This window comes from Apteryx rowi, unplaced genomic scaffold (assembly GCF_003343035.1).
Source record: "Apteryx rowi isolate R43461 unplaced genomic scaffold, aptRow1 scaffold_38, whole genome shotgun sequence".
Lineage (NCBI taxonomy): Eukaryota > Metazoa > Chordata > Aves > Apterygiformes > Apterygidae > Apteryx > Apteryx rowi.
The window spans coordinates 3,574,087-3,645,643 of NW_020450307.1; the positions used below are offsets into that span (position 1 = coordinate 3,574,087).

Genomic DNA, 71,557 nt, shown 5'->3' on the forward strand with positions numbered 1-71,557 from the left:
CTTCCTTCAAAAACAAAATACTCTCTTCATCTGTTATGAGATGAATTAAGAAATGGTGTCCTGAAATCCAAACATAGATTTTACTTTTTCAGCTTTGCTACTGTATCTTCTCTCTCCTTTTCACAGCAATTCCTTTAGACTCTTCCTCTCCAGTAGAATGTGCAAATAGCAAAGGCATTTCTTTTAAAACTTTAAACTTTTATGCAATGTATAATTTTCTTATAACATTATATTTATTTTTTACAGATATACTTTTACATCCATTTGTCATTTCTTAGAGAGAGAGAGACCAGTTCCTCCCGATTGTTTTCATTACTTTAGGGGGCTAATATAATAATGCATTTTAAAATATGATGGACTTGATTCTCATTTTGAGGTTTCTTCCCACCAATCAACGGCACTAGTTAAAAATCACTTGGAAAGAACTAAATCAGTCTAAAGTTTGAATGTTGTCTTGAATGGTGCCCAGATGGTTTTTGTTCTTTACCAAGAATTAAAACAATACAAGAAGTCATTCTTCTCCAGTTATCAGATATTAAAGGTACTGTAAATAATGATTTCCAAGGTTATCATTGAGAAAGGTATTATTGCTGTTAGATGGTTTTATCTGACACATGGCTTTATGGGCAGATGTTTAGTGTGCCTGGCAGGTGTTAACCATTCTAAAATGCAACAAAGCAGCAACAAGAACTCTCTTGCCCCAAAGAATCTCTTCCAGATACATGGCTTGAATTGAAAAGTTTGGCTGTTGCTTTGAACCCTATTCTGAAGTGTAAACTGTTTGATTCACTGAAATGTAGCTTGGATGAAATGTATTCTGTTACAGTTTAGTTTTATACAAAAGTTGTATGTACCATGTAAACTACCAAGCTGGATCCACAAAGACTATGAGTACCTTAAGGCTGTGATAAATACTACATGCAGTAGAATAGTACCTATGCAGTCCAGCTCAGATCAGAGCTCTCTTATGCTATTGCATAGTTAGAGGCCATTACAATCCTGAAGAGACAAGAATGACAATAAGGGATAATAAGGAAGACAGAGCAAATCATGCTGCCTTCCTCCTGTGTGATAGAGGGCCAAGGACAGAGGCAGAAATGGGATCCTTACAGTAACAGGCCCACTTAGAATGACATGGAGCTCTTATATAAGGAAATGCTTAAGGTTGAGAAGTGTGCGCTAGATTTTTACCTTCTCTGTTGCATGACATGCTTAAGCACATTTCTCGCTCTTCCAAAAAAAAGAAAGAAAAAGAAAACAAAGCAGGAAGACACCTTGTCATCTTTATCATTAGTATTCATTATGCTTAATTACATTACTGACTAACAAAAATACACTTAAGTCTCCTGTCACTGCTACTTTTATTTAAGATCCAATTTTGTCTGCATCCCTTGAACTAAACCCACTACGATAAAGCATTTATTGTAAAAGCAATGAACTGTATTAAATGCTAAGCCGTCTTTGTCACTCTTTTGAGCCCTTCTTAGTACTGATTTCTTTGTATACCAGTTTTCAGTGCGTCTTTCTAATTGACTGGAAAGACTTAAAGCCATTGGCATTTTTGTGAATCAAAAAAGAGTAGGGAGGGAGGAAGAGGTGGAACAAAATATAAGAAACCTTACTGCTTTTACATCATGTTGAACTAGAACTTAATCTTATGTTTCTATTTCAGATCTCTAGTAAATCAAATTTTTATATCATCTTTGTCTCCTGAAATCCACCATAATTTTCAGGCTATCCTTTAGTATCAAATGTCATCCTTCTGCCCATCATGTATCTGGTAAATTATTTACATGTATAGTGACATATGGCAACCTTACTCAAGTCATTTCCATTAGTTYTTATGGAACACTGATATCCTGAAGAATGTGGAATCATTGATAGATGCTCCATTTCTCCAACTGCTGGACAGACTATGGTCCTCTGTGGGCATCTTACTAGACAGTGCTGGATTTTTTGGATCTACTCTAACACTGTCTGGTAACGATGTTTAAAGGGTGAACCAAACAACAACATGCATCAGGAGGAGTTCTCACAGAAAGGCTGTGCACCACAATTTAGGCCAAACTGGAACATTTGGACAAGAGGGTAAGATGTTGACCATAGTACTAACAAGTATTTTTAGATATAGTAAATGGCTATGCTCATAAATACTTCCAACAAAGATTTTTGCTGGAAACCTCTCCATTAGGTGCTACCAAACCTTGATACTGCTTTGAATGAGATGAGACAGGACGTGTCTGCTCTAGCATACAAACTGTGTGTGTCTCCTCAGAAGCACAGTAGTGCATTCTTATCTCCAAACAGTGGTTAGAGCTGTGATGTGTTTGCATGGCACAGCTTTTGTCCAGGAGGCTGAAAGATTTCCTTGTAGGTTACCACACTTGGCTGTAAAAGGTGGTTAGAGGACAGGATGCTTGTTATAAGGGTCATTTTTCCCCACTTACAGTTCAATAACCTCCATGGTTGAACTGCTTAGGAACTTTCAGCCTTATAATCTGCCCTGTTGTAGGCAGTGCTTTCAATGTGTAGAACAGGTGCGTTAATCACTCTGTTCCATTTAGAAACGAAGCAATTTAACCCAGGAAAGGAACAACAGCTAAATGCTTATCCTGCTCTGCCTAACCAAGCAGAGGAATATGAAGGGCTACGGCCTCCCAAGGATTCATTTCAACTATGTAGCAACTCAAGCAGAAATACATTGCTGCATTGAGYTTGGGAATGGATAAGGTTTTGATTAGAAGCTGGTACTCCTTAAGGAAGGAATCATTCCCCTAAAATAACACGGAGGCCAAATTTAAACAACAAGTCAGCTGGAGTGACAGAGGAGCAAGTGCATGAGTGAGGAGAATTCTTCTTATGGTAAGAGTATGTAGTTCAATGACTTACTGCCTCTTTTGTGAGCCAGGTCCTTGCTCAAATCAACAGGGATGTGGGCTGGACATCTTAAAAAAGAAGCTTTCTCAAGGGCAGCCACTCCTGACTCCTGGGAGAGACCTTGAGAAACAGAAAGAAGTGAATAGTACCAGTAATTCTTTTTGTGAGGCTTCGGACCTTAGGGGACAATGACTGAAACTGATTGATTGGCTCTTCCCTGGCCCCAGGGGCGCATCCTCTTTTGGGCTACCTCAGTTGTGTATCAAACTGCTGCAGCGTACTAAATTTCAGTCATGGGGTGAGGAGGGGAACATGGAAGTTGTTTATAGGCTTCATTTGACCCTCCAGAGAAAAATGGCTCTGCAGGAGCACCTCCTTCTTCCTTTCCTTTCTCTAGTAAAGGGCCAAATGGTCCAGCTCCATCAGCCTTGGTGAAAAATGCTCAAGTCTAAACCCTGGAAGTGGTAATATTGCCTCCTGTGTTAAAGATTTGATACTGCAAGCACTTGGTGCTCTGCATTTTACAGGTCCTTAAATGGGACCACTCATATCTAAAAAACCGCATGTATTTGCAGGCTGGGGACCAAATTAGGCACAAGTCTTGCCCTCTTATAGTGATACTAATGCTTCCTGCCTGAACTGGGAACTGCACATAGAGATTCAGGACCAATCTCTAGCTCCTTCCTGTTCCTTGCAGGATTAATGCAAGCCTACATTTTGCAGACAACCTGGCCCCGTAAAAGCACAGATGGAAAAAACTGTAGAGCTGTAAACTGGTAACAGAGCTTGAAGCTTTTTTTTTTTTTTTTTTTTTTAACATATTGGATCCTCAACCACTCTGAATCAATGGAGCCCTGCATCTCTGCTTAGGTACTAGCTTGAAAATGATAGCTGTAATGGACCAATGTAACCAATGTAATGGAGTGACTAAGTTGGGCCCTTTAAACATAAAAAGCTACCTTGCAATTCAGTATGCACACTATTCAGAGAGGCAACAAAGCAAAACTCTGGAGCTGTCTGAATTTTATGTACATATCTCAGTTCTGTTCCACATTTAAAATACTAAGTCCCTTTATGAGATGATTATCTAGAGCAGTGGCATTTACAAATCATTAATTTGGCTCCATCCATGTCTGGATGAAGACTTGGACATGGTCTACCTGTACAGAGTAAGCATTCATATCAGAACGTATTAACAGGCTGCTGTACAAGGTGAGACTCATCCTTACACAATGAGTGTTCATACTGCCCGGATTTCTCAAAGTCCCTAAAAGTTTTAGGGTCCCTGGGGATTTAACTTGCAGTGGTGCATAGACCCTGTACTGGCTTGTGTAGCATTGTACCCTTTGGTTTTCAGCACCTTTGTGTGAGAAATAAGGCTCTGTTATACATGCACACTCACCACACGCTCCATGCCCCAGAGCTTTAAATGAATTCCCAGTATTGATTTGTGTCTGAATCACAGCACCAAAACATTTTCCTCATCCCCACCTTAGTGTTAATTTCCCCCCTCACACCAAAATATGACTGCTATAGTAACACAACAGTATGCAAGCAGTTCTGCATTCTCTGCCTTTGTCACTGGAAATCACTAAATATTTTTTCAACCCTTTCCAGTAGGTTGGGTGTATCATTCCTTGCCAAAACTACTGCTCTGTAATACAGGAACAGTAGGAAAATGAACCACTTGGTATATGGGATGGGGCAATAACACCTTAAACCTGTTCACATTACAATGTGAACAACTTGAAAGGTGAACAGCTTGAAAGGTGCTGACCAYGCCTGCTTTAAATCTGCTGGCTGACTAAAACTGAAACGGTGCTGGATCAAGCTCAGTTTGGCAATAGCATTTTCCCTTGCAGGTTGTAATTCCCAGGAAATTAAGAGGGAGAACGAAGGAACAGAGGGGCATTCTTTGGTGATTAGCCTCTGTGTTACTTATTAACTGGTTCACAAGGGATTGAGGAAATGGTGTGAAATTTGAGTGACTCTGCAAATTGACTTTTAACAAGCATTTAAATAAGATGAATTGGAGCACATACCCACCTCCCATCCATCTTCTCCTCTTAAAACAAACTATAGAAGCTAAGCTTGGATGGAGTTGAGTAAATGAAAAAAAAGGGAAGATAACTGTCATTGGGTATCCATGCCAGGCACAGGGATGTTTCCTTAAAAAGGAGGAAAAAAAAAGAAAAAAAAAAGAGCAGCAAAATCCCTCCTTCCCTCCCCCAGAGTGATATATGCTTAGGAAAGGGTCCGTTCAACATAATCTCAGAGAGAGACAGTGAGTCATGAGAACCAGGGGGAACCTAGAAAAATCCCCTTCTGCTTAATATTTTCCTCTGCCTCCTGTTCTCCTACTGATTTTCTTCTCACTTAAATCCATTTCACAGGAGAGCAACTCCACATGCACTAGTGATTCTCACTGTGGTGTAAGAGCTGTCTAAGGCCTGGTTTGCATTAGACTTGATTCTGAAAAAGCGGTCTCACTGAGGGAAATTTTATTATTGATGAGGGCAATTTAGAAATTTGGGTTGCTGGGTTTTTTTTGTTTTGTTTTTCTTTTTCACTGAGTTGTGGGATTGAATAGACAGCACAGTCTTTAGAGTGCAACTAGAACACGCACATCCACATTCTTGCTGTGCTACTGTTGATGGAGCTGCACCAGACACAGGTATGGTAGGCAATTTCGCAGTAACATGGATGCAGTGGACAGAGCTGTTGGTAAGTTAAGTTTTTACGATTTTTTTTTTTTTTTTTTTTAGACTCACATACCAGTGAACTGGAAGCACTTGTGATATCCTGAGTGTACTGACTCTTTAATAGGAAGTATTTCAAGTTAAATATTTACTGGCTACTACTTTGTCTATAGGAGAGGTTGTCAGCCTCTCCCCGCCCTACCTTTTTAGTTTTGGATTCTGAGAAAAAAAAGAAAACTATTAATGTTGGTGGTTTCCTTTAGCCCGAGTGCCTGCTGATTGCTGTCTTACCAGGCAAAGTTAGATCTAGCTATTTTTGTCTAATACTGTCTGGTAATGCCGTCAATCGCATTGGCAAAGTCTTCGTCTTGACAGAAATATGGAGAAAAAAGCTTGCCTTTATCGGAAGAGCCAATGGAGTCTGATGTCTGGGCCAACATCCAGACCTGTGCTGTAAAGCCTGCAGAAGCACAAAGAGAGAGATGAGAAAACCCACAGAGTATGTGCTCACATGTTCACAACACGCTGGTGGGTCAAGGTGTGTTTTTTAACTTGCTTTTCTAAGAAAACTAGGCTTCTGCACTTGATAGCTATCTGTACGTGAATAACTTTTGGACCTATTATCCGATTTCCCCCAGATTTGAGGAGGGGAAAGGTAACTTTGAAAAAGGCTTCACAAAAATAAACCAGCTAAGCAGAGACCATCACTGCCCCAGTAACGGTAAGGCTGCAGAGAGAGCACAGCTACATTAAACAGCAGAGAACTCATAGTCCCATGGCATAGGAAACTGATGTTTCTGATCTAAAATTTTTCTCAAACGGCATTACTCCTATACTCAGAAAAGTCTATTGAAGCATTTTTTAATGTTGTTTTAGACTATGAGAATTTCTCTCAGTGAACTTGGGCCATTTTGTCGTCTGAGACTGCTGCCAGTTTCAAGTAACTGCTTCTGTTTGGAAATTATTTGTTAAATCAGCAAAACAAAAATAGACCAGTGGATCCTTTTACTACATTGTGACTTCAAATAAGGGCTGTTTTATTTTTAGACGGATAGAAAAGTACTTCAAAAAGTATCTTAAAAATAAAAGTCTGCAAAGCCTTCATTTCAGCAGATCTTCTACTTGAGACATAGTTAGTCAAACTGTACAGTAAGACAGGTAGCCTTAGCAAACAAGTGCTCTGATTCCCCACACATCCTTTCAAGTGAATACTATCTACCAGCAATACTTTATCCTCCTGATATTAAGCTGGTATCTCTTAACAAATACATCTATTGTATGTGATACTTTTTGATCTCACAGGTCATCTATGGACATGAAATTTTTGATGCCAGAATATTTTAATGCATTTTTCTAATGAAGCATACCTGCAGTCTATTTGCAAGTTTATTGGGACAGGAGACGAAACAACTTGTAGGAATGACATGAAAGTGACAGAATTTTTTTTTCCCCACATGTAATCTCAAATTGGAAGCTAAATCCGTTCTGAATGAAAGGAGAAAATGTTTGCCTTCTATCCTAAAGGCTCTCAGAGTTTACTGTCATTCAAGGGGGCAAACAGGAATTGCCATACTTGAACAGTCTATCCTGGCTAGCACTGTCAGCAGCAATAGCCTACGCCGGTTGTTGAATTTCTTAATACCAAACCCCTAACTGTGCAATATAACACTGGTGGGAGGGAGTAGCATGACAGAATGTACACCTGACATCAACTGGTGAGCAACCTCTACCCTGAGGCATGAGAGTTAAGAGAGCATAGTTCTCCATAATATCAATGCAGTCTCACTGAATTGTCATGAAGGTTTCCCAGTTAGGAAATCTCCTTGCCAAAAAATGTTAGGATGGTCAAGATGGGATTTAAGTACTGGTTAAAATAACTCTGGCAAAGTCTCATTTTGCAGGGTACAAGTGGCATTCCTTTCCATAGTACAATTCTTTTATGGGAACTTGCTGCTTCTTTAGGTATATTCCAGGGTCTCATCAAGATATCCATTCATTACACTTCATGCATTTAACTGTTCTATCCCTGAACTTCAACTGACTCCTTGTGTTCCTTTCCTCTATGTGCCTCTCTTCATCCAAAACTTACCCTTTGGATTTCACAGAAGCTRGAGTCTCTTAATAAAAGCTTTACTATTTCTATTTCTCTCTGCATGAGGTGATCAACATGGTGTTCAAGGGGTTTTTTGGAGCTATGCCATTGCTTGAAATGAAACATTTGACCTTTCAGCAACACTATCCTTTGCTAATTATTTAAAAAAAAAATAAAAAACACAACTACATGTCTTTTATTAAAATGAGTTCTTGGGTAAATTGGTAATAAAAATACCAGCGTTATGTCCTATGTTGTTGTCGTCAATTTGAAGCATAGGTATGCATAAAAAGATTCTCAAGGATGGCAAAGACTGAAGATATGACTGTAGCCCTTAATACTCTATTCACATATTCTTTTACCAGTAACTTACTGTATTTACTGTGATGAATATTCTACTGTTACTGTTTTTACCCTAAGAAACCCCATGTGTGGATAAACATATCCACAAAACTTTTCTTCATCAAAATAGGAAGAACAGTTTCCCTGGCTGCTGCTGTATAAATACATGTTTATATCTTATATATTATTTAACTTGCTGTTACACTTCCTTAGAGCTTGTATTATTAATTTTAAGCTTTTTAATTATGTATTTAATAAAATAACTGAATTTGAGCTCTGAGTTGAATTTATTTTGAAGCAATACAGATTGGGCGGTTAAACTGAATAAAAAGTATTCCCCAGTACATGAATTCAGTCTAACAGTCCCTGTACAAGAGCAGTAACTGCTTCTCATGAAGTCCCTCCACATGATGCAGTACAGTTCTGTACAGACCTATGCCCAGCTCCTCAGAGTAGTCTGTATTAGTTTAGATATAATGCAGCACTGATATAGCTGTATTACTTCCAGCTCCAGAGCTGGTGCAGTCTCTGCTACCTCATGCACTTGCTTCAGTTGGACTGATGCAATTTATGACAAACTCTATTCAAAGAGGTTGTACCTTTGAGCAGCTAACGTTGAATGGTTGTTCTAGACAACAGTGAGGAAACATTGCCTTATCCTTACCCCATTCATAAAGTTATGGCCAGCCATGTGAGACTGAAACCTACTCAGGAACATTTCATCAGGCTATACTTTGAAATATCCTTGGCAGGATTGAAATTATATTGTGTGGCAGCTGGGGGGGGGGGGGGAAGCAGAGCAGGGAAAACTATGCTTCAGTACGTTCCCATCTGGAAAAGATGGTCCTCACACATGCCAGGACACAGTCTCTCTTACACCACACAAGTGGTGAGCTCTCCCTTGTAACTCCTCAACATACATACATTTTTAATCTTGAAGGGTGCAGTAATGTTACTGATCTTCCTGATCTGTAGTCTGGGACAAATCAAGCAAACTTTTGGCTTGAATAGTCACTTACAATCTTTGAATGACCAAGGTAGATACCACATTCAAAATGGGTGAAAGAGATCCTGAAACAAATCTCCCTCTGGAGAAAACAGGGGGAAGGAAACAAGCAACACTTATTTCTGCAAAGCCCCTATTTCACTTCTTTGATTGACAGGGGCACCAAAGAAGCAGACACATACTGGTGATTTATCTGAGTTAGAGTAGCAGACTGTAGGAAAGCGTAYTGCTGTCAGAACAGCCTATGCTCTGACAAGGTAAAAGCTGCAGCAATCTAAGTTTCTGCCTATTATAATTACACCTTGCTTTGTTGCTTGAGGACGTACTTATAACAGCACAGCAGGCAAAGCAGGAACCTCCCAGCAACTTGTAAAAATTTCAGCAATACTTAAAAGGCTACAGAAACTTTTTCAAAACTTGCGGTCATCTTAGTAGGGAGTTTTGATCTGGATGAAAAATCTTAAAATCCATTCTGGTCAAAATTCCCTTGTCGCATGGGCTGCTGCTGCAATTCTTGTGAGGTTACTGCCCAGCAACAGCTTTGGCCCCAGGCACAACTAGTTCTGAATTTTAGACTGAATGGGAAATTACTTTTTCTTACCAAGAAAGCAAATACACAAATCTATATGCCAGTCTCTCCAAGCATTTTTCTCTCCCTTACCACCAAGCACCTAGCACAGCTGTATAAATTTCTGTGCATCTGATTTATCCTAGAGTCTTGGAACCATGACTATATAGCTAATTACCTGTAACGCTTTCTGTAATAACGTTCCTGCTGTATCTTAGTTGTGCAGAAACAAGCTGCAGTTAATAGGGTGAAGTGGTCAGGAATACTGTTTGGTTCAGTTGTTAAACATAGTCTCCCATGCAGCTTCTAATAAAAGTGGAGTGGAAGTCTTCACTACAGATTAGTTTAACAGTAATTGTCTTGCCAATAGGAAAGCTAACTGAAATAAACACATAACCTTGAAATGCCACCGATGAAAGAGACATAACAAAGAAAAACTGACTGCAGAAATAACTCTAAACACCCAGTAATTAATACCATCTCTGGTTCCCAGGTACAGGGCACAACATCTTAATCCCTGCTTTCAGTCTTGATATGTGGTAGATTTATTTCTTATAACAACACTTTGTAAACAAATTATGATTTGGGAGCAAAAAAAATTGAGCAGACTTTCATTTTGGCCTGCATTGCTTTTATTAATCTCAGACTTAAAAATTTTGGTACTGAAAATTTTAAAAAGCAATAACAAATATTAGCTATAAATTTGTGAAAAAGAAATTTTTTTTAGCCTTATTTGTTCCTCCAAAACACTAAAGCCCTTATTTCAGCATGTTCAACATTCTCATTCAACATAGCTGGTGCTCCTAAAATTAAATTCAAGACCTGAAAAAGGTATCCTTTTACCAGCCTGCAGTTTATGCTATGGATTATGATAAAGTTCCTAGGAGTCTCTTGCACTACACTTTATATACCAGTTGGTAAGATAACCAAATACATTTTTATATCATGAGGCAATAGTGAATTATGCCCTTTATGATCAAACACAGCATCTGACTGAGGATAACGTTTCACCAAACACAGCCCTCAGAGACCCTCTGTTTGCTTGCTTCCTGTGAGTATGTAAGCATTTTTGATACTTCTTACTGTTGCTTGTCAGCCCTAGGAAGGGTTTCAAAGTTGACTTTGTTTGCCATCATAATGCTGTACAGTAACGTCTCAGTCCATTATTGCTGCACCCTTCATCTCACAAGAGCAACATCCCCTTCTCCCCCACACACTTTGCAAGTATTACCTGAAGAGAGCATTACGATTGAATTGCTATGAATTACTCTCATATTACAACTGGGAAAACTCAGGCACACACAGAAAATAACTTCTCCAGACTATTGCAGGAGAAAAATACAGTGAGAGGCTGTTGTAGACTCCAAGTATTCAGACTTCTTATTTGGCTTTAACTCACTAAACATTAATGTTTAACACACTGGCATACATAGCAATGTATGGGTTTTAAAAAAAAAAGTTCAATCCTTCCTTTCCTCTCCTGCAATTAAGAATTATAAAAACAAGCAAAAAAACCCCCAGGGATTTCAAACAGCTAGCTGAGCAAAGACAAGGAAAGGTATTTAAATTTCCTAGTATTCTGTATAGTTCAAAACATTTGATAGGGGGCAGGGAAGAGCTTGAACCCTTCTAAATACTTTATTAATCATCATGGAACAATAGAAGGCCCAGTATGTTAAAAATAGTTCACATAACAGTTCATATTAAATATTACAAAAGCACAATAAATAAATACAAAGATTAAGGGTTGCTCTCAGTGTGGTATGGATGTTCTTAACTAAGATCTTCAAAACATCAGCYCTAAACCCAGTATTGAAGGCCATATGTACACTCCTGTGGTAGGGAAGAAAAAAATAACACCTAGCCTCTTAAGAAACTTCTTTCTGGGAGAGAGYCTTTTCATATTCCTTTGTCAATTTATTTTGGTAGAGAGAAGAAGGTGGAGTCAGCTCCCAAGACAGTAAATTTAACAGCCACATCCTAACACAGCTGCTGCAATTTAAACTGATTCAAGAACATAGTTCAAGACATTTAGATCCTACAGAAACTATGAACATATATTTGATTTTTTTACTCAACAATAGTGGTTTAAGTATAAGAGAAGTTGCTTAATGAATAACATTACTTTTATCAAACTATCTGCCCTTTTCGAAGTAACAGCATTTTTCTTCCAGATATTGTAAACTGGCTTAAAAGGCATAGAGGATCAAAACTACTTGCAAATTCAGGTAAGAGTATTAGCACTTGTGCCAAYAGACTAGGGACTGCATACAGCGAGCAGAATGCCCCAGGGAAGAGCATCCAGAAGTGCCAGTGGATGGCAGAAGGGCTGCTGACTTTCTGTGGCAGTTTTGTGACTAAATTCACTGTGTGCTCCTGAGAGTGCCTGTTCACTTTTAAGTAACATTATAGCCACATGCTGTAATGGGCTTTTAGAGAAMTAAAGGATCTGGTATTTGATAAAGCTGCCATTTTAATATTGGTCTCCAAAGGGAAGCCACTCAAAGGACTATATCAAACCATTACTTTTGTCCCTTCAATTGGGGGCCAAAGCTAGGGAGAGGCTAAGCAAATGCTCCGAGGAGGAACAGCCTCATTTAGATTGCTAATTTTATTTGCATCTGAAACACCACTTTAAGCAAACCTATTTGGTTTTTTTGTGTGTGTGAGCCTAACTCATTATTCACTATCTGCTATTTGATGAGTGTTTGTGAGCAAATCCTTTCAATAAACACATCCAAGTGAGAGAGAAAAAGCCTTGAGTAACACTGAATAAAAAAAAGCCTTAACACAAACTAGAATGAATTAATAACATATAACTCTTCCAGCTCTGTTTACTTGTCTTTGACCTTTATCTCCCTTAGAACAGGTCCTAAAATCAGAGCCATTTTAGAAGTGTTTGGGAAGAAAGGACCTGCTTATAATTTTGATACTTTAAAAATAAAAAGCAGAAGACTAGGAAGAGTCTCAGCTAAGTGTGGCTGTATGGTAACTGAAGCGAGTAAGATACAACCCACATTTTTAACTCTTTCTTTTTCAAATTGCATTTCTTCCATAACTGCAACTTAGAAGTTTTAGGCCTGACTATGCTAGGACTGAGAAACTTCTCATTATTCACTGTATACCATTTTCCTGCCCTTTGTCTGGCTAGTTTATTAAGTGTGCTTGTGTGTGTCTCAATATTACCCTGACTTTGCAGCTACATAAACAGTAAGAGGTTTCCTCCACCTACTCTCCCTAGCCTTGCATTCCCTCAGCCACTGCACYTTGCTACCTCCTCATTCACACACCTTTTCACCGCACAGGAGAAGGAATCATTATACTGCAGTGGAGGAAGAGACTGGGCACAGAGAAGGGAAAAATCAGGGTCTGCACAGACCAGCACTATCAGCTAGAGAATCTGGCAGGACAGTGAAATGTCCACAGCACACACCAGAGGGACCAGCTCTCTTACTATGTTTGCAATACAATAAAGCAAATGCCTCAGTTCCTAGACACAGCAGCAATAGATAGGCGTGATTAAAAACATAAACAGTTCTTACCTTGCGGCTTCATAGCACTGGGTCAGAGTAGTTGGTGTTCAGGCTTCTGAGCTGGGCCCTCATTTCTGGCCAGGTGAGACCTGCTACAAATTCCTGGATAAGTAAGTGCTCCCAGCTGTGCTCCATAGAGTTACTAGCACCCAGCAGCCTGGGAGAAGAAGGCACTGTAGCCAAGACTCCTCTCAAAAGCCTCTCTGCTTATCTTCAGCTTGTACCCACCTCCTTTCATAGCTCCTCAGTCTCTGTAAATTTGTCCATGCCCGGAGCTCTCAGTGCTTAGTATGTATTCTGTCCCAAACCTGGCCCTAAACACTGGTATTGTCTGTAACTTAGTGGTTTTAGATTTTGTTGTGAATACAAAACTTAAGACAGCTTTGCTTAAGCTCTCAAACTTCCAGCAACCAGGAATCTAGTTTTTGAATGCTTAAAAGCTATTTAATGGTTTCAGTCATAGCTAAATGCTGGATAGAAGTTCCCCACATGCAAAGCATCAGCACATAAATGCTATATGAGCCATATTTATGGGRTTTCAGAGAAATGTGGACGTGACAGCCTGCTGTGTCTCCCATTCCTGTTTTTTCTGAGAATATCCCATTCTTTATTCTGTTTATACCCCCAATGGCTCTATCAGATATATTGTTATTAAATTCAGCTACCTACATTCACAAGTACTACCATCAAACCACTGCTGATCTTGGAGACATTTACATTTTTGCTAATAAATGATATAGGTTTGACTTGAGAAGTCAGTTGAAATTCTAACTACATCTGAATAGTTTTACCCATTTCTATTTATACTGCTAGGTGCACTTCCCTGCAGAAATACTGCAGAGGCAGCAGTGAGATCCTATTTCTATGGAAATAAAATGCAGAGTTAATCATTCTTTCACTACTGTAAGAGTTATCTTTGTGAGGCCATTCAAGGTCAGAGCTGTAGCTGTCAGATGTTTAGTGATTCCTAACCAGCCCTTCAGGGTGTTTTCATGAACTTGATAAATCAAAGACAAGTTCATCTCTCAATGAGCTATGCAACAATTCATAGCATACTGTACCCTTCCACTATGGGATTAGTATTTGGTGCAGGTAGCTGATGGAAGCAGAACAAACAGAAGCTAGCTCTGTCTGTAAAAAGCCACTAGAATAACAGATATTTTTTCAAATTAGAATTTACATATTGCATCTGCACTGCTGGACTAATGGGTGGAGCCTCCTGACTTTACATTTCAGTAACATCACTTCAGAGCCCTGGAGGCATCCAAGAAACAGGTCCAGACCTGAGCAGCTCTGGATTCTGAAATGAACCCAAGGCATTTTTGAAAGAGGACACATGCCTAGTTAGCCTGACTGGTGCAGCAATCAGAAATCTGTTTAGTATTAGGAAAGTATCCTGCCAAACAATGGTTTGCACTTAGAAAGCCTATGAGATTCTCCTGAAGTGTTATACAAAATGGAAAGCCTGAAGAAAATACCAAAGTAAATAAAGGAATACCGAGCTAGGGAGGCAAAGACATATGGTTCAGCATAAACACTGATGGCTTTGGGTCCATAACAAGTTGTAAGTCTCAGCCCTTACAGGTTGGGTGTCCACTGGTAGTGCTAACAGCATTGATATGTGACTTTGCATAGGTGCCAGGCTCAGAAGAATGTCCACAAGCACTCAATTCTCAGCTCGGGGTGACTTTAGGGGAATTCAGTAAAGCCACTGTGGTTATTCTGACTTCACAAGGATGCAGCAGAGTGCAGACTAAGGACTAGGGAATTTACAGCTGGCATTTTCAAAGGAACCAAAGGCAGCTAAGTGCCCAAAACAAATTGGAATTCAATGAGATTTAGGTGTCCAATACCCCATGACCTTTGGAAAATGCGAGCAAGATTGGTAGGCCAAGAACCATGAATGATTTGAAAACCTGTATCACACTGCTGGTGAATCAGCCCAGATGATTGTTTTATTATGACTGCATTCTAATAACCTCACCCTTCCCCTGGATTTTGACCTTATAAAACAAGTGACCAGAGCAAGTAAAGGCAAATGGGGGAGAATTTGAATAGTTTGGCGACTGTCTGCTGTAGCAACAGACAAGAGCAACACCTGGGCAGTAGTTAATCTTTTAAACAAACAAACAGAAACTGTTTTTGGTTCACACTACTCCTGCTCATACTTTCCAAATTTCTCAGCAATTCTGGAAGTCAGCTCTCCTGGTAGAAAACTGGAGCCAATGAAGTCACATGTGATTTGTCCTAGTGTGAATAAAATCAGGCCATTGTGCTTCACACTTCTTTTTTTTGTTTGTTTTTGATATTAAAGTTCTTGTTCAGTGTTGGATCCAGCTTTAAAAGGCATGGCCTTATATATATGGGGCAGTGAGCTGCTGAAGTGATTGATTCAGAGACTTTACTGTGTGAGCCCCACAATCCAGGAATCTTCCAGCTGACGCAGGAAATACATGCACTTGGCTAACGGGGAGAAATTCTTGCCTCCTTGCAGTCAGGAAAGACAGGCTGCTTTGCAGGAGAGCACTCCTTTGGCATCAGTATCTGTGTGTACTTATGCAGGCCAACAGTTTTGGTTTCTATTACTGAGTTTATTTAAAGATATCTGTAGCTCGTGAGGATTGGCCCAAATCTCTGTCAGTGCCAAACTTGTGGCAGTAGTTTTGTATTACTGCCCTACAAGATAGGGTATCTGTAGCAATGGAGAAGTTCATCTTCAGTGATTCTGTTGCAGCTTCTTAGTTCTGCTGTAACTGCTTCCTCCAGCTCCTTGCCAGTTTCCATGAGTGACTGTCTAGCATTGTTTCATGTTTTTTCTACTGGCACAACATAGAATGGGCAAAGCAAACAGGTGGCAGGAAAAAGGCTGATCTTTGTTTCTTGGTCTCCATTATGTGGTATGAATTTTGCTTACAAAAGCTCATACCCCTGTTTTATAGCAGTATCAATAAGACCTAGTTTCAATGGCTGATGTTGCCTTTCTGGGCGACAGGTAGAAGAAGGTGTAACTGGACATGAAAGATGGGCAAGCTGCAAGTTAGGGTAGAGGATGGAGGCTAGCACAGGTCACAGTTGCTATGTGCTGTAAATGCTGAGATGCTGCATTGGTTTGCTGGAACAACAGTCTCTGAGATGGCACAAGAAAAGTCCTGTGGGCAGGAAAGGGAACAACTGCTCCTGCTGCCTGCAGTGTTCCTGCTTTTGTTATTGTGAAAAACATTAACAGGTATCATACTCGGCTCAGAAGAGTCACTTCTTTCCCAGAGCCACCAAACACAGAGGTTCTTCCATCATTAACAGCTGGTTCCCCTGAAGTGCAGGGCAAACATTCTGTGCTCACCAAAGCGCACACTTCTCTTGTAAATGGCTCTCTGCTTTGTTCTTCACAAAGCCATCTGTTGCACAGACACAGCTCAGATAAGAGAAGCTGATTTCAGTGCTCCTGAGAAAGCTCAGTATTTCRCCTGCCACTTACAGCAATGCAACTGCAACAGTGAATAGCCATCCAAGGCACTGTCAATCGGGGATTGCGTTAGATAAGTGCAATGGGTTCCTAACCCACAGACAAAGGGCCTGGCGAGACCTCTGCCGAGCCTAGGGACCAGGGGTTGGTTAAAGATTCTACCYTGGATGCTCTGTCAGGAACAGGTCACTTTTTTATCTAAATGGGAAAAGCCAGAGGAGGAGGAGTGGAGGGAATGATTTCAAACACGGACAGAGTATTTTTAGAAACAGCACAGAAAAACAAAAGCAAAAGCAGGCAGGGAATATGACACTTTTCCCACATTTTTTTCCTGCTCAGTCTTAGTCTCTTTTTCTCAAGACTTGAGGTCCCAGCTGCAAAGCGGTCCAGCTCCACCTGAAAAAAAAGTGGAATGTGGCACAGCATTAAGGTCAGCTCTGCCCCAGCTACACCAGCTCTTGGGCCTCCTCAATGATAACCTTTACACACAAATGCAGTGAAACCATGCCTCTTGCAACTTAGTGTCCTCAGGGCTCAAGGCAATCCTCTTTCTGTCTTAGCTGGCGAAGGACAGGGTGAGTGGGAGCAAAGTGTCTCAGAGCTCTTCCTGCAGCCTTCAGTCCTCTGTCCTCTGAAGCTTGTTTCATTGTCAGGGACAAGCTACAGTATAAGAGAGGACTCAGGTCTGATCTGTATGGGTAGGTCCTAGGTTCTTACCGGTGTGAGATGAGTGTCTAGTAAGGTGTCAGGAGGTAAATGGCTGAAACATGCTCAGGTGGGATCCTTGGTCTATTTCTAGAAGAAGAGAGCAGTTCAGTCACTTAATTGCTGGTGGGGGTGAGGGAGGAGGAGAGCGCCACAGAGTCCCTTCTTAGTGGTTAGGAGCAGGGGTGGGAGCCTGCTGGAAACCATGATTTTGGACAGAGGATTGCCTTGCTTCCTGCGTTCAGCCCTGACTCCCGGATTGCGAGCGCTCTGTGACGTACAGTGGTTGCTAGGAGGACATACTACACAGCACAACACGCCTCTCCGTGGATCTACCAGGAGACACTCAGGTAGGGCAGGGGACTCCCACATAAACAATGCTACTGGGTTTTAAACTAACTGCTTGAAACCTGAGCAGTGGGAAAGGCCATTTACAATGGCTGTTTGCTTTACTCCTTTCTCACCTTTCTTTTCCCTCACTGGCACACCTTAGACAGTAGTGTGGATTTTGCTTAAGCCTGGCTGTCTGGCTGCACATAGTGTTTCTCTAGTGGTCTGCTGCTTCTTAAGTTGCAGCTCCAAATCAGAACAAAGCAAGAGAATAAAACATCGGGAAGTGTTCGGGACAAAAACAAAGCAACAGAAACAAAGCAATAGAGGCAGGTAAAGAGCGAGAGACAGAAAGAGAGAGAGTGCATATCCTAGGAAATGCTCCCAGTTTCCTCAAAATACTGATACAAAACCAGCTGAAACAAATGGAAGTTTTCCCACAGACTTCACTGGACTTCTGTTCAAATTTCTTTCTCTATGACTGACACTCTTTCCTCTCACAACTCCTGCCCATAAAATAAAGAGCTCTCATCTTTCCTGTTGATTTCATGTAGGATTGTAGGTATTCAGCAACCTTGAAAACTGGTTCTGTTATGAGAAAGCTAGTTTGGTGAAACTGTGCAGAGAATTCACCTGCTGATGCTTCYATGTGGTGTGTTCAAAATGGGATTTAGCTGATCATCTCAGTTGCTCTGTTCCCCACTCTGACACAGAAAATGTTTGTGAGAAGTGGATGAATTAGTCTCTTCACAGGAGGATTTGTCTTCTCCCAACCCCACAGCTTTGCTTCAGAATTTTGGTTTGGGCTTAATCATTAATTTCCATTTGTCTGCAGCCTGCATGCCTGCTGTGCAGTGAGAGGGAGCGGGTAGAGAAATGGCCTGTTTGACAACACATGCAACTCTTACTTTCTCTGGCAACTGAAAGAGCTGGTTTTCTAGTTTTTTTCTGGAAAGAGCAAGAGCAATGCTGGCTCTCTCAGGGAAACTTGGACACCTACACTTGATCTTCACCGGCTCCAAGTAGTCATTCCAGAATGCTCTGTGACAAACTGTGACCGGTTATATCTGGTATGCCTTTACAAGGAAGGATCCTTTGTATTTTTCTTACGAGGTGAATGCCAAGGTGTAGCATTTCAAACTGAGAAAGGTGACACTTTCCTGTGTGTCTGTGTGTCTTGTCATGGCTCATGCTTAAAGACTACTTCTAAGTTTGAGTCAAGGCTAGACTGATATGCTTTTCTCGGAAAGCTTACACATACAGCTCTGTCTCCCTTTACTCTTCCTCTGGTACTGAAATAGAATGTACACAAGACTGCAATTTGATTCTGGGTGGGAAGCACACAACTCATTACCGAGAGGCACAAGTATGCATTGTTTGATAAATGTATCAAAGTAATTTATAAATAGCCATTAATGTTCAAGTCGGCAATGTCATTCCCATCATACAGGTGGGAAACCTAAAGCCTAGAAGAGTATGCAAGTTGCCCCATATCTCCCAGTGTCTTTCTTGCAGAAACAAGGGGATATGGTGCTTTCTGACTCTTAGTGCCCTGCTGCATACCCAAGAAAATACATATATATTCACATGCATAGTCCTCTCTAGCTGTCTCCACAAGTTAGGTTTCTCCCTCACAGGCATGCTGTAAAAGCATTGTAAATGCCTGTTAAAAGCATTGTCTGTAAAAACCACTGCTACTGTTAGAAAATAGCAGTGCAGAACTAAAAAACAATAAAGCATAGGAAGTAATCTCAGCTCAGCTCCAGAGGTACTTTGGGAATTATTCTTTGCGTGTGCGGGGGAAGGGGGGGAGTGGGCGAAGCAGCTTCCAGACATTATTAAAACATTGTTTTCTGAGAGACATGCTGTTCTGACCCTCCAGTTAGCTATCAAAAAGGGCAGTCAGAGCATAAACGCCACCAGCACATGAGTCACCCCCAAAAAATCTTTGACTGAAAGAGATTGGCTCGATAGTGCCACTCTCCCACTGTCAGCACACGGCAAAAACTCTCTGCTGGTGCCTCATGGCTGAAGTTGGCACCCAGCCTCGGGTGCACTGATTCTATCCCTGAATGCTTGTTTCAGCTCAGTGGCTTTTGAATGGAGTAGGGCTGCTCACCTGAATACTGGGATGATCAGGATCGAGTGGGAGCTGCTAAGGCTTCTCTCAAAAACCACCCAAACAGTAGTTATCCATCTTTGAATTGCATCTATTTATAGAGGGAAGCATCGAAAAGCGTAATGCACCTGTGGGAAAGCTAAGATTGTTTTCTTCATCAAGAAAAAACAACCACAGCTTGCTGCTTTCCACAGTATGCTTTATGAAATCAATCCAGTAGGTGGTTAGAAAATCTGAGGAAACACTCAGATCCTTTGAGATCTGCTCTGTCTTTTCTACCTGTAGCACGTGTCAGGGCCGGTGTGCAGTGTGAGCACTCTATTCCTTTGTTTTCCTGGTTGCTGAATAGCAAGGCTCAGTTGCTTGCTTTGAGGTTCTGCATAAACAATGATGTAGAACATTTATTTTTTAAGGCACTTTCTGTGGTTTAGTATTTTAATTTTTACTCCATTTTCTAATTTTATTTTGGTACAGTGCACTTTGCTTTGTAGCTTGGATTTCATGAGCACCTTGAAAAAGAATTATAATCTTATTACTGTATCTCCTTTGGTGGAAACATTATTCCTTACATAAACCTTGATATATTTATAGTCAAGGGACTAGTTTGTTATACTTGTATTTCATATGGATCCCATAAGACTTCCCAAAATATGGAACACAAACAGGCCTTTCACATCAAAACATTTCAAATTTTTAAATGCTTTAAAACACAGCAGCAAGCTATCCCGCTGTCTGATTTCTAAAACAGATGACACAGATGTTGTTTGTGTAGCTAATCATGTCACAGGAACTCTTTGACAGAAAAACTACCTTGAATTAAACACACATATTCTTATCATATCTATACTTGTACCTGTGTTGGCAATATATATCCTTTTCTACTGTATGGTTTTTTTACCCTAGTTTTCCAAGGTAATAAGGATTATGCAGTCACTTTGTCTGTCTTTGTCATTTCTCATTCTACTGACTTTTAAACCTACAGGTCAAGTTCAACAAAACTCAGCAGGTTTTAGAGGCCTCAAAGTTATTATATTCATGCAGGTTTTGTGTAACCAGGCAGCTGGGTAGAAAAAGGAGAGGCAAATGAATGCCCCTTCCCCCTTCCTATATCTTCCTGTCCAAGGGAAAAGCTGCAGCCCTCTTTCAACTACATGCTTAGCACCAGAGAATCAGATGAAAGAAGGGCAGGAAAACTTCTGTCCAAAGTGCTTTTAAAGTAGACTGCAGTAGGATCTCAAAGCACAGTACAAATGAGTACTTCAGTCTTCTCTAGTAATTCTCTAAGGAACGTCTCATTTCATTGTACACAGAAGGAAACTGAAGCACCAAGTATTAATTGAGTTTCAAGTGAATGAAATAACACCTATAAAGCTGTAACCTCAGTCTCTCCTTTTCTCCACCAATTAGGCAATATTTCCTAGAGGGTGTAACATTTACTGAAGTATTTGCAATATTGCAGGTTGCAACACTGCAGTCCTCCCACTCCGTGTTGTTCTCTGTATGACCAGAGAGATTACGTTTTGGTGGGTTGGCCATGAGAGGTAATCCAGGAAGGCTGAAGGTAAGGCAAGGACAGGATCCTGGCTTGCTCTGCATGAGCCAAGCATTGCAGCTAATCAGAGGCATTGTGCATGAACAGGAAAACACAGAGAATGTTCTTGAAGGTCACTGTGACCGCCAAGGAGTGCCAGGGTATTCAGAATGGCTTGGCATGTCCACACTGGAGCATGCAGGGCCAACCCGGAGACAGAGATGGAATCCAAGCCAGATTCCACCTTCTATAAACTTTTGTCCTACCTTTTTTTTGTTGGGTGGGGGGCTGGAAAGAAAGGCTACCAGATAAGAAAAAACAGGTTTGCTGCTGTATTTTAATTCTTTCCCCCTTACAGTTTTAACTGTGAGGAGCTGTAGGTGTTCCACGGCAGGAGTATCTCTCCACATGGAGCAGGTTTCAGCATCTCAGCTACTGCTGGAAGACATGGCTGAAGTTTTCAGAGTAGGCCAATAATTGAACTGTTGTGCCCACAATAAGAAGTGTGGAAGTCTGGAAGTAAATGCAGACTTCTCCAGGCTTTATCTTCTGGTGTTAAGCCTGGAGATGACCTACTCTTTGTGCATACTTTGCTGAGGTCACAAATAACAATTAATTTTTGCTCCAACATCTGAAGGACAGGAAAATCTATATTTAGAGAGGAGTTTAAGGGATACTTAAATTGGCCTCTCTATCTTAATATTACCAGCTGAGGCTCCACTCGTGTCAAAATCTTTTATTATTGTTAGTTTGGTAGCAGACACAAGCTGCCTGAAAAAAATCAAGGTTCCACTGTGTTAGGCACTTTTTACTGCAATCAGACAATTTATGGTCTAATAAAAACAAAAATGTGAGGGAGGAGAGATTCCTGTAGAAATAGAGTGATTTGTCCAAGGCATAAAGTGGTTCATTTAGCCATAAAACTAGCAATGGACACACTCCATTTGTTTAGAATTTAATTTTGGAGAAACCCCCAAAACCACAGGTTATTTCTTTTCCATACTTATCCCAGTATTCTCATACTCCTTGAAACACATTGAGTATCTTAAGAGGTTTGAGAAAAGGGGAACGCAGTACTGTCTCTTCCTTCCTTTCCTTTTCACCCATTTAATCCCTGGGTTATTGCAGGCTCAGCCCACCAGTAGCTGCAGCTTAGTGACATAGTAAAACTATTCAAGGGAGTCAATAAACATTTATAGGGAGTGTTCAAAAATAAACCTCTGTATTTGGCAGTTATCTCACACTGCTAACATTAGCTTACTTCCTCTTTTTAATACATTTGAATCTTTCAGTGTCAACTTGTATCAGGGTGAGCTGTGTTATGAAAGTCTCGCTAGTGCCTTTTAAAATGGCTTTAGGTGAGTTTACATGAGTGGTTTTGATCATATCTGGCATGCCTTTTTCAAAGAAATATCACGATTGGTCCTCCTCACCATGCTTTGGCTCGCATCTTCGGTGGTCTGTGAGCTCACAGACTGGGTTCCCTTTGGATGAAGCTAAGCCAGGGGAGACACTCGCCCTCTCCCACCAGTAATAGATGTCACTGGAGACCTGATGTCCACATCATACACATTATGGAAGAGGTTTACTTCAGACCAGCTCCCTCTCTCTATAGGTCCAATTCAATTTCATGGATCTGTTTGCTAAGGTAGACCTCACCTTTGGCACAGGGGGGTTTTGGCTGGCTCTAGAAGGATCCCCCATTAAGCACTTCGCCTTTGGCCTCTGAGTTATTCTTCAGAGGTCTGCGGAAGGATTTGCCTCTGTTCACTAAAGAAGCAGACAGACTTATGAGGATATAGGAGACTGATTTTGCTCTGTTACCAGTTTTTATGATTTGATTTAGTCTTGCCAAATTTAACAGTACATGCCACATCAGATCAAGTCCAGTACTCAGTATTAAGCGAGTCCAACAAAATTAAAATACTGTCCTATGCAAACTCTGCCATAGCAAGGAAAATTATGGTAAAGACAAAGTATATATTTGCAGGAATTTAGYCTGACCTGTTGGTGGTTGTGCACTGGAGAGAATGAAATGAGCCTTCCTGGTTTGCTCTTTGGAGACAGTGCAAGTTGGCAGGAGCAGGCTGTCTCAGCAGAGGTGAAGCCTGACCTTTAGAAGACCCATGGAAAGCTGTGGAAGAGTAAGCACAAATGTGCCAGCCAGCAAATGCTCAGAGAACTGGTTTTCCCATTTCTCTGCTATACAAGTTCATCTTGATACACATGTACTGGTTTGTTCATCAGCCCTCCTGTAACACTCTACCATTGGAGAGCTTTATCTGAAAGCACATGTATTTGTAGAAATCCCTCTGCATTTTTAACACCAGAACCCCTTACACGGTTACCCCAGTAGCTAGGCAGCTGTTGCTAGGAGATCAGCCTATGTTTATAGCACTGAAGGCTTTTCAAACCTCCCAGACAAGCACAATTAAACCTCAATATATATATAAAGCAGAAGCAGGTTTGGTTTCTGAGCTACTGTTGTGAATCCACCATTCTCCAGACAGGGAAATAAGCAGCCTGTATTCTACTGGAGTGCAAACCTGCACCGTCACAGGATGGTTTGTTTCTTTAGAAGTTGTTTATGGCCTGGCTAGAAGCCAAGTGAAAGTTTTCCAAGCTGAAGGAAGGACACGGAGCAGTTAAAGTTCTGCTAAAGTATTTAGAAACTGCTGAGCAAAGGTTAGAATTTCCATTACTTTCCGTTAGCTTAAGATATGCTTTTAGCCTCTGAATGAAGGGGCTAAAAGGCAGGAAGTGGTGGTTGTACAGAATGCCTCTATAATCTCTGTGGAGATATGGTACACAGTGATTTATCAATAAGATGCTGAAACCATTTTGTGTCACCTAATGACAGCAGTGCCCATCTGTGAACTAAACAGCTGTTTTCATCTATATTCTAATATTCAGAATGAATGATCCAGGCCCTTATTTCAAACATGACTTGGCAAATCCTCAAAGCTGCTTCTCTGAGATCTCATCAGATCACCATAGCTGGGCAACCTGCTTTCATCAGATACACTTTGGTAAAAACACTGAACTGTTTCATTGAGTTGTTGCAGAAAAAACAGATAGTACTTCTTCAGAAAAACAAAATGATCTTTAAATGTATAACTTGTAAAATGTTGGGTTTTGAGCTAAAAGGCTTTATACAAATGTTGGATACAGCAGCACCAACTCTTTATTATCACCCACAATCACTACATGTATTAGTACCTGTTACTAAGAGGATGCTATGGAGATATACATCTCTACATAGACAAGCATATTCTCATATGTACCATATCCCTTAAGAAAGCTTTTCACTTACTGCAGCCTTTTCTTCCTACCATTTTAAAGTCCTTTTACTTTGCCAGGAGAGTGTGTAAAATAACCTCCATACAATTTAGTATCTGGATTACAGCCCCTACTGCAAAGGCACACACAAGCTGTGAGACCACAGAGTGCATTAATTCCTCATGAGCGGTTATTTGCTTGGGTAGACTCCTTCTGCCTCACATGAAAATTAAGTGCAAGTGCTCAAAAACTTGCAAAGAGAAACTTTGGAGAAGCGTTTATCCTAAAATGGAATTACAGGAAGAGGCTGGGACAAGAAACAAACAAATAATAGAATGCCAGCAGAAAGAACAGGCTGCTTTTGTCTAGGAGGAAGATTCCCGCTTTAGATGTCTCATACCAGGARCAGGGACAACTAAGGTGGGAACATAAAGCTAAATATCTCCTCAGCATGACGAAGGTTTATTCATGCGTATTTTCCAGCGACAGGCTTGAGTCTTATTCCTTTCCTGACCTGTGCATTCTGAGCACAGGAGCAAGCATTGCAGGACTCCAGAGCCTTACTGCAACTGGTCTAGACTATACAAGCCTATCCTAACCTAAAACACAGCTTACCCTTTCTGTTCCCTGCTCTGTATGGTCCCCCTTTTCCTACAACTCCACCTAGAGCAGTCATTGCTTGATGCACTGTGCTGGAGTCATGACTCTAACCTTTATCTAACAAATACCCACTTTAAAAACTCTTTCAGTTGTTTCTCTGTCAGTATGCCTCTTAGCCTTTTTCCCCCTCAGTTCCCCCTGTGGCTTTGCCAGACTCTGTAGTTTAGAGAAAGGCAGGTGCCCTGAGGTTCCACAACACCTGCCTTTCTCTAAACTTCAGATTTTATTGAGCCAGTTTTTTCTTTAAGATAAGTCATGTCACGGGAAACTGTAAAGTTCTTTTGCTTCCAATTGGAAATAAAACTCTATTTGAACAAATAAGAGTTGAACAGTCTAGATGAACAGTCAATCTTTGACTGTTCTACAAAATGAAAACTCCAGTTCCACCCAGGTGCAATTATGCAACTATTACTCAAACTTACAGATAGGGAAACTGGCACTGTAATGTTTTGTGACAGCCACAGACACCCAATGAATCAGTGACACRGACATGTTTGTCTACCTTTCCTGCCTACCCACTCCAACAAATCACTGGGGTGGAGGGAGAAGATCTTTAAGAGGAAATATACTTTAAATATATCTAATTGTAGATTCAGTAGCTCAATGTTATCATTTAGCCTATTTATTATATCTTCCTACATAGGAATACTTAAAATAATTTGTACTTCTGCATTTGCCCTGCTTATGGTCTTTAAACTATATAGTATATATGTGCCATTTGTCTATTTCCTGAAAGAATTGTAAATCACTTGGTATTCTTAGACTATTTGCTACTTTTCCTTGTAAGTAAAAGTAGGAAGTGTATGTTTCCCCTCTAATTCTAATCAATGTTTCAGTTGTCCTGAGCTTTCTAAAGTAAGCATTCTTTCTGCAAAAATAATTGCAGTCTTGACTCAGAACAAGTCCTTTTCTACAACTGACTATCCCAAGCATGACTCTTGCTAGAAATATTCTGACGACCCAATGTCTAACAAGTATCCTGGATTATAGTTTCTGTCTTCAGGTGGAATATCTTATTTTTTCTTTTCACATCCATTGCAAAGACCTAAAGTGGGCCTCAGCTTGCAAGCTTCCTGAAAAGAAGCCTGTCTTTTATCTCAGGGCTGAACAACTGGAGCCTGAAGATGCCATAGACAAGGAATACCAGATATTTCTGAAAAATGAGGAGGCAACTCTTGAACACTGCTCCGCCATGAACAGCAGACTTAGGGAAAGCACCCAGTTAGTTATATCAGATTTACAAGGCAACCCAAGACATGTATTGAGTGCTATCAAAGGGAAGGAAGTAGAAAGAGCACAAAGATTAGATACAAAAGCATACAGATACCCTGCACAGTTACCAGCAAGCTTATCACTAGAGACAACCCTTCAGAAGCTGGAGATAGAAAGTAGAGGCTATGTATTCCCCGCTAAACAACTATGTCAAAATAAAGGTTCTGAAGAAGGGAAAGAACTACAGACAGTGGGAAAATGGCATCTATAATCAACAGAGCAAATGATGACAAAGAGAAAAATACACCTTACAGACTTTCCCAGATCATTCATGACTCTGGCAAAGTGGCCGACAGTGATCTTTCCTTTTGCAGACTAGGCTTTGAGATGGCCTTTGTGCCAACGAAGAGGAAAAAGAACACCAAATCCATGATGCAAGGAGGCAACCAACAGCAGGCCAGATCCTTATCAGCTGACAGAGGTGAATCTTGTATCCTTGTTGTTAACTATTAATTGTCCCAAGTCCTATGACCAGGTTCTCAGTTGATACCAGTATCAATGGAATTGCCCCTTATACTAGCCAAAGTGCTGGGCACTAACCTACTGCATAACTGCAGGCATGATTTCTACCTTTTCAGTTAAACTCTGTGAAAATATGAGCCCATACTTTTGCTTCTAAAATACTGAAGGCAGAAATTATTGGTATTGGCTGGCAAATATCTAGTGAAATTAAAATATTGTATATTAATCTTTTAAGTGCTTTGTGGAAAACATGAAGAGAAATACAAACTATCCACTAGCAAGCAGTTCCTCTGAAAGAAACAATAATTTCCAAACTCAGCTATTCTTTGATAATGGTTTTTATTAATGGGCAATTTGGCTGAAATGCTATGGATCTTTCAATGATAAAAACAACAATCAGCATTATTTTTCTTGTGTATTCATTGTTGAGCTCTCCTCAGTGCATTGGCAGTAAAAATGTGTTAGTGTGTTTCAAATGAAAATCTTTTAATTCAGACGTTCTTTACATGGAAAAGGGAATAAAGGTAGTTCTGTGTTCTAAGTTCACAGTGCTTTTTGTTTCTTTTGATAATAAATGACACAAAGCAGTCTACCTCTCCCTGTCAGTGTGTTTATCCCTGTGTGCACAGAGAACAGAGCTAAGATTAGATAGGAGCTGTTTATAGAGACATTGCCAACCCACAATTCCCAATGAAATTAATGAGCTGAATTCAAAATCATCTCAAGCAATGTAAATTACTGGCTGCACCCAGTGTGAAGACAATCTCAGTGGGGGCTCCATGAAAGGGAATTACACTGTTTAATTTCAGGCAGATAGTTTATGTGACAAGTTAGAAGACTGTTCCCCACCCCCGGCAATTACCCTTTGGACAGAGACAGGTTCCTTCAAAGGACCATGTAGAAGAACTTAGTTCAGATACTCTAATTCACCCTCTGAAATACCCACTTCTGTTTGCTGATCAGGTGGGGAACCCAAGCCACTCTGCCTATCTTCTCCTAAGTGCACAAGTCCTAACAAGTAGCTAATCCCACCCAACAAAGAAGTCAGAGGCCCTTGCCTGAAGCCTACGCAGCTAGGCAATGGGAATAACTGCCTCCACTCCTGTATCTCCTTAGCTCTTTAATAATTAGGCATGTAAGGATGCAAAACACACAAAAAAATGAGGAGTAAAGGGACTCATGCTTAAATAATACATGTCAAAAGATTCAATGAACATGAAAGCTCATCTTTAGTATTAGGACATTCCATAATTGGACAGAAAAAGAAGATAAAAGGCTCCCAGTCTGTGGGTCTTTGTATAAAGATTAGAGAAGGAGACAGGTACATGTTCAGACTAAAGGAAGACTACCTTACTAGCACTTCAATCACTGCAGCATATTTCATGTGTCCATGTCTCAGGATAAATGGCACTGTTTAAAAATGGTTAATTTCTTAGCAATCCACATTAGGAGGAAATGATAAGCGAGCCAAACACTCTAGCAGGAGGCATGAGCGAGCAATTAAATGCTAAAAATAGATAAATAAATATTTATATTCCCATTCCAAAGAGTAGCAGAAACAGAAACACTTTAACACACTATGCTAAGGCAGAGAAGAGAGATCAGCTTCTACTGTGGAAGACACCAGTAGCTGAAGGGGTGGAACACCTTTGCTTCCCTTTGTTACGGCACAGCCTTTTCAGAAACTACTTTGGGGCTAGGGAACAATTGAGCTGTACTACTTCTTTGCATTTTTCTTTAAATTTGCATCGTGCATATGCACAGTAAGGTAATAACTTTGTCTTTGAGCTACTTTCAAACAGTTTGCATAAAAAACCTGAGTCACTAATAAAACAGTCTTTTCTAGAAGACGACCAAATATGTTATGCTTTTCCCTAATCTGATGCTGTGATGGCAAAATGAAATAGATAGTGACAAGAGAGCCAGGCACAGCTCTCTGCCAGACAGTACTTACCATTGCAGCTGTTCCACCATCATTTAACTAGCAAACATACTCTTAGCTCAACAGAATCAGTAACTGGCTGCATTAAAATCACAGCAGAAGAAAGTTTGCTTCAGTTAGTTACAAGACAGATTGCCAAGGTAGTGTTCTCCATCATTAGTGTTGTGCCCTGGCTTGTTTGAAATGATTGTGTAGTATCTTTTTATATGTGTGTATACATATACTTTTATATATATTTATACACACACACACACACAATATATATAAAAAATATAAAAATATAATATATACACTATATATATATGTATATAATATACACACTATATACACACACACTCTCTCTCTCTCTATATATATATAGTTTAAGCAGGAAATCCAAGGCAGGAGTCCAGGGCTTAGCACTGATAATGATAATAAACTTTGTAAGAACACTAAGGGCTTTTGCTGTTAGACCCCTTTGGTGCCAAATGCTACATGAACAAGCAGAAAATTAAGGTAGATCCTGCCTCAAAGAGTTCTCAACCTACTTCATTTATTCCCAAATAAAGTGAACCAAGCGTGTGAGCCTGCTGGGAAACTCAATAACTGTGGGTACACACTTCATTGAGGACTGCACCTGTGTTCACAGGTGGAGTGCAAAGAAGACATAAAACAAGTGCTTGTAAAATATAAGAGATAACAATGTCCAATACCTTTGCCCAACTTAAGTCATTAACAGTTTTGCCATTGAGTTAGTATTTTTCCTCATGTGATCACATCACAGAATCATGATTTAATGCAACAAATAACCATAAAAGAACAGTCCAAAGAGTAGATAAATTTCAGTCTTTTCACTAGCTTGCTTCCTGCTCCCTCCTTCCCTGCCACCACCCCATTCCAATGGGAACAGAACTAGGCTGGAGCAGATTTTTTTTCTTCTACTCACAGGGTTTATTGCTCCCAAAAACTTTATGCACAGCCAAGTTCAAGAGAGACCTGAGGCATAATTTCTCAGCCCCTAGTAGAATTAGGCCTTCCTATGTCATCTTTGATTTGTAGTTGCTCATTTCTCTAACCAATACTAGATCCAAGTCTTATTTTTCCTTGGGAAAGGGAGGTCCAGGGAGTTTTACTATGTATTATACAGGGAAACCTCTTGACAGAGGAAACTTTATAACCAGTGTTTTCAGACTAGTTTGTTATTCCTAGAAGGCCGAGAAGTTAAAGTTATTCACAATTGCTAAAGCTAGATACAAGCTCTGTCATTCTCTTCTGGGAATAACTCAGCAGCCCTTACAGGTTAGGTAGATCTCATTAACTTTGTACTGAAAAAAATCATTATTGGCTGCTGATATTCATCAGCTTCTGAGCCCTGGAATAAGTAAAAGAACCATTTCAAGTCGTGACATGATTAGTTATCAAACTGAAGTAGGGTGTTTTTCATCCTCATCCCCACAGTCATTGTCACCACAGTTAATGTGTGCCATTCCACTTTCTGACTGCCTGTCAGTGGGACCTCAGAGCTGTCACATCCTGCACTTGTTAGAAATCCTGTAGGTTTTATTAGATGAAAAAACATCTGTTTCAGTGTATAGTGTATGGCTAACACCTTTTGGGAGGCTCTTCTTGCCCCTCCCTGTCCCCACACATCTCTCTAGACCTTGCAGTCTGTCAGAGTCTCCCATAGCCCTCCCAAGCAATCCATCTGGATAGCTGAAATGATTTGTGCTCAGCTCATGGCAGAGCTGAGACCAATCTGGATGAGAGATCTGAGAAAGCCCTCTGAAGCAGAGGCCTGCCAAGTAAATGAACACCTTTTAGCAGTTACAGACTAGGACTGATTGGAGAGTTCCCTTCTACTACATATTTTATTACATTTCCTCTGTTCTTCCATTTAATACACCATGGCACCTGCCATTAGGTAAAATAAGCAATAATTTCTGAATTGCTGTAATATAATGCCCCATACCAGTTTAAGTGTTCTCTTACCTTACTGTGGTTTCTTCTCTAGCAGCTGTCTCCCTAGATGTGCATTTTATGGAGAAGATACCTGATCATCTGAAGTCTCTCAATTTCCAATTTTGCAGCTAGTTCTAGCACCTTTGAAGTGGAGCCTGATGAAGCCAGGTCTAAAGAGAATACAACATGTGGTGAGGCATGCCCTGAAGAAAAACAGCCAGAAGAAGAGAGACCAGAAGTACCACAGGGTCCAGGACCATATTTTTATATTGGTGGATCTAATGGAGCTGGGCTGTAAGTAGGTCCTCTCAGGAGACTCCTATGGACAGTAGTATGATTTCATATGAAGTTATGCTAGGTTATCCATCAGTGCTCAGCATCAAATCATTTTTCTTTGACTTAGTGTCTTTCTGGGGGGATACACCTGGCCACCTGTGGTAAAGTAACTAACTGCTACACGTACGTAGAGAAACTAAATACTTCCATTTGTTTAATGAAAGTTTATTTGCTGGGGCTGTTCAGGAGTTACCTAGCTACACTATGTAACAAATCTGCTAGCACCACTGCTAGAGCTAGGAACCACTGTTGTTGATTAGCACTCTGCTGTGCTAAATGCAAAAGAAGCAAAGAAGAGATTTCGGCTTGAGAAAAATGCCAGTATCAGAAGGTCCATCATCCATTCCTTTCTGAGTTCTTTCCAGAATATCAACATCCTTCTCTAGGTGCTATCACCAGCAAGCACCTCACAATCTCTTCTGTAAACAGCACTTTCCTTGCTATGTTTTCATAACTTTGTCTGCAAACAGCTTTTTCTGTTGCCGCTTGTCATCTCTCCCTGAGCTCCTCAGCAGAGAAGCTCCTTACTAAGACTGGACCAAAATGCAAAACATTTCTATTCCATGGGTACCACTTGCATCCTAACTGAAATAACCCTGCTGAAATGGTACCAGCCCTCATTAGAGAAGCTGAATCACAGATCCTTAGGATCCTCAGTTATCTCCACCTCCCTCTGAAGTTCAGAACAAAAAGCCCACTAGCAGCCATTCTAATTAACTTGTTTCCCACTCTATCTCCCTACCTGAAGCTCATGGGTGTGTTAGGTCAGCCTTCCAGGTTAAATTGTTAGGAGTTCAAGGGATCTGAGCTAACTTTCATTAATAGAAAGGAGGCTATTTTGCTATTTTGTTTTCCATATGCAGTGTGAACATCTACTGCCAGAGAAGAGGCTGGCAGCGTATCTATGACAACAGAAGAGAGGATTATGCACTGAAATGGTGTGAGACCAAGTGCCGAGAGACCTATTACCACTTCAAAGAAGGTAGAGGTGTCAGTGGGCCTTGAGTGGGAGAGGGTAATGAGGAAAGACTTGGGAATGCTGGACTGGTGACTCTCAGGCTAGAGAAGATCACCTGCAGGGTAGGCAAAACAGGTTACCTCAATTTCTTGGCAGATCTCAGAGGGGAGGTCAGAGCTGGATTGTTATGGTGATTAAAGAAAGGATTTTAGAGTAGAGAACGGCTTTAGGAGAAAAGACACCCCTGTAATGAACTAACAATAGTGAAATGAGCTATATAGAGATTTAAACACAAAGCATCATAATCACTTTTGAAATGCAGTCCTCTCTCTTTGGACTTGAGCACATGGGCTGCAATAGGACTGAGACAGCACTGTAGCGGAGGAACGACATACGGTGCACTCTGACACCTCTCACRTACTAGTCTAGTCCTCATATACAGAGGGTGCCAAAGGGCAGACACCCCAACATCCTCTTTCAGGCAAGCACAGAACAGGAACCTTTCCTATACAGTGCACTTGTGGAGAGAAGTAAAGTAAGCTCAAGACAGGTCACCCCCTTACATCCTGAACCCACCTACCTTTAGCTAGGGTGAACAGAGTCCCTAAAAGCCAAACTACCCCAGTATATTGGCAGCCATCTTCTTGAATTGCACTCTGCCCATCATCTCATCAGTGAACCCCAACTTCACAGGGCCCAGCCAGTTCTCCGACCAGATGTGAGCCAGGCCAGTTCTTTTACTCCCAGGACCTGGCCAGTAAAAGGTCCAAAGGTGATAAGGAGAGGACAAGGAGTTTGCTGTTTCATGATGCCCCATCAGGTGGGACTCTTCCCCAACAAGGCTGAACATAAACACATTTACAATAAGTACTTTCATTGCTCTGTGAGTCATCACTACTGCCTTAAAGCAAATTGGTGAAAGCCAACAGTGACAAGGTTAGCTTCATCCTCCAGATTCTGCTGCATGGAACAATAAGGGCAAGGGTTTGCTGTTTGTTTTGTTTTGTTTTGTTTTCCTCATACAGGCGAACAGCTTCTCTACCAGATTCCCAACAACAGAATCCTTACCACTAAGATAGGTCTTTTAAGCTGTCTGAGAGAACAAGAGCRGGTGATGAACAAGATCAGCTGGAGCTCTAATTCCAAGTAGGAACTCTTATTTCCTTGAACCTTGAGCAGAAACATATGCCAACAGGAAGAAAGTGTGCATAAACAAAGGACCAGTTTCCTTTGGATGCATAACAGTGCAGCATACAAGTCATAGAGGGGTTTCTTTCTTTCTTATCTTCTAGGAAAAATACTTTTTTCTAGAAAGACATATATCAGAGAAAGAAATTCTTCTTTGTGTATGCCTAAACTTGTAGGAATGCCTGGTCCTCAAACATAGCAGTTACTGTAATTCTCCTCTTTTGGGTATATCCTTCTACTGCAAAGGCTAATACCTCCTGTGGCGTAGATAATGTAAATGTAAGAGAAGTTTATTGTCATTTCTGCTCCTATATTTTTGACCTGCCAAAAAAACCAAACCACAATCCTATACCATGGCTACTTGAAGCCATCCAATTAGTTTTCAGAAAACTGAGATATGAAGAACATCTCAAGGCTAACATAAATTCTTCAAAGCTTAAGGAATCAGGTGGTTCTTCATGAGCACAAGAAAAACATACAGCAAACATACAACTGTATAGAGGAAGGAAACAAGCCATTTCTCAAGTCTCTACTTGCAGCCATCCTTTCTGAAAGTAACAGGGGAATGAATGTGTTGAACAGGCTTTTCAGCTTGTGTTTGGTTTGCCCACAGGTTACTGAAGATGGAAGAATTCTTCCCAGAATCTTTTCGTCTGGACTTAAAAGATGAAAGAAATGCCTTTTTTGAGCTTTGCAAAGGTGAATGGTCTTGATCATGCTAGCAATCAATTTAAACAGCTATATGATCCTCTGAAAAAATCATAAAAATATACACAGTAACAATTATTGATGTCTTTGCTATCCAGATACTGCCTAAATGTGTGCATGTATATGTACACACACACATATATAAAAAAGACATACATATATATATACACACACACACACACATTCAAATGAGCAGTTTTCAGAGCCCACTAATTGGCACGCTAGTGTTTCATGCCATATGTATGACTACAATAGATTCATTCTTTCTACAGAAGAACAGATTTGGATCTGCAAACCAACTTGCTCTAACCGAGGTCGAGGAATTTTCCTGCTTAAAAATCGAGCTGCTGTCAACACCCTTCAAGCCAAGCTCTACAGCACTGAGGAAGACCAACTCCATAAGAAGGTGTCATGCAAGGCTCCCCAGGCAAGAATAGTGCAAAGGTAGAGACTGAAGCCTAAGAATTTATGTGCAAGTAGTGTGCATGGTTAAGCCATACTGGCCTCAATGAGTTGAATCTTTCCATAAGTATTTAATGTGGTTACACCACATCTTCTTGACAGCCTATGAGAAGTTTTCATTTTGTGGGAGAGAGGCTATTTCTCTGGTTAGTCTGTCTTGCATCCACACTTCTGTCATTTCAAGGTAGATCTTTGTTATCAGAAAGGTTTGAGATCATCTTTGCCTGGCAATTTTAGAATGAATTCAAAAGGCCAAATGTTATAGTTCTGTGCATGACAAAAGCCTTGTGCAAAGCCATTTAAATTAGGCATTATCCCAGCTTCCCATACAATGCTAGCATTTTACAAATGTACAGCTGCAGCATCTGTTCCATGCAATCTAATAATGCCTCCCAAATATCTGTTTTAGTCTGCCTCATTGCCATGAAAGTCAAGACCTCAAACAATAAACCACTATTGTGGGAGTTACTGGCTAACAGTCACTAAAATACTGGATTTGGGTTGTTTTGTTTTTTATCCCTTGAGGATGTTGCGGCTAGAAGCTTTCAGGGCAAATGTGAGAGGCTGTCTGGTGACCAGATATTACCTTCCTCCTTATGTATCTGCCAGGACATTTGTGTCAAAACCATGCAGGTTCTTTTTGTATAACATATTTCYTCTCAGCCATGCTAGAATATTTTGTGCAGTATCCGTATAACAGCAAAAGGAAGGAAAAATGAGACAGCAGAAGTCATGAGAACAGTTTCAGCTCCTGAAAGTTACTGTCTCATTGCTACACAACTGATTTAACTTCTCTTTGCCTCAGTGCCCCCTCCCACTTAGGGAGACATTATAAATAAATCATTTCAGTGCTTTGAGATGAATGGATAAAACTTTCAAACAGAAATGCAAAAAAATAGTTTTCATTATTTATTGTAGGAGCTACAGTTCCCACATGCTTTTGATTCTGTCTTTGTTAGGCACAGCAATCTTTCAGCTAGGCCTGTAAGAGCACTCTGAACTTCATGGTGCCCATGCAACAGAGCATGACATCACCTGGCATGTTCATGACATGCCAACAATCAAAATGCGATATGCTAGTGACATGCTGTAATACTGGTGTGGCAAAAGCACATCTTGCCACATGGTGACCATATCATGTCCTAGCATAACAGTAATACTTATTCTCCCCATTGACCCTGTGCCACCCCCCAACATTTTTCTACCATGACTTCGCATATTTATCCTGCATGAGAACACACTACACAGCAGCCTTTCCAAGAGTCTCCCTAGCCAAAGCAAGCAATATTCTCTGCTTATCTTCATCCAAACATTTCCTTTCATAACRAAGGAATGGCAGGCCTGATCGAAATATGTAAAAGAGCTTTATAAACTAGCAAATTGGAATGATGACCTGCAAGGGTATCTGCAATAAGATGGATTGTGTTCATGCAGCAGCCAGTATATGGAGCAAAACAAAAACTACCTGACAAAATTAGACCAGGGGCCAAGTTAGACCAGTATGTGGTCTTTGACACTGACCACCAGTAGTACCAGGGGAAGAAGCTGCTGGAGCTTATCTTAGATCTCATCTTGATTTGTAATAGTGAGGAACTGGCTGAATAACGAGGTTCCATATTCCTTTGAAAACTGTTGTTACCATTGATTATTTTAACAGCATATCCCTGTTATTTATATAAGCATCCAGCAACCTTTGAAGATAAAGGGAAATAATTCCCAGGCGATGTCACTGTGGCAATAAAAGCAATGTTGCTCTATGAAGGGCTCTTTGTGTTCAAATATAAACTTTGTATATTCTCCAGTAAATATTAGTAAATCTTTAATTACCTCCCACTCCAGAGACTAATCACAACTTCTGTTTCACTTGAAAGAATCTGTTCTTGGCATTTATATTACCTCCTACAAGCGCCCTCTGCTGTCACTCACCTTAAAAAAAAAAAAAAAGATTGTTGAAAAATAAGGACAAATAGATTTGTTCTGTGGTGTGAAATGAACAGGCTACGCGGTGTTGTGCAAACTTTGAACTGCCATGTATTATGGCTGCTTGTTGATACCATGTCTTGCACTACTGCTCTGATAGGTATATTCACCATCCTCTGCTCCTAGAAGGCAAGAAGTTTGATGTCCGGTCCTACCTCCTCATTGCCTGCACAGCACCATACGTGTTATTTTTTGCCCAAGGTTATGTCCGGTTGACCTGCACCAATTATGATGCTGCTTCAGATGATCTGACTGCTCATCTGACCAATCAGGTAAACTAGAAACAAAGCTGTTTAGCTAATCTGTGAGATCTGTGACTAAACATCCTGGACATTGACCACATAAGTCTGTAGTGATCTGTTTCTGCTCATAGGCTGGTAAATGGTTGATCTAGAGAAGTCTCTCTCAGGAGTAACTCTAAGTGCACTTAGTTCAGAAGAAGGCAGGGGGTTGACAGAGATGGGAAGCAAAAAAGACTTCTGAAAGCCTTCATGCATGCAAAGTCCACACACCCATGAAATAGACATGGACTTATAGTTAGTCATGGCAGCAAGGTTGAATGAAAGAATACTGGATCAGGTTCAGTCCTCTGCCATAGACCAGTTCTGTGCTTATGCTGACACAATTCTTTCCCTAGACCTCTTTTTCTTGCCATTATCCTCTCATGTATCTGTAGACCATAAGCTTCTTAGGACAAGAAGCCTTTGATTGTGGCTACCCAGCACATCATCCTTAAAACTCCATCTTTGCTTGCCTTGATTCTCAAACAAGAGGTACGCCCCCATGTTCTGACTCATACCCCCTTCCTTCTTTTGTCAAATTTGTCACAACAAAATAGAAGCCCTCCTCATTTAAACCTGCCTGAGTTTTTTGCTTCATATGAGACCCTTCTGTTTTTAGAATTGGCCCTGATGAAAGAGAACAAAAAGGATCAGAAGGAAGAAAATGGTTTTGTTTGAAAGCCGTTTTCTCCTCCCAGTATACTGCTGTGTTCTGAGAACTAGCAAAATACCTGTTAGAGAGACATATCAGACAAACCCACTTCAGTTCTTGTTGGAGTTTTATGGTTCCTGTAGAAGTGCAGTTCAGGACAGCAGATTATAGCTGCTTCCTGCAATATATACTATTATCAGTATGCTACTTGTTTTCCTGGAATAGTTTGTTTGCTCAGCTAGAGGGCCATCCACAGGGGAATTCAGGTGCTCAGGTAGGATCCCATGGCACAACTGGTATTAAACAAGGGACAGATGTTTATTAGGAGAACATAAATTATCTAGGATCCTGCTGGGAGGAGGGAAACAAGATTTACATTTACCTGAGCAGCTGGTAATAGAACAGACTTTTTCAAATTACAGTTGATTCTGCCCTCATTCCCTTCCTACCCTTCCCTCCTGCTGAGAGTCAGCCATTTTCATCCTGTATTTCCAAAAGACAAGAAAGAGGCCCTGGAGACAGCATCACTAATCAGAAGCTTTCAATCTCAAAGTGACTGTGCCACAGATGTAGTTGCAGTCTAGCCAAGCTGTTTTACAGGGAAAGGGGACTTGCCTTTGATTGAACGGTGTAAACATCCCATTATCAATAAGCTCCAGCTGACTCAGGGTTTAATGAGACAGTGAAAGAGAGAAGCGCTCACCCTGGTTTCCTCTGGGAATACATGCATGCATTTCTCTCAGACATAGGTTTCTCAACTTCTCCCCACTAGTCAGGTAGACACTGTCTGTGACGGGATTTATTCCAGAGAACATCATTAGGCTATGACTTGAAAGCACCTCTGCCAAGCTCTGGTTCAGAGATGTCATACATACACACACACAGAGGGAGACAGAGAGAAGTGGCTGTTCTAACAGAGATCCTGTCTCCACAATGTCCACATGGGTCAGGTTCATTTCTGCCTGTGGCAGATACAGTGTTGTACAATGACTCCCAGGGCACTGGCAGTCAACGCATTAGCTCAAGTTTAGCTCTGCTGACTAGGGGCACTATTCTTTCCACGTTTATAATTTGGTCCTGCGGTCCTTCCCAACTCCAGATGCCTGGAACAACTCAAGATAGCTGGATGTCTGCCGTGCAAGCTGGTTCCTAGTTACTCTTCACTGCTGGAAATCTAATCCTCCCTTTGCTCTGTTTCCCCATTTCTCAGTACATGCAGAAGAAGAACCCCCTGTACAGCCAGCTGAAAGAGGAGACAGTTTGGCGGATGGAGCACTTCAACAGCTATGTTAATGAGAAGTTCAGAAAAGCCAATGGCCTCCCCAAGGACTGGGTTCTCACTGTGTTTACTGTGAGTACATGCAAGTGTATGGTATGTCAGTCTGCCTAATTAGAAGGAATGGAATACAGCRCAACCCTTCAATTCACTGGAGCCCCCCAGGAAACATATGTGCTTAGGGAAAAGGTATTGATAGTTCCATAGTAACCATTTGCTTGCAGGTGATCAACACAGAAGTCAAGATACAAAGAGTTTAATTTTAGTGGTTTAAAAAAAAAAAAAGCCCTCAAATTTTCAGCAAAGTTTAGGTGAGCTGTTTTGATGGTGTTTTGTTTTGTTTTTCTATTGTGCTCATTTCGGTAAGCACTTTATGGGGAGAGCTGCTGAGAAAGATAGAGTGTGAGTATAAATACTAGCTATAAAAATGCTAGTATGCTAGCACGTCCCTGGCCCAGTGCTGTGGTCCTTTAGGGAAAAATAAGGCACACATTAGAGAGCTCTCCAGTCTGATGGGTCTCAGCCTGAAAAGGGACTACGCTTTGAGTGGTCTGTTCTTGTCTGTCTTGGTCTCTCCCTTCACTTTCTCTCTGATTTTGCCAGGTGAAAGTCATGTCAGGGCTTGAGATTTCCTCTTGTCATGGAGGAGAGATGAGGATACTCTACAGGCTTGATTTCTTACCATCATCCTGTCTCACAGAGGAAACAGTGAAGAAATTATCTGAGTCCCTGAGACTCTTCCACTCATCACTCTGAGTATAATGATGCATCAGTTTCCTGTGTGACTTGCTGTGGTGAAATGAAATGGGCAGAGGACACAGTTTTCTGAGGTTTATTTTGGTAATGTAATTTAAAGCCAAACCCAAAGAAAATTAAAAAGTTTAAAACTCTATTAAAATGGTTTATGGTTTAGAAAAACAGCTCAAAAGCAAATCTAGCTGAGTTTGCTAAAAGTTTCTCAGGGGATTAGAAACTTTTCAGCCAACTGTATGTTATGACTTTAGGCAGAAATTCCCAAGCATGCATTTCAACTCCAAATTCAGTGAAACCTCATATCACCCACTACAAGTTGCTGTAACTCACCAGACTTCTTTAAATCACTATGTCCAGGGCAGCTGTGAGGGATCATGAGTCATCACCATCAGAAATGGCTGTGTTCAGCTTATGTTTAGTTGCCACCTGTAGGAGTAAATGAAAGAGCATTACTAAGAATTCTGCAAAGGACTAATTCTGAGAAAGGAACAAGGGCCAAGATTTCTCCATGCACCACCTCGGGGGTCTGGAGAGCTGGAGTTCAAGAGGGGGTTCCAATCAACTCAAAATGGGCAGACATGTGGTCTGCAAAAAGCAACATCCTTCCAAGCCTAGAGACAGCCTCTGCTGGAAGGAGAGGAGGAAAAAACATCCCTAAACCAAGAGGAGACCTATGACTTGCAGCAACTCCCATGCCCTTGACATTTGAACTGATCAGCTGCCACTGTTCTCTGTCTCTCAGAAAAGGATGCAGCAGATCATGATGCAGTGCTTCCTGGCAGCCAAACTCAAACTGGAGCGCAAACTGGGCTACTTCGATCTCATCGGCTGTGACTTTTTAATTGATGAAAACTTTAAGGTAATAAATACAATATTGTCAGATACTGGGTATAATATTAGCCAGATATCTGATGATAGCAGTGTAGCATGGTTGACAAGCTCTGGTGCAAAGAATTAAATAGAGCCTTCATTCAGTCAACTGTGAAGTGCAGGCTGCTTTTTTTCTCCAGCTCCACTATCCAACATCAAGACATAACATCTGTACAGCCCGTCCATTCACTGCACAGAGCAATCCTGGCATTAACAGCTCCTGATGGGAAGAAAAGCCCTTACTGCACCTGAAACTGTGCTGTGCATAATTTTCACAGGAAAGTGGAGTTCATAGCAAAAAGGATGGGAATTTTAATGCCCACTCAGTTTTCTCTCTCCCCCAAAACCAAACATGCTTGATAATCAGCCGGCATAAATCAGTGTGTAATGCCTCTAACGTCACACGAAGTATACTGATTTACACAAGATGAGTATCCATCAGTGCAGCAAAGAACTCACCCTTTCACCATAATGAAGCATCAGTCATTATTGATTCAGATGTCAGCATCAGAATCTGCGTTCACTGTAGGTTTACCGTTTAGCACTAGGCCAGCCTCACTGAGTTCAAAACGTGCTAGAATCACAGCTCGAACTCCTAAAGAGTGAATGAAAAACAGACAAGAAAAGCCAGAAGAAAGGGAAATGACCAATACTGCGATTGCGCTGCTTTCAGTGCAACACAGTTCTTCAAAACCACCTGACCTAAACACAACAGAAAGCCATCTGGCTGATTCTGCTGTTGCTAAAGCAGAAAGGAATTCAAACATATTCCAGCAAAGAGCAGTGGGAACAGCAAACCTTATGAAAGAATGGAAATAATGTATGCAGCACAGGGTAAGSCACCCAAACAATAGCCTCCTTTGTATAGGAAGTCAATGGCAAGGGAGAGTAAATGGCAAAGACATAGAAACTGGCGCTTCTCAAATTTCATCAGCAATTGTCTTTTGCAATGTTGGCATGCAAAGCTTGGGCTGTGTAAACCTTAAGTAGAATAGGAGATCCAATATCACTCTATTGTGGCAATCCCTACTTGACTACTTAAAAACTTTAGCTCAGCTTCAGTGAAAACATGTCATTTAGAGACTATTACATCCCCATATGTGTTATGTATGGAGAGATAAACAAAATATGTTTCTTTATGAGTATTATCTGTAAGAATGATTTCTGGGCTGAGAAACTAGAAGCTTAGAAACCAAAAAACATAGTTGTGATGGAGTCAGCTGGAACCTGGAGCCTCTGAGAGAGAATAAAGTGTGAATTTAGGCACTTATTTAGCATAGGTTTGTCTTTATTTTCTTGGGAAGCAATAAACCTTCTTCTTCTTTTCTTTTTTCTTTCTTTCTTTTTTTTTTTAATGCATTAGTGCATCAAGAGACACTTTTCTGAGGATAGACAAGTTAGAGGTAATGTACCACAGCAGGACACAGGACTGAAAACTTAAAACCACAGTTAACACTGCTCTGTGCAGCAGACTCCCAGTCCTCTGTGGGCTGATATTACAACTCCTGATCTAGCATCCTGTCTTCTCCATCTGTAACACACAATGGCCTTATTCTCCCTTTCATCCTGTTTGACAACGTACATAGAATCTACTTTATGCTGATTTAAAATGGTCTTGTGTTCAGTCCTATAGCTCATGCCCTCCATCTTCCCTCTTTTTCTGAGATAAATGCCCCCAGCATCACTTCCCAATAATTCTTGAAAGCTCTGCAGCATCCTGATTTAGTCTTTGGAAGGTATTTTTCTGCCTCAGAGTTCTCAGGAGAACAGACTGTGAAAGCAGGGCCTATTGAGAAACCACAGCTTTCTTTGGAGCTTTGTGTGTTCATATGTAGGTTGAGAAAAGAAGGAAGTATTTTTAAGAGAGGAAGAGGTAAAAGTTAGGGATATAGTTTCATTATTATTGTTGGAGTAAAGGGTTTTTTTTTGGTATTCTGGAGCTTCTTTGTGGTGCACTGTAAATGTCAGCACACAGCTTCAGATAGTGTCATTTAAATGCTTAGGGATGACTACCACCACTTGCAGGTTTGGTGTGGGAGGTGGCAATCAGTAAGCCCCTGGAAACCATGTAATATGGTGGGGCAACGTGAGTTGCATACACCATGGGAAAGCTAGACTACCTATAGACTGTTTGGTCCATCCTGAGATGGGTAAACCCATTAGAATTGAGCAGAAAGGATCATAGAAGGTAACGCTTCTAATTCTGAAAGGTTCGGTTGAAAAAACACTAACAACAAACCCCAAACACTTGGAGTTGGTATTTTTCTTCTTTTCTGCAGTTTGCATATTAAATAATTAGCACTTAAATAACTGTTTATATCTTCAAGACCAACATCGGCTAATTAATTGTCAGATACCCCTCCTATCCAGTTAAACGGGATTAATCCTCATTGAGGCATAATGTCTCTAAGAGGCAGAAGTCAAACAAGTAAAGAAGCAAACTGGCATCCTTTTCACGCACCAAAATATGACACAGATTTTCAAAAGAGTGAAGCACACAGATCCTATTGAGAATTTGCCCCTTATTTAATTGAGAGTTCAGCAAGGATAAGAAACAGCTTTTCAAAAGTGTTTTGGGTGCCAAAAGAAACAGTAAAATGCCTGTGAGGATTTTCAGTACRCTTTAATTCTCACCGAGTTCACTGGAAGTCAGGCACTTAACCTGCTTATGAAAATCCATCCATGTACCTAACACCACCTTTGGTTACTTAATACCTGTGAAAGTTGTTCTATAAGTGAATTGTCTAGAGCCACAAAGAAAATCGCTGTCAGGAATGAAAATTAAAATTAAGAATCTCATAAATTCCAGTTTCACACTACTTATAGCATATTTTTCTCCATGAACAAACTAAAATGAGACACAACTTGCAGACAATGTTATTGCACATTGCAGCTTTCAGAGTCCAAAGCATCACAAAAAACTTCAACTATAAAGTAACTGGATAAATAACTAAGCCTGGGTCAGCTATCACTGGTATTGTTAGACATTATAGGCTGTTCTACTGATGTTAGTGGGAGAACACGTATCAAAATCTCATGTGAAAAAGTGCGTATTGCTAGTATGTATGCTGAATGCATCTCTGATTACAGCCTCAGCACGGGGTTCTCATTCTGTCTTCACTATCGAGACACTTGGAGTCTCTGGAAGCCTGAACCAATGCCCTCTTCCTCCCTGAGACCCCAGTGGGATGTTTAGTTTCCATCTGGCCAGCTCCAGCACACAAAGACCCATACATTTAAATGAACTTGATTTCTTTTGATAAGAGAGAGCAACAGAACCGAACTGGCCCAGTCATGCATTTCCTGTACACCAAAAAGTCTTAACCTCTGTCCATATCGGCAGGGCAGGGACCCCTAAGACAGGTCCTATGGTGTCTATTAGCTGCCATATCAACATGTGACAGAGCCAAGTCACATTATTTAATACTCCTTTCAAAGATGCTGAGCTGCTGCAGTGTGGATGACTCTATAGCAAGGGGACTAGAATAGCAGCTGAACTGGCTGAAAATAAAAAGGATTCAGCAAATGCTAATTCTGCAGCCAGCATTATACAAAGAAGAAGAAATGAGACCTCAGATCTTGGTGTGAGGCAGTTAGAGGCTGCAATCTGGCATGCCATCCAAGGACCTACAGAAAAATCTTACTATTCAAAGTTGTTAAGCCTACCTGTGATGTCTTCACAGAGCAAGTTTAGGATGTGATAGAACATGCAATCGTACAAGCAGGCTGCAGGGAGCAGTAACCTCTTCATCCAGCTGAAAAGCATCTAAAGCAACACTTCYGACCACAACCAAAGGGCACTCAGTATTGTTCTCATCACTTGAAAAGCCTAAAGAGAAAGGACAGTCCATAGTTAGGAAGTCAGAGAGACCTGTTCTAGGGGATTTTTTCTTTGTCATATGTTTGCCAGGAAGTTTTGAGCATAGCATCTGCAAGCCAGATGCAGGGAGAAGCTCAGGTGTTCAACTTCTACATAAATCTCCCATGAAAGTTAGGGATATTCACACCTTGGTGGATCTGGGCCTTATTTTCTCTGCTCTTCCTGAAATAGAACAAACAGCATTTCTTTACTTCTCATGGTTGCTGTCAGCTTAAGAACATTTAAAGACTATGAAATGCTCAGATACAACAATAAGGGGGAATGCAGAAGATAGACAGCATAATAGATGTGAACATAAAGAGCTTTGCTCCTCCTGTTTGCCAGTTTTATTTGTTTAGAAGGAGAAGAAACCAAAAACTAATCACGCCAATCATGAAGGTTCACTGAGTTTGTCTGTCAGCACAAAATCTTATGAACTTGTAATAGGAAAAAGGACATTTACATAGAAAAAGAATAAATGTTTGCCAAGGAATAGGAATGTACCTTAGGTGCCCTCTGTTGGCACCTGCAAAGCAGTTCTTTTGAGCAGCTGTCCCTATTCTCCTCTGGAAAAAAAAAAAGACAACATTTCACCATCCTGGCTTATCTGTCTTTTCATTTGCTTCAATAAATTATTTCAAGAAAGTGGAAATTATTGGTGTATTTTATTCTCAGCAAAATAAAGTGCCAAGGTGAAGGCTATCATACCACCAAAATCTACCTAATGCCTAGACTTCTTTTCACAGGGACTTGCAGGCAAACATACTGCTGCTTCAGAAAAAAAGAATCATTTTTCTTAAATGGCAACTGACCAGGAATAAAATTCTCTTGGGGCTGTTATATGATTAAGTAACCTTTCTGAAAAAATGCTGAATGATTCCTACATGTTTTATATACAAGTTGCAGCACGATATAGTGGAGGCAGAAAGTGAACAGATGAATTTCTCTCACTGCAAGGAGCAGAAATGATAAATGGAATTGCATCTAAGTCAGTTGTTTGGTTTCATACAGATTTGTAGCTGCACTATCACGTTGTGTAGCTTGTAGCTTCAGACTATGGCATTTCAAAGGGAAACAGAAATGAAATTAGTCTAGATATGCAAAATTAGCATCTTATATGGCTTTACCTGACACTAAAACTTATCCAGGAAATCAAGGCCAAGGGTTCATTGAAAACTCAGTGCTGTGCTTGCTTAGTTTTGATCTTAGGTCCACTTCAAATCAAAATATGATTCCTAGATTCCTTATAACTTTCTTTCATGTTATTCAAATAACTCACCTAGGAACTGTTGTGGAAACTAGTATATTAAGGGAGACAGTGCCTTTACACATCTATATAGCAGAAGAGTTAATCTGAATATCAGCTAGAGTCACAAAATTACATGTAGTGTTGTTCTCAAGTTAGTTCAGTAACCACTGCAAATAGCTCTCTTGGTTTAACAAATCTTTACGAACTTCAGAAAACCTCAGAAGAGTTTTTCGTTGTTTTGGGGGGGTAGGAGTTTGTTTTAATTACTATTATTATTGAAATGAAATGTCAGGTTTTGCATAATTCATCCAGTCCTTATGAAAAGTCTGTCCTGCCTGCACACTATATTATGGGATTTTGGGGGGCTTTCTTAGTACTCCTACCTCTCAAGGTATTCACCAAGTCTGTAAAAAGGCACTGCTGTGACTCTGAGGAGATCAAGCCTGGTTTACAAGTTTCTGACTGGCACTTGTCTTTCCTAGGTATGGCTTCTGGAGATGAATGCAAATCCAGCGTTGCATACCAACTGCAAAGTCTTGAGAGACATCATTCCTCCTATAGTCTATGAGAGTCTTGGTAAGCGAACAAGTCGCAGGGTGGCCAGCACCTGATAACCATGTCACGCCATCACCTGTCAGAGGAAAGACTCTTGTCGATATCATGTTGTTGCTCCAAAATAGTCTTGAAATAAAGGTAAACTCAGCAGTGAGATGCAAATGATTTAGAAGGTACTGAAAATCCTATTCTCATACAGACCTGGAAAAGTTATGGTCTTTCTAGCCATGTTCCCATTAGAGAGAAAGAAGTGGTCACATCTTTTTTATTATAATTAAGATTTTTTTTCTCATATATTTAGGTGAAAAGGACTAAGTCTTCATATATGACCCTATAGAATGTACCTGCACATTTTTCTCATGCCTGTTGTTTTGAATTTGCAGAAATTTAAGTAGGTTTGTACAGTGTGTCTTTATACAGCTGTGGCAGTGCTTAGATACCAGCGTACCAGGGAATACTCACAAATAGAGCTAGCAGCTGGTACCTGAACTGCTGACTAAAAAAATTCTTATGTAGTCTGATGTTTGTTAACTAGACCTGGTCCTGCCTGGAAGTATGCATTAGATGGCCCATCAAAGTCTCTTCCACCCCTGATTTTCTATGATTTCACTCTATGTATAAGAAGAAGTAAAGGGAGTGCCTATGTCTGCATGAAAGGTATTAGCAATTGCCTACCCATGCTCATACAGATACAGTTACTTTGGTGTGCATCTATATGTTTATTTTGGGGGTGTTGTTCATGTCGTGTACTGCATTGCCAACAGTTTTACAATATTTTTCCTACTTGAGATTCCTTAAAATGTTCCCAGTGGAGTTGAAGTAGGTGAAGCGAATGCAGGCAAAGTGGTAATAAAGTTGCCCTTTAAAAAAAAAAGTCTCAATAGTAGTAGTCCACAGATCAGAAACCACTTCCCCTCACCCCTCCCTATCCTCACGCACACAGCTGCCTTGTGCGTACACGTGAGAGCTTGGGTATATTTTAGTGTCAGTGAGTTTAGACTGTCTCCTAACTGCATCTTCTTTTCCAGATTTGGTTCTTGAGATTTTCAACAAGTGCCTCAAGGGCCACAGTGTTTTACCTTTAGAGACACTCTGCCATTTTGTGCTTCTCTATAAGGAAGATGCGGCAGCCCCTGGCCAGAAACCCTCGAAGCTCAGAACTCGCCCATGCACAGGCAGATACCTGAGGCCATACACAGACAGCCCCAGCCACTTTGGTCAGAGCCCTGCCAAAGCATTGGAGAACTCTTCCAAGAAGCTCAGTTGCTCTGGAGAAAAGGCTGGCTTCTTGCCTAACAAGCTTTGTCAGCGAACTGTCCTAACTATCCCACATGTACAACTCTTCAATCATGAGGGAAAACCCTCTGAACCGTTATAGAGGGGGAGGGCTTTCACAAGTGCAGAAGACATAAAAAGAAAATAAAAGCTAAGGTTGTATGTGCTGTGTGTGTCCTGATAATTTTCACCTGATGCAAACAAACAAGTATCAAACTCAGCTGGAAAATTAGTTACTATCTCTGTTAGTACTTAGTTCTTCTGAGGAAAACAATATTTTAACAAGCCAGACAGAAATTACAGGGAAGTTACAGAACATTAGATATCTGTTACTATGTTAAAACCTATGCCTTTTAAGAACAACCTTGATCTGACAGGTGCAACCCAGAAATTGGCCAAACTTTTTACAGGGAAAGTCCTTACACTCAAAGACAGGAAGAGAAGCTGCAAAGACCAAACCCAAGGCTTAACAGGGGAAATCACCTAGTTCACCCCATCATTCCTTGTTGTACATCCAAGTCCCTCACTCATTAGATGCTCTATGCCTTGCACGTTTCACCTTACTATATTAAGGCTCTCTTTCATTTTTCATTTGGTTGAGGTGACAGCCAAGCAGTAGCACATACTTATTGCATCAGGCCACCATCTTAGCAGGAAACAATGACGTTTGTGGGACCTGGGGGGGGGGGGGTGTTTAAAACCAACAGGAAATGCTTTCACATCTCAAATGCTGCTGCTTCTAACCCATGAAGAATTTAAATGAGCAGAAAGTGGAAGGGTACATGCGTGTTTCCTTCCTCTCCAGTACTTTCTCTAACTGTTGTTCAAACACATTCACGTGATCCTGTGACTGGAGCACCAGTTCTGTGGATTGAAGCAAGTACCTGCGGACAAGGGAGCCAGTGATCAAGCATGGGATGCTGCAGTCTGAGTGCCAGGCAGGCTGGGTCTGCAGGAACAGGCCAGGATGAGGTGGAGCTACTGCAGACAGGCAGGAGCAGGTAGGCAGCAGTTCTGGGGGCACATGAAAATGGCCAGCTACCTCTACTTAAACAGAATGGTGCTTTTGGTGCTTGTGACTGAAATTCAATGGCTATATTTGTTTTCCAAATATGACTCCTTTAAAGGAAAAGCTTATTTTTCTTCCCTTTTTCTAGCCAAAATTTACAATAATGCCAAGTGTCAGATACTGCCAATCCATCTGCAGCCTCGATTCATTCACAATGATTAGGGTCTGCATGCCTCGTATTTTCACTTGGTGTTGTAGTTGTTAACTAAGATAGCAACACTGCTGTTGGCAGGCAGCAGTAAATCTACCCATTCACTGCTCAGTAGTACGAACCTTGTTGCCTTCAAACGATATGGCTGCTGGCTACCTAAAATCTCTCAGGCAAGACAGTAGAACAAGTCATTCCTCTTTCCCTTGCTTCAGAGCCTGCACTAAGGCCTGCTGTCTCCTCCTCAATGTGCCTCTCTAGGTGGCACAGTCTTTTAAGACAGAGGAACAGCTTTTAAGAAACTGAGGGTGGAAACTTCCACAGATATTACTATCTTTCTCTTTTTTTTGGATGGGCAATCACAACAAACTCCTGGGGCTCTGGCAAGCGCTGCTCATGTTTTATCAGAAACAGATGTTTTGTATCAGATTGTCACATGCCAGAGGCAGATCAGAGGCCTAGAAGGAAGCTCAGGAGGTCTTTTATCTTGCTTTCATGTCTAGAGCAGCCTCAGCTCTTCCTAAATCTTGCTTGACAGATGCTTGTCTAACCTGTCCTTGAAAGCCTCCAATGGTGAAGGTTCTGCAATGTCCCCAGACAAACCATTGTCCCTTTCTAATAGGTAACCTATAATGTAAATAAGACCATTCTCTTTATCTTATCCACCATAGACACAAAGAACACTGTTCCTCTCCTCTTACATACATGAAGACTGTTACCATATCACCTCAGCAGTCTTTTCTTTAGACCAAAYGTTGAGCAACATTATATACTTCCTTCCATAATTTCACTATATTCTAAGAAATTATTTTATTCTCTCCTCGTCTATTAAGGCAGGCAGTGAGAATGGCCTACATCACTCCTACACACTTTCTTGTATGACATCAGTAGAAAATTAGGAGTCTAAATGCTTTGTTGAATTTAGGCCTTAGTCTCTGCTTAATATGAGGGGTACTTTGGTGATATGTTCCCCAAAAGTTCAGGTGTGTTATTCCTTGACAATACCTGTTTTCTGATTCTGCATCTGCTGCATTTTTTTTTCCTAGAGTCCACTCAGCTGTTCCAATATTCCAGTCTTAGAATACAATGTTCTAAAATACCCAAACTTTATTCCAGAATTCCAGAAACTAGTCTCTTGCCTGAGTATGAATTTGTTTTTGTAACAACACGTGTAAGTGCTTTTCTGTGCCTTCCCATATTCTCTTCTGTTTCAGAAAGTGGTCCATCTCAGAAGGCCAGAGTGAGGGATCCCTCCTTCCTAAGGATCCTGTGGCCCTATCAGAGACAGAAGATGTGAGTATGAGCAGGGTCATGCAAGCTAAGATTCATAAGTAGAGTCAAGGCGAAAATCGCAGACCTATTTATCTCACCCACCATGGCATTATTCTGATGCACTATCCCATTGCAGTAAAGTGCCAGATGCTATAACATGCACTTTCTTTTAAAGCAAATAACAAATGGTTCTCTCCGTTTTAAGGCCTAGATATGTTTTTTCAGCTTTCTTCCTACAAGTATACATGCTGCTTTTCTCATAGAACCTGTCATTAAGTGAAAAGGAAGGTCTTCATGGAAGGGTCAGAGGGTTCAACCCACAAGCATATTGTCATTGCAAGTCAGTTTTGGAATTTATCCTGGGACCATATTTTATCCCCATTGTCAAAAGAAGATGTTCAGAGAAAAGAGATGTGATTTATGCAAATTTAGACAGAAAGTTAATGGCCAAATCTCCCACTGTCTAGACTATAAAGTCACCCCCTCTCTCTTTTACCCACAGTGTTATAAACCATCATCATTTAGCTCTAGTTTCCATTTTCCCACCTCTAACTCTGCTATTTTACAGGATATTCCTGATAAGTCTATAAGAATAAATACATGCTATGGTCTGGGTTATGGTTTTTCCCTTCCAGACAGAAGCACTGTGGGGAAGAACACGGGAGGAACTAGTGAACTTGTTGATCACGCAGCCTATCAGTGGCTGGGAAGGAATAAACATCCACTGTCTTGGGGAAATTGTTTGGTCTTCCCTAGTTTTTCTGAGAAGTTATCGGATGGAGGTAATCATTCTCATATTACAACCATTGGGTCATATGCAAGAGATTTTTCCACCTCTGGAAAAAAGTTTTAACTTTTATGACTAGTGGGATAAAAAAAGCTGGGGAAAATTTGGACTTCATATACTGTCAGAAGCATGGTCAGATCCCAGTGCTTGACTAAGGCCATAATTTGTCCTGATCTTCGTTTTCAAGAATTAATGCCAATACATTCAGCTTTTTTCACCACTGTCAGTACAAGCTGAATGGACTTTTTAATCACTTCTCTGAGCAACAAGCACTTTTTCACTCATTCCCTTTGGGGGGGGGGGTAAATCATCCTTTTGTCAGAAGTATCTTTTATTCTTTTCTGCAAAGAGATAAGGACTGGTCATTATGGTTGTGAATCTTTTTTTGTAACATTCAAGCCTTCTCCATGAGTAYTGGGGGTGACTGATAAAAGCAATGCATTGTAATTACCATTATCACTGGTCTTGAAAGAATATCTAGAGTTCAGAAGAAGGGACTGAGATCTATTCCAACTTTGCCATGGATTCATATCTGTTTACCTGCACATCTCTGTTTATCTGCCTGTATATGCATATGAGTAAAATCTCCTTATCTCACAAGAATGCTGTGGTTTGGTTTACCAATGTTCAAAAAGCACTTCGAGACCATTTTAGGAAAGATGGTATAGAATTCCAAGGTACTGACACAAAGCTTCAGTCAAACTGTGACCTACTGTGAGAGAGTCCAGCAGGTAAACACTGCATAGTTCCTATTTACCAACCAACCATTAAAACCAGCAGCCTATCAGCACTGTGTGTACATAAAGAGGTACTAAATACTGCATCAGAAAAGAGGCGGGGACGGTGAGGAGCTCTAGAGAAATTTAATTTCCTTCTATTTTTAATATTTTAAATGTTTTGGAAGAAAGATATAATTGACCTTATTTCAACAGGAGATGTGTGAATGCTACATTGTGCTGTTCTCCTTCCACTTGCTGATTCTTTCAGTGGATCACACAAAGAAGGCATTTGTTTATGAGGTAAAGCACAAGAATCTTTCTGTATCTATTGTATTCACGCTCATAATCAAGACTTCCTAAACATCTCTTTGCTCATAGCTCTAGCATGTGGAGGGTAAAAAGAGTAGTTACCCTCAGCACCCTACCAAGAGAAGGGTTCAAGAGGGAGCAAACATCTGCAGACCTCATCAGCCAAAGGAGGAAGACTTCATTGATTTCAGTGGGGCTTTGGACAATTCTCCATTTTTCAGCCTATTTCAAAAAGGGAAGAAGCTCTGTCCCAGGGATTGCAGAGGAAGTGCCAGATCCCATTTATCTGCTTCTAGGATCTATAATTTTAGCTGGCCTCTTATTATCGAATTGATTCACCCAGGGAGAAGGACTGCAAGTCTGTCCCAGTGAGCTGAGTAAGTAAACACGGCATCAACTGGGAGGTGCCAAAAGGAGGTCGTAAGAACAAGTATTTGCAGAAGGAGAGGGTTAGGAAAGGTGTGTGAGGGGGGAAGACATGGTGTACCAAGGAGAGAGATATCTAGAAGAGCTGCCTTCAGCACAGTAATGTCAGGAAGAGTGTCCTTGAGCTGTACAACATTGGACCAGATAAAATCTAAGGACCTCCATCATCTAAGAGCGACGGAGTGGGAAGAGGACACAGAAAAGCTATCAATTTATATGAGATATAGGATCCAAAATACAGACTAGGGCCTCATTGTCCTAAACATGAATGTGCTCCTCTGGCCTGTTTTGGGACATGGGGCAGGAATTCAAGAGGGAGAGGCTGCAAGGCAGATGCAACTCCATCTAGTTCATACAAAGCACTTTTCAACACCAGTCTCTGTTTATTGGTTGAGCTCACCCTTATACCTCAGAGCACCTTATGAAGGAGGATAGTCATTTTATAGGTGGAGAAACAGGAATAAAACCTGGATTTCCAATGTCTCCAGCCAGTGAGCTGAATGCCAGCCTACTAGCCTTCCTTAAAGGTTGGAAGGATGAGAAACTGCTAAGCCTGGCTTGAAGGAAAGCATTCTGCTGTGTGTCAGAGGGTCTGCAGTGGGGCACAGAGAAGTTATTCATACCAACTGCTTTCTAACACGATTCCCCACCGTACCAGGGTCTCCTTCCTCTTGCTGGGATGCGTATGAGAGAGGTTGTGAGTGCAATCAGCAACACATTTGAAATTGCTGGTAAGCCTGTTCTGCAGTATCTGGAGGGGGCTTTGATAGTCATAAAGCACTGATTCTCATACTCCAGTCCTCAAGGGCCAGTCTGTGTGGATGGAAGATAAGGAGGGTTATGCAGCCATGTGGATACCCAGGGAAGAAGGGACTTGCCTTCTCTCCCACATTTAGCCATGCTGGAGAACTTGTCATGCCTTTCTGGACTGGACTGTAGTGTGCAGCATGTGCTATAGCTGAGTAGAGGGATAAGACATAGCYAGACAGAAGGAATTTGGAATCCCAGACTTTAGAGGTAGATGCAACTGCTGCACAGCCTTAAACCAAGAATGCTTTAGGGCTATCCAGAATTCCTCACACAAGGTAATATAAGTTATAGGGTCCCCTTTACTCTAATTTTCTACTTAAACTAAACAGGAGGCAAATGCTGATGTCTTTGCATTTAGAACAAGGGAGTGACCGAGTTGTCCCACTGTCAACCCAGAATCTTCTATTAACAACAACAACAACAACAAAAAAAAGACAGAGATGAGCTTGTCCAGTCACAAGATACCAAAGTGCAGGTGGAATCTGGCTGTAGAGATACTGAATGACTGGGGGGAATGCACCCACGAGGCTCAAAGGCRTTTGACATCACAGATGCCCTTCCTCAGACTCAGGGGTTTTATGTTTCCTTGCACAGGGTCCATGACAGAATCCAGGCTTGTCTGCTGCCAGAATTCAGCTGACTTTGACATGTGGGTTCAACACCTCCAGAACCAAATTGAGAAAGCAAATGCTAACTGCCCTGTCAGTCACAACAGCATCATCTCTTTTCTGGTGAGTCAATGTAGAACAGATGTAAAGAAAATGGGATGAGAGCAGGAAACACTGGCAGCTTTGAAACTGGATAGGGTTTTTCAAGGATTGCTACAATCAGGCTAGAACTGAACACTAACATTACTTGAGGATGCTGTAGCTTCATTCTAGGTTATGGCAGGTAAGCCTGCTACACACAATGTTTTATCATTGAAAGTTTGCAACTGCTGCTCTATGCACATGAGAGATTTTAGAAAACTTACTGATCATTTTTGCTCATGGGCTGTAACTTAAGGAGCCTAGGGAAATTACACTGTCAAAAATTTCAAGTTTCCTCTTAGTTACAAAAAAAGACTTGCTCCTCAATACATGCTGGACTGTCACACCAATTCTTGTAAAACATACTGCAACACCCCTAAGTGTCACAAGATGGCAGGATTACACTGAAAACACCCATATATTTGTGCTTTAGGGAATTCAGGAATACAGCCATGCAATGCATGCTCCCGAAGTTTTTGCCCACACTCTGCCCATGTTGTTGTATGCGCACATTCCTAAAGGGTAAGAGTAAGCTAGAAAGCCAGCTTGCCTTTCTTCCTCTCCCTAGTCCTATCCACTAACAGTTCTGTTAAGGTTCCCCATCTTTCAAACATCCACACAGCTGTCCTTGATGTCTTGCATGGCCTGGACTCTAGGGGAGCACTGCACCTTAGTTTTGTCTAACAGCATGCTTGAATTCATTACGGGAAAAAGCCCAAAACCCAGACCACCCATCCTAAAGAGCTGCTGATTCCCAACTTCCTATGCAGTTCACATATATGATTGTAGCTAGTGGATCAAAGTTAATTTTAAAGTAGTTACCTCAGGTGATCCTGCTTTAAGGGTTCAATATAGGGTGCAGAAATCCTTTGAGGATTCAGCACAGCCATGCATACCATTAGCCCACATTGAATCCCAATCTCCCGTTAGGTGTACAGGGCTACCCTGGAGGAAAAAGAAATCACATCTTCGTATCGTTCCACAAATATCCCCATTCAAGTACAAGAAGCGGACCTGAATGCCAAGCCCAAAGGGCTTTGAAATAAGATGAAAGTATAATTCAAATCAAACCCATGTCCCAAGCAGCCTCATGAGAGAGGGAGAGGGAAAAATGAGACCTTACTTTTTTAATAGCTAAAGCTGTTTGATTGTCTCAGCTGCTGATCATGAAACAACAGCACATGTGACTTGGCCCAGGTAGGCAGAAAATGTGTAGCAAACTAGGAACTTCATCAGGGGTTTCCAAATTTCCAGGCATATAGCATAAGTACCTTTCTTTTACCACCCCATAACCCCTCAAAAACATCACACCTCCGATTTTATCTCCTTTTGGTCTGTCTCAAAAAAAAAAAAAAGGTGCCATGTGATGAGCAGTGGAAGAAAAGGGAGCTGATGAGACATCTGTTCTGTAACACCATTCTGAAGTGGGAAGGAAAACCTATTCAGCATCTGGGAAGGATACAGTACTTGACTATGGTGCAAGTGGCCAGTGGCTGTTTGGGGGTAATGTACAATATATACCACTCTCAGACACATGGATGGCTTTGAGAAGAATGCAGTCAGTGGGAGCTTAGGCTCACACGGAACTGTTGTTTCAAAACAGCTGGCTGTAATGTGTAGCTCCAAACAATTTTGCAGCTACAATGACTGTTGCTTATGTGTATCATTATGCCTTTGGTTGGCTATAGAAAAGGCAGCATCAGGCTAATTCTGCCAAAGTCCCAAAGTATTAAAGAGACAAAAGGAATCACTTCTGACTGTGTTCAAACAACTGCACTCAAACTCAGAGGACGTAGGGCTGGAAGGGACCCACGTGGTCATCTAGCCCAACCCTTTCTTATCTCACAGCAAGATCAACATTTCTTAAACATTTCCTTGCAGATGTGTGTCTGACCTATTCTAAAAAATACTTGGTGACAGATATCCCATTAGCTTTCTAAGCAATGAATATCCAGCCTGAATAAGAAATTAAAAGGATAGTATCTGTGTCTGACACAGGAGCAGCTGAGTGCTGCAGACAGTTCTGAGATTTGGTGTATTGCCACAGTCATTTGACTTCATATTCTGCCTTTGGCTGAGGCAGATCCACTGAGTGGAAGTTATTGAACATGTTTGGTGTCCCTAAGATGTACTATCTGCCTCTGTTCCACAGGATTCTGAGGAAAGACTGCTGATCCTGTTTCCAGAAGATCTGCTTTTCCTCTCTGTAGATAAGGAGAGAACTGCCATCACGTATGAGGTAAGTAACAGAGGGGATAGAGAAAACGGTCAAAGCAGCAAAGAGCTGAGAGGAGCTGGATCTAGTGAGCAACTGTGGGAGATGAAAAAGTCTGAATATTAAGGACAGAAAGGAAAAGTCTGAGAAAAATATAAAAGCATTGTTTTTCTTTTCTTTTTTGAAGGGAAAACTCCCCCTAACTGGAATCCAGGCAAAGGAGAAATCAGCTATGCTGGGGAAGTTGCAGTTTGAAATTACAGGTAAGACCAAAAAAAAAAGATGAGAGCAACGAGGAACTGAGCATATCCTGGTGCTCAGGCTTGCATTAGAATGGGTTATCTTATGAAGCTGTCTTCCTGTGAATGGAGTCAGTTGCACAGAGTAGCTCAGGTTTACAGGAGCTCTTTGCAGTAGTATTTTCTAGCAGAACTGACCGTGCTTTAATAAGAAACATAGAATCTTCCAAAGCCCAGCAGTTTTTTCACATACGTAACATTTAAATCTGGCTCTTTGCTATCACGAGAGATAGTATCTAGTTAAAAATCAGATACCATTTCTAGCTACATCTGGAACAACCAGGGAGATGCTCTTTAGGGTCTTCTTATGTTGCTGGCTGCTAGGTTTTAATACTCTTCTGTGCTTCCCTGCTTGGTTCAACAGCCAGCCCAGTCCCTGTTACCTATCTTTTCCACCATGGGAAATCTGAGCATCCTTCAGGTTAAAAGGGAAGGCAAGCTGAAATCCAGAGGCTGGCACTGGGGAGAGGGTATTAACCTTGCATGAGGACTGACCCTGTGGCTTTCCTTGCTATAGGCTGATAACCTATGTGTCATGGCAAACTTAGCATACTTTCCTACCACCAAGCTGTTCCCCGTTGATGTTTTGCAGGAAGCCTGACAGAACCTATCCTTATCACCTGTTCCACAGCAGAGGATTATGAAAAATGCCTCTTCCACTTACAGAAGGTATTGGTCAGAAAACTTTACTGCAGCAATATCTCTTCTCAAGCCTGGGACTTTCCCAGCCATACACAGATTCATCTGAAATGTATGTTCCTCCCAACTTGTCTTCTCCTTTTCCACAAAAGACTTACTTGGGTAGGGAGTTCTCTTCAAGCTCATCTTTCTCCTGACAGGACTCAGCACTGAGTCCCACAAAACATTTGGAGAGTAAAACATCAGCAGGCATAAAAAAGAAAGAAAGAAAGAAAGAAAGAAAGAAAGAAAGAAAGAAAGAAAGAAAGAAAGAAAGAAAGAAAGAAAGAAAGAAAGAAAATTCCCTCAGCAGACTAAATTTGGGCCCTATTAGGTAGAAAACATACCTTCTCTAGAAGTGAAAGACAGAGATACCTAAGCACCTAGTTTTCATTGATTTCAATGGAAATTACATATTGAAATAAGCAGGACTACTGAGGGGAGGAGGCAAGCTGTTAGGGCAGTTTGCCCTACTTCATGAGGCTGGAGAGACATTATATCACACTACACCTTAAAATACCAATGATCACACTACCAGCTTATGACCTGATTCCCTGGATACTCTCATACCCATGCAAAGTGGAGTTAGCCTCCTTCAAAGTAGGACCTTATCTAGGTCCTAGCCTGCAGAGTCAATCATTTTCCCTTGGCCAGGATATACAACACACCCTGCACAGAGGCTTATGTATAACCCTATCTGGGCTCAGAGAAGAGGGAAGGTGAATCAGGAGTGGATGTTTTAAAAGCAGAAGAGATGTTGGGCTCTGAGTATTTATTGATCAATATGGCTATTCTTTAGTTGAGCATGGCTATATTTAATCTGGCATGTAAAAATCCTTGGCAGAATTAGTATGTTCACATGCTGAAAATATGTTCCAGCCAGAGGAAAACCTTGATTCTCTGACTCTTCAACCACCACCTATCATCCCTAAGAAATCCTGGCGATAGCAGAAGTAGGACATTAGCATGGAGTGACAACAAGAAGAGTATGTCAAATAGAACACCAACACAAAGTGAAGAAGCTACAAGAATAAGTCCCTTATTGGCAAAGTAAGGATGAACCTGAAATTGGAATCCAAGCTTCTTTCAGACTGAGAGGGTGAATAAGGGCCTGCACATGAACCATTCTCCACTGACAGCTGTGCTGAATGGGCCATTGCAATCGATGTAGAACCTTGTGGTTTTGACCTCAGCTGTACAAATGCCTTAAGGAGAAATTTTTCCCAATCTGACTACTATATTTATTGCCTGATTCTTCTCAGAAAGAGAAACATTGTAAAATACTGTGTACATACTATGAATAAAACTCTTTAGCCTGAGCCTAAGGTATGTGTAGAAAGCAGCATTCACGTATAACAACTTTCTAGCCCGATTCAGGTAACTGTGTTGGTTTGCAAATAAAGATTTTGGGAAGCCATTCTCTTTCTTTGAAGTTAGAGAGACAGTGCAGTTTTTTTCTGTGAATAGCCCCTTTTCAATAGCTTTTCTTCCCAGCCCAAATCAAGGGAAAAAGTTAACCCTGGAAGTTTTCACAGAACAAAAATTTTTTTCCATATTCTCTTTGCTGTCCTCCACCCACTAAGAAAAACAACCCAAACACCTCCAGTTTTAATCAAATGTATTCATTTTCACAATCACAAAATATTTCATTTGGATTTTGAACAACTTAAGAATTTTTCCCCACTCTACATAAACATAGCCCTTAACATGAAGCATTGCTACAAACCAATGGAATCAAGCCTTTCATTTTGTATATACAGTTCTCAGTTACCTGCAAGGTAATCATCAATAGGCTGCATCCATAGTATGTCTGCAAAGTCACCTGAACAGGCTTTGTGTGACCCTTTGGTTCCTGTTTTATCCAAATTTTTCCTCTATGCAGTGTACACTGGCCACCTGTAAATCCAGAAAATGGAGAGATGGGTATATTGAAAAACAAAATGTTTTAACAACTTCAGAAAGAAATAAAAAAAAAAAGTATGTCCATGAGCAACAGAATTCATGAGTCTCATTTCGTGGTGCTTGTAAGAACTGAACATCTTTGTACCTCTGCCAGGCTGGGCTGAAACTGGGCAATGAGTTCGAAAGTTATTCAGAAAGACAGATATATAATCACACAATTGCATAATCCTCCTTTCCTTGGGAAAGGAAAGAAAAAAAATAAGGGGAAGTCTTGTGGAAATATTTTTACCTTTTCCAGTTTTAAAACCCTATTAATTTGCAGAAAACTGCTTTCCTTTAATCAGTTATTGGTAGGTGAACAGATGTGTTCAGAGCCTGCACAGGTCCCTAGTTACTTTCTCTTCAAGCAAAACCATTAGTACGAGAAAGGCTGTTTCTGTACTTCAGGCCTGTTAGTCTTTCACTATTTTTTGCAGCCAAAGTATTAAGAAATCACCAGTGTTCAACTGGGCCCCAAACACCCCTGATAATTATTTATAGTCAGATATTGTTGAGACTGTTTGCGATATATACACAGCAGATAGTGATTAAATGAATGACTATATAAAAGGGTATTTTTACCTTATTCTCCTAACCGTTACTTGCATTTCCTAAAACTGCGTGGGAAGGACTTTATCTGATTATCAACAGCAAGCCACGTCTAAGTATCAGACTTTGTGTTTAACAAAGTTTAAAACCTCTTTATTTTAACAGGTCAAAGAGCCTTAAAAATTTACACACAGAGAAAATTCTAAAGAATTGTAGACCCAGAACAACATTTTCCATTGAATTCTTGAAGAAGGTGCAAGAAAGCAGAGACAGGAAGATCACTCCTCTCCTCTGCTAGGTGCTCAAAGCCATTTCCCCACCATGAAATTTTTCAATCATACTTTTTTCAGTTTGGAAGTCGAACTTCAGGAATATGAATCCAGATTTAGGAGCATGAGGCAACAAGTGGTAACACTTTCCCTAGCATCATGAAATTAATACACATTATTCAGAGGAAAATTGCTGAATTTGGTCCTTAACTTTTGCACCAGAGCGTTAGAAGTTCCCAGAACTCAGAGAAATCCGGCTTCTCTGTACTGAAGGCCATGGTTTCAATTCTCAATTTTCAATTCTGGTAACCATTTCTCTTTTTACAGGAAAAAGTGAGGGAGCCACAGGCACAGCTAAATGATGTCAGGTTCTAAGAAATCACAAACTACATTATGTTAGCAGCCTTTTAAAAACTTCTAATGGTGTCACACATAGTGACACTGCCATTCCAAGCGGCATTAAAACTCAGGTGCTAAACGGTTGGCTCTTAAGACAACTGGCCAGATTTGAGACTCCCTCCTACCCCCTGAGCCGCTTATGATGCTGTCTCAGATAGAAGGGAGAGAAGGGTGAAAAAAAAATACATTTTCCAGCATAAAGGAGACTTTTTCCACATGTTATATGAACAGAATTGTTCCAGAAATTTTTCAGTTGAGTACTGTCTGCTTTTCAGACTCCTTGCTCATGCCTAATCCGGGCTGTGGCAATACACAGCATTTGTGTGAAATACAGATTTTATCTACCGCTTCCTCAACAAGCAAAGGCTTGGGCAGCAGCACTGGCCGTACAACACAGGTTAACAGCCAAGCAAAACCTGCGAAATGCATATTGCATTTGTACGCAGTGCCCTCTGAGTCCAAGAGCAGAAGGGCTGAGGAGATATCACCCACTCTCACAGACAGACTCTTGCAGAGATGCCACCATCAGATATAACCCCCAAAGATTACCTGAGAGTTGCTTCTCTTACAGTCAGAAGCACACACTGCCAGTAGGGCTTCACATCACCAGCTACCCCAACTGCTGCACAGCTGAGACTAGTCAGCACCCACCTGATAACCAGGCAGCTTTAGATGGGCTGCAGCACCCAGGCCAGCCAGCCCACATTTGCCATGTGGAACAGCCACAGCCCTTAGAGTAGTAGCTACCTCTGTCCTTGGCTGCCTGGCATCTGTGGCTGGCGCTGCAGCACCAAGTCCAGCTCTCATCTCCTGCTCCAATGCCTAGCTGTGACCATACTGGGGTGCTCTGCATCCTCACCTCTTGGGTAGATTCAAGTGTGTCAAGTCAGGGACAGCAATAAGATTGCTGGTGAGGGAAAACGCTCCCCAGACTGGCTTGATAAAATACATATTTAGGAAAGACTCCTACTAAATAGCAACAAGTCTTTAATCATCACTGGCTGCTCAAGAACTTTTTTTGCAATTAGATTCCTCAATTCATGGTGCAACTCAGAAACAAGGTTAAATACAAGTGCTGGATAACTTCTAATAAAACAAGGGCTAATTGTCATCAACTGTCAGATCTCTGTAATAGAATGCATTTCTTCTGCATCAGTGTGTTCCATAAAAAGTTGCATTTTTTGTTGGTAAACACAAAAAATACCATTTAAACCTCACCTACCCAGAGTGTAAGACTTATGTATCTTGTTAAGCCATAATTTGATGCTGTGGCTTTGGAGCCTGTATATTCACCTTTTTCGTTACCACTATCAAGGGACTTTTTTTTAGATTTCACCATATGTTATATTTTAACTATTTACTCATGACAATATTTTAACAAAATGATATGTCTCCAAATTTGCTTGATCACATAGCCTCTAAAAACTTCAGGATATTTTTCAAGGATGCTGTATTTTCTCTTTTGAAAAAGGATTCAAGCAAAAAAGAAAAATATTGCTATAGACATTTCATTGGATGTTAATGATTTAAGGAAAAAAACCTTTTAACCTAGAATTCATATACAGAGATCAAGCTGAAGTTAAATCAGAACTTGAAAATCCCACAGACTCTCAGATTTGAGCTGAAAATTGAGCCATGATCTGATTCGGATGTTGCAGAAATGAAGGGATTCCACACTAAAATTGCTTCTGAATGGAGACTGAAGCATAAAGTTTGTTTGCTTAGAAGCTCACTGTTCTGAGCTGATAGCTTTCATTTTCTTTGATGAAAAATACAGCTCTTTTGTTGAAATTCTCCAAGGCTTGAATGATTCACACTTTGGGTTTTTCCCTCTGAATCTGAGCTTCAAGACAGGAAATTGGTTGTTTTTCCCATCAATTAGCAGACCTAAGTCAGGTGGTTAGGTAAGTAGGAAGTAGAACTGTTCTTCAAGGTAGGCATATAGAAACACAAGAGGCCACTGTGCAAATTTCCCATGAATAATATGGCTCTGTTCAACATGTTTCGATATTAACTGGCAGCATTGTCGGCTATTCAACACCCGCAGCCCACAAGGTCTTGCATACCTCACCCAGATCAACTGCATTCTCTGATACATAGACTTCCATTAGACACTTGAATCTTTCATCCCTCAAACAGTAACTTCTGTTAGAATGTTCTGCCCAAAATGTTGCTGCTTCTCTGCCATTCTCAGGAACGGAAAATATTGTCAGCCACAGTTTCCTGCTGTTTTGGTAGTGGGTAGCTAAAAAGACAGTTGAGCAGCAGCAAGGAAATTCTAAGCCACTTGCTTAAAAAGGAGAAAAGGTGCAAGTGGACCAGTCCAAAATGCAATGGCAGAAGAGTTTGAGGGTACATTGCTGAAATAGCCAGAGTTCTGTAAGAGAAGGGAAGTGAATTGGGAAAGTAAAACTGAACTGCACTCAAGAACACTGGGACAACCCAAAGAATAAAATTCTTCCAGAACAAGACCTCCAAACCTTTGCTTAATTGTATCACAAAGGCACATAATTCAAATCTCAAGTTTATTTTGCCTTTACAAAAGGCCACAGTAAGAAATCTTGTTGAAAAACACAGTTCACAAAAGGACAAATGGTCCATACAGTGCAGAGAATAAACACATCCAACATAGAAGAAGGAGTAAGAACAGCCTTGACAAGAAGTCATTTAGACTAGTGAGCATATTAAATCCCACAGTGTAACTGCTTACAAGGCAGAGCCAGCCTTGTACTTTAAACCCAATTATCCTATTTAATCCAATCCAAAACCCTTCACTTTCTTTGGATGAATCTCCAGTTCACCTCAGTTAAGAATCCATATATTTCTCAAAGCAGTGGGAAAAACCTCTCTCTCTTTTCAAGTGAATTTCACGTAGGCATACCTATGGGAAAAATTATTGGCAACACAAGAATTTACAGTAATAGGATCAAAGAAGGCAAAAATACATTACAAGTACTAACTAGGTCTCTCAACATCCCTTGGGGGTTGAGAAGTAGCACTATTCCAATTTTACATGGAGGGGAAGCTAAGGTATAAGGATTTTGATTGCACTAAATCCAATACCAGAGCAGATGGAAGATTAAAACTAGGACTATGGAGGAATGCATTATAGTGGATAAGGCTAATTCTTTGCACTTCATTTTCTCTTACAATTATTTCACCTAGCTGTAAGATTCAATAATGCACAAAAAAGCAAAAAGCAGAAAAGACAGGATAAGTCCTGTTGACAATATAAGTAGAACCCCAGTGAATTACTCATTCCCATAAACACTGAAGAAATGTTCAGCAATAAAAGCATGTCCATGAATTATAAAATTAATCCTTCAGCTTTATTCAGCTTGCCAAGACCTCCTCTGGGGAAGGTTTCAAGAAAGACCAACTGGAGAGAATGTAGAGAGAGACACTAAGAGGTCTAGAAAGCACAGCCTATGAGGAAAGATAAGAGCCTGCAGAGACCAAGGAGAGATGGTAGTTTTAGAATATTTTTAAAGATGCTATAGAGTAAAAAGAAGTTAATTCTTCCTCATGATCATGATAGACAATATAAGCATTAAGTAACATAATTTCTCTCCTTCTCTGATGTCTAACTTGAAATCATTCACTTGATTGGATTGCCTAAAGAAGTCATGGAGTCATCCCAACGAAAGTCTAATAGGTAGATGGATATCTGGTCTAGCTGAGCCTCCCTTAGGACAGAGGTGTTGTGTGACTGGCTTGCCAAGATAATATCCTGTCCCACTTTTTAGGATTCTCTGTTCAAATGCTTTTACAACACACATTTGTGCATGCAATACCTTCTGCTTCACACCTCTTTTAATTGAACACAGCCCTAATTATAAGAGCATGTCATTCAGACTAGGAATAATCCCCTTTGAGTATTTAATAAGGTAATTAAGATAACTTTCATTAATCTGTTAGGATTTAATTTAGAAGCCCTGTCCTGTTCATGCTATCTGCAAGGAATCAGGAGGAAGCTGACATAATGGCTATAGTGTGTGGCATTTATAACTTTTCATGAGACGGTTGACTCAAAACTCACTTTTGCTCAGAGTTGATTTAGTCATAAGAGAGTCTACTCCAAGCAGCTTTCACCAGAAGGCACAACCAGAAGGCAACCAGGGCTTTGAATCTATTATTGCAATCACATAACACAGAGATTTTATAAAAAAGACTTGAGTTTTAACTAGTTGAAGCCACAAACTGGATTCTTATCCGAAATCACTGTCAACCCATAGAAAGCAACCAAGTCCATCAGAAAATCTGGCCCTTTCAAGTCAGGCAAAGGGATTAACTCTGGCCATGTTAGAGTTCTATTAACCTGGGGAAGGAAGCACTAATCTAACATTAGAAAAAATCTACATGATTGGATTTTCAGAAAAAGGAACATCTTTCAGCTGATGATCAAATTGTTGAAGCTTTGCTGATATATACCAGCAGAAGCCTTGGTTCTTTTTCTTCTAGGGCAGGGAGAAAAAAATATCAAAACCAAATGTTGGGCTTTTCTCTGTTTTCCACTGCTGTTTCCTACTGTACAGGCTGGAAGGGCTGATTAAACCAAATATGTATCTCTAGACAGCATGGTCCTCGGTTGAGTCTTTCAGAAGTCCTTTTAGTTCAGTATTCCAGGTTCCAAAGATTGCTGAGTAATGGAAGAAAGGGAGGATAAATGTTATTCCCTTCTCTCCCCAGTTTCCTTAGAGGGGATCATGGAATCTGCAGCAGCAGCAAAGTCTCTGCAAGCACAAATGATGTGGCCACGGCAATCTCTCACTGGCACCTCTGTGCACTGAGACTGGCCCAACCAACACCTTCTATCACGTGAAGGTATTTCATGGATTAAGTGTAATGGCCCTTTGCTGCATAACAAAGAGGGCAACTTCATATTAGGGAAATGCACTGCCTGTTTACAGCACAGCAGTAGACATGATTGCTAGGCACAATGTCTTATTCCCTTAATATATGATTGTTAGGCACACATCTTGGCACTATGGATAGACCGTGAAAGCTGTAAATGAGTGCTCTATCAGTATTATCAAATTTTCTGTAGCACTGAAGTGATTGATGGTAAGACCCTGGGCTTCTACCCACATGTCAGTCTGTAGGAGTGCCACAGAGACATGTGCAGAAGATGCAAAGGGGAATAATCAGAACAACGGTCCCTGGTCCCAAACGAAGTTGAAAAGCATCAATGGAAAAAACAGGAAACTTGCAATAAAACAATGTCACTGAACTGAATGTCAGCCTGAGTTACCAGTTCCTCTGTTTCTAAATGGTAGGTTTGTTTAGAAGAAACAAAGCAAAACTCCCCAAAGACTCTTTCCTTATTGCTCTGTATATAAGGATGCTTTATGCACTCAGCCCCTCTCTCCTCCTTTTTTTTTTTTTTTTTTTTTAATGATTTTTCGGCAACCCTGAGTTCCGCTCTTCCTCCTCACAACGTATTTCAATTCATCCATTTTCACTGTAGACTCTGAGGGTGAAAATAGCAAGGTTTTTCTTCAGGTGTTTTGTCTCCATGTTCTTCCTCTGGAAACTGGCAGCTGTAAGTCTCTTCTCTATGGTGTGATGGTTGTGGAGCCAGTGACAGCCTAGGGAAGTTATGTTCTAGATCTGTAGTGAGAACAAACAAAAGCACTGCACATACAAGAAGTCTTCACAGATGTCAATTAGCTGCCCATTACCTTTAGCAATACAGCTTCTATTTGAGGAAGAGGCAAAAATACAGGTGGAGCACTGCATTAGCGAAACTAAGCAACCAACCCAAAATCATATAGTAAATTTATTCCATTCTGAGTCTGGAGTAAGGGGGACAGCCCCTCTCCACTGTACAACCACAGAGAAGTCCACAAAGATACACTTACTGTCAGCTATGTGGTATTTTTCTCTCTTCAGTGACCATATGCAGAAGTGCAAGAAGAAGGTCAGCAGGACGAGAACAAATACAGCTGCTGCAGTAAGAATGGCCAGGATGGTGGCATACACAGATTCATTTGTATTAGGAACTGCAATTAAATATATTTAACAAAGGTTAAGAAATTATTTGCCCAGACTTTTGTTAGAGGAAAGGTAGTGCTTCCAAGGAAGTTTGGAGATTAATTTTTTCTTTCTGAGGAAAATTAACAACCAGGGGAAAAACACTGCAGGTATTAACAACAAAACTGAGATGCTCCAAGTCAAGGATGCTATAGATCACTGTCTGCAATAAGCATTCATGGAAAAAACATATGCCTGATCTCTTCATGGCTCAAGGACTGGCTCTGGCTCTCTCTCTTTTGCAGCAATCACATATGCACTATCTTCTCTGTTTTGTTTTTTGCTTTTTTCAGGGTATTTGCCTTCAATGTTTCCCTGAAAAGCAGTACAGCAAGCCAAACTTTCACATTTGTGTTAGCCTCATGGAAGTTAAGAGTAGTATATTTGTGTGATTTGTCTCAGCAGAACTAATGATCTCTCTGAATAAAGGACCCAGAGCTGAAAGGTGTCAGTTCATTGTAGGGACAAGGGGGAAGGAAAGACAGAACAGTGCAGCTTGCCACCTTCAAGATACTCAGCAGCTGCAAAGCCTCCACCCAGTCATCCCTATATAATTTGATCCATGATGAGACATTAGTTTTCATTTCTGGGTGTTGTGGACTCAACCAACACTTGTAAAGGAACTGGATGACTAACTAAGCTACCTTTTCCTGAGAAAATCTAGCAAAGCAGCAACAGGTTCAATGGAAAACTCTGATAGTTTGCCACCAAAGTGTGCTCTATTCAAGGACAATTGCTGGGCATTTCTCCCACTTTATTACTGGCAATGTTTTAATGGTGTAATCTTGCCTTGGCCAATGATTCTACCTCTGTTAATACTGCAAGAAACACAACAGTCATTTTCAAAGCAAATATTCATGATAGCGCACTCTGGATGATAACTATACAGCAAGTTACCAGCTGAAGAAGCGTAGAGAAAAGGGAGAGATTTAGACAAACAAATCATTGTGAAGAGGTACCTTGTGCCAAATCTTTAACAGGGAAACCACATACAACATTATGTGTACTGTTGCCTTGCTTGATTGTTAGAAATCCAGAACTTTCACAGCTAAAGGAAGAATAAGAGTCACATTTAGATCATCCCTGTTTGCTCCTTCCTTCCTCTCCAACTTTTCCCTTGGCTCCCTTTCTTCCTTTATTTCACAACTGGTTTCCTTTTTTTCTTTTTATAGCAGCGTAGGCCAAATTATGGATGCTCTCCATTAAGATAACACTAGATCACAATTGTTTAGGTGCACTTTTTTTCAGCCTGTTTCAAGTGACATCCATGTTTGGAATAATTTTACATCAGCTTGTGATGGACCTGAAAGCAGGTTGAACACATACCAGGTTTTTTTGATTTTTTTTTTTTTTGAGACCCATTATGCATAAAGCCAAAGTTGAAATAAACATTGTATACTGCTGAATTTAAAAAAGTAATCAGTTTAATCAATTAGTGATCACTTCTTTGATTCAATTTTATTTTCCAATTTAAATATTAATCATTTGAGAATTTTAGCATGCATGTTTCAAAAAAAATTGATGAATACATACTCAGTCCAGCTATGGCACCAGCCATTCTTAACATTAGAATAGGTTCCCTTTGCACATGGTTGACACGTGAATGTGAAGTCTACAATGCCTATAAGAAAAGAGAACATGAATTATTAGAGGTCAGTGCCTTTACTGAATGGAAAAATAGGAATACTACAGATAAGAGTATGATGAGTTCCCTCTACACTCTTTCTGAATTAGGAATCAGCCCCCTGAATAAATATATAAGCAGTTCTTGCCACCTTTGCATTTTGGGAGATGTATGAATTGACCCTTATGGCAAAGGTACAGAGTACTCTAATCTGACAGCAGAGGGTGTAAACTTAAGAGCCACCAAAAGCAGTAAAACAGACTTTTACTGACAGTTCTAACAGTGTGGAAGAAAAGCAATTCCAAAAGTCTGAGCACAAAACTGAACAGTCCCAAATTTATGAAGGGAAAAGTTGTAAAAATTAGGAAGCAAGGTCTTCAGATGCTGAAGCCRGGGTATAAATGTCATTTCTGTCCTTTGCATCAGAAGCCCTCCCAAAAGCAGTGAATGAAACTGTCTGCTGCTCAGCAAACCACCTATATTGAACTCCACCTTTAAAAATCATTTGTGTTTAAGTTACCAAACTTAACCAGCTCCTCTCCCTCTGCACATTCAGGCAGTTCTGTACAGTAGAGACATGCACTATCAGTACAGCTGTACCCCGGACGACATTTGCAGTCATGATCCTCTGTGCCTGCACATCGGTCTTTGTCTCCTGTCAAGAAAAAAAAGAGAAGTTAGAATTGTCTTTGTAACTGAGGCCAGAAACTGAATCTCATTTAACTGCTGGGCTTACTGGTTGACACTGGTGAAATAGTTTCTTATTGTTCTGTGGTGAAAAAACAAATACCAGAACAGACATACTCCCAGGCATACCGAGTAAAGCCTAGAGGACTCAAATTCAGCACCACTCAAATTTTTACACCATGATGACCTGAGCACTGCATGACTAACCACTGTGACTCCTCTGTCTTATCTGGAATACCTGTAGGCAGCCCATCAATGTAGGCAGGGGTAGACAGAGGTAAGGCTGCAGGTTTGCCTTACTGAAGTTCAGATTCAGATGCTGTAAGGTGAGGGCATCACTGCCAATGACCCAAGAAACCATTGCACATTAAGTCAGCTCTCAGGACACTGAAAGAGCTCTCCTCAATCAGGGTCAGCCCTGGTAGAAGAGGGATGCCCAAAGGATCCCTGGCCACTGAAGCCAGAGCATCTTTTCTGTGCCTTTCCTGACAACAGCAGTTGCTTCCTAAACTCTGTTGCCAGAAGTGTGTCAAAATCCAAGCCATAAAACCAACATCTTCCCTTCCCTCTGTTTCTAGAGGAGTTCGATTACGAACCTTGCTTGAACTCCAAAAACACTAACACTGATTCTGAAAGGCTCCTGAATTCATGACAGCAAAGGATTGATCATATCTACTTGTGTCATCAAAAAATATCAAGTAGTTAATCTGTCACTTGGAGACAAGTTAGAGGAAAAGTGCTGTTCAACCAAAAAGTTTTGTGACCTTAAAGAAAAGAAATTCAGAGGGAAGTACTGGCTAGCTCAGTGGTGCATTTAGAAAACCCACAGTGAGCGGCAAAGATCAAGCAAAGTTTATCTGGTGAAGGAATGTACAGGGCTGCTAGGAAACTGCCCACATCTTCCTCTGATCATCATTGGCCTCTTATTGGAGACTTAATGAAGCCTGGCAGCAAAAGAGGAAAGGTTTGAGGATGTTTCTCTCCTTGTATTAAGTGAGTGATTCTGGAGCTGATCCCAGTGAGCAAAGACTTTCTCACTTCATGCTGAATGACTTTATCTCAGTGGGAAGTGAAATACCCTGGGGTTTCCACACTATCACTGGCAGGTGATAAGTGGAAGGGAGGAACCTTTCAGTCTATTTTAGCATTGGTGACAGAGACTGGATCCCAAGATACAGATCAAACAACTCCCCAGCCACTGAACAGAGATAGCCTGGAGAGCAGCAGGGATCCCTCCTCTCACTCTATATACACTGCTTTCTAATTGATGCATCTCTGTCCTGCTCTGAAGAGGTCCCAATCAGGGATTGGAGAGACATTCATCCTACAAAGCTGATTCAGCCTCTAGCTTTCTCCATGATCACCACCAGCTCGTATGTCTTATTTGTCAATGTGAACATGAAAACACTAGCTTCTGAGCTTAAACCCTCCAATGCACCTTGTGGAGGCCACTGATTAAGCATGACCCAAACAGGATTTAATGGGTGGATTATGAGAGAAGAACTCTATAGCTCTTCACCTATTCATTGTTCATTCCCACAAAGCCCATGTGTCCACCTACTCCCTTCCATGAGGCACTCAGTTTCCTTGCTGTAGACTGGGGCAGATGTATTCAAGCAACTAAGGGTGGCAGGCTGACTCTTACCTAGGCACCAATGAAAGATGAAACTTCTTGGCTAATCCTGTTGCTAACCCTGCAGAACAACAGCACCACCATAGCAGCTAGACAAGGATTCCAGTAACCCTGTTTCTGTTTCAGGACAAACTGATAAGGAAGGTGTATTCCTTGCTGTAGGTCATACAAACAGCTGCATGTTCTGGATTGTTCAGCTCTGGCTACTGTTATAGATGGCACTAAATTAGAAGCATTAGTATGCCTGTTCCTGGGACCATGAAAGGGGACATTAGAATCACCTGTTCTGTCCTTCAGCCTAACAGGCATAGAAATGTCACCCAGTAACTCCTGTAACTAGCCTATTCCACTTCTAGTGTCTTACTTTGACTTAAAAGTCGCAACCAAGGGAGAATCCATTAACAATTCATCACCATCATAGGCCCAGGCGAGGACACAGGTTAGAACAGGCTGTTGAAACTAATGCTCACCTGAGTCCCTGTCTCACCATTCACATCTGAGACAAGCATAGGTCAGCTGCTTTGTAAGTGAAGCTGAAGGTGTTGAAGTGGGACGTCTCCCACTCTTCAGGACCACACACTTCAAAGGACAGCCTTGCAGAAAGCATCACTCCCTGCATCCCCACTGAAGTCTGAATGGCACAGACAATATTCAGAAATCATCTCTGAATTGAGCAAGGGGTCAGAACCAGTGTTGGGTGAACACTTTTTTTCCATGTGAGCAAGGCCAGCCCTCAGAAACCTTGCTTCCCCCTCCTCACAACAGAATAACAAGTATAGTCACATTAAAAATCCAAAACATGAGTCCACTCTGAAGCTTATAGCTAAGGCACATTCTGAATTAAGGGGGCAGGAGACAAGCCCCTGCAGTTTTGTTCTGCATTTACAGTTACTCAGGATACACTGACATTTACACACACACACACCATTCCCCATATTTGTTTACTGTGGTTGACATAAATTAATACTGACAAATGAGAAAAAAAGACAGACATCTCATTCCCTTACCAGTGTCTGGGCTGCATTTGGGGCAGCATTTCTTTTCCTCCTTACTGATCAGCCTCAGTTCACCATTCGGGCATGGTGTTGCCAGATCTTGCTCTGTCAATGGCCACAGACACACCACAAGTAGCAAGCAAGCTTGAGTCTTGAGGAGACCAACTTCATTTGTTTCTTCAGTCATGGCTCAAGCTACACAACTCAAAAGCACGCTAGGGTGGGCTTGTATTCGGACTTCCCCTTCAAAAGTACTCTTTCCTCTGACACTGTGGGAAGACACTGCGCTTTTTGTAGTAGTGACTGCACTCTTCCTGTTACTGTTTCTTTAGGGGCGGGGAAAAGATTTTATTTTACCCCATCAAATTCTTACAAAAAGCAGGGCTAAGGAGCCACACACAAGTGACTACATTAAGAGAGCAGTAGGTAAGGAGCAAAATGTAGGATCGCAAAACTTGATTTTCAAAGGATCCTGCAAACTTACACACACTTGAAAATGAATGCAAATTACATTTGGGTGTGAACTTCAGCTCTCTCAGACTAGTTCATTTCTGACTTACAGTTCTTAATGAATTTAGAAACCCTCAAGGATTTAACTATCAGGTGTGCAATGTAAAGTAAGCCCATCCACACAGCTTTTCTGATTCTGGTCATTGCTTTCAACTTCCTCGCACTCTGGATCATGCAACTCTTATTTTCCAGAGCTGATATAACTCCATATAGATC

At 40.9% G+C, this 71,557-nt stretch overlaps 3 protein-coding genes and 1 long non-coding RNA gene across 6 annotated transcripts in view; 2 read left to right on the forward strand and 2 right to left on the reverse strand.

Moving 5' to 3' along the window:
* Nucleotides 1–5,834: 5,834 nt before the first annotated feature.
* Nucleotides 5,835–23,352, reverse strand: LOC112970094. The gene is made up of 3 exons (XR_003254874.1): nt 23,270–23,352; nt 13,127–13,206; nt 5,835–6,036 (listed from the first exon to the last, which is right to left on the reverse strand). It is a non-coding gene; the product is annotated as an uncharacterized LOC112970094 (long non-coding RNA).
* A 39-nt stretch (nt 23,353–23,391) lies between these two features.
* Nucleotides 23,392–47,323, forward strand: TTLL10 (tubulin tyrosine ligase like 10). The gene is made up of 15 exons (XM_026074059.1): nt 23,392–23,409; nt 23,889–23,950; nt 26,791–26,897; nt 30,947–31,112; nt 32,018–32,136; nt 33,138–33,258; nt 33,914–33,999; nt 34,281–34,452; nt 36,551–36,722; nt 38,594–38,734; nt 40,155–40,271; nt 42,038–42,155; nt 44,193–44,272; nt 45,873–45,966; nt 46,974–47,323. The coding sequence occupies exons 1-15, from the start codon at nt 23,392–23,394 to the stop codon at nt 47,321–47,323; spliced, it is 1,923 nt and encodes a 640-aa protein (XP_025929844.1).
* Nucleotides 47,324–48,002: 679 nt separating this feature from the next.
* Nucleotides 48,003–58,690, forward strand: LOC112970093. Of its 2 annotated transcripts, XM_026074086.1 has the most exons (11): nt 48,003–48,221; nt 49,652–49,730; nt 50,345–50,491; nt 51,429–51,515; nt 52,609–52,681; nt 53,355–53,491; nt 54,866–55,012; nt 55,662–55,748; nt 55,912–55,987; nt 56,616–56,692; nt 57,581–58,690. In XM_026074086.1, the coding sequence occupies exons 1-11, from the start codon at nt 48,133–48,135 to the stop codon at nt 57,647–57,649; spliced, it is 1,068 nt and encodes a 355-aa protein (XP_025929871.1). In that variant the 5' UTR covers nt 48,003–48,132; the 3' UTR covers nt 57,650–58,690. The 2 variants fall into 2 exon arrangements, with proteins under 2 accessions (XP_025929871.1, XP_025929872.1); XM_026074087.1 differs by lacking the exon at nt 54,866–55,012.
* Nucleotides 58,691–65,275: 6,585 nt separating this feature from the next.
* The window catches only part of TNFRSF18 (TNF receptor superfamily member 18), a 9,414-nt gene continuing 3,132 nt past the window's right edge, over nt 65,276–71,557 (reverse strand). The window contains exons 2-7 of one of the 2 annotated variants that reach the window (XM_026074122.1): nt 70,844–71,557; nt 68,037–68,171; nt 67,426–67,513; nt 66,852–66,940; nt 65,721–65,861; nt 65,276–65,469 (exon numbers count right to left, since the gene is read on the reverse strand). The exon at nt 70,844–71,557 is cut by the window's right edge and continues 2,270 nt beyond it. In XM_026074122.1, the coding sequence (XP_025929907.1) occupies nt 65,318–65,469; nt 65,721–65,861; nt 66,852–66,940; nt 67,426–67,513; nt 68,037–68,171; nt 70,844–71,018 (780 nt within the window). In that variant the 5' untranslated portion in view covers nt 71,019–71,557 and the 3' untranslated portion in view covers nt 65,276–65,317. Of the gene's footprint in view, nt 65,494–65,720; nt 65,862–66,851; nt 66,941–67,425; nt 67,514–68,036; nt 68,172–70,843 lie in introns of both variants that reach the window. The other variant, XM_026074121.1, reaches the window with a different exon arrangement.

Excerpts from the sequence above, each read along its gene's own strand:
- LOC112970093 (XM_026074086.1), top strand. The coding sequence starts at position 48,133 with ATGGGATGCTGCAGTCTGAGTGCCAGGCAGGCTGGGTCTGCAGGAACA. Across the intron at positions 50,492-51,428 it reads TGAGAAGTTATCGGATGGAG|GAGATGTGTGAATGCTACAT; the intron begins GTAATCATTCTC and ends TTATTTCAACAG. Across the intron at positions 56,693-57,580 it reads GCCTCTTCCACTTACAGAAG|CCAGAGGAAAACCTTGATTC; the intron begins GTATTGGTCAGA and ends AATATGTTCCAG.